Source organism: Camellia sinensis, chromosome 3 (genome assembly GCF_055761805.1).
Source record: "Camellia sinensis isolate YWXY chromosome 3, ASM5576180v1, whole genome shotgun sequence".
Classification (NCBI taxonomy): domain Eukaryota; kingdom Viridiplantae; phylum Streptophyta; class Magnoliopsida; order Ericales; family Theaceae; genus Camellia; species Camellia sinensis.
Window position 1 is genome coordinate 223,743,621 of NC_138963.1, and position 72,089 is coordinate 223,815,709.

The following is a 72,089-nucleotide window of genomic DNA, read 5'->3' on the forward strand; positions in this document are numbered from 1 at the left end:
CAATTTTTTGTAACATTTGTTTATGTTCTGTGTAGTTGACATTAACTAAACTGTTGTATTTGCTAAACGATGGGTATATTGTTGATGCTTTTTAGGTGTTGTATGCATGTTTACTAAAAGTTTTATTTTTGTTGATAAAATAAAAAAAATAAAAAAATAAATCTAATGAATATTAATTACAGCAACACATTACATCAATTCATGAGCACATGTTATCGTGCAACACAAGTGGCTCTCGAACTTAGTATATATGGAAAATACTATGAATCCCAAATAATTTATTAAATTTTTAACTAAATCTCTAACATGGATGTGAGACCCACACAAATCTATGTGTGTAGATCTCACGCCCATGTGAGAGGTTTGATAGAAAATTTTGATAGATTATTTAAAATTTCTAACATAACTCAGTATATATATGTATATAGTGCCGTTTTGGAAAGATTTGTAAAAAGCAACGTTTTTTATGCAAGGGGTAAAAAGCAAGGCAGCCAAAATGCAAAAAAAAAATCATTTGGGGAGAGATAAAAACGCAAGTGTTGAAATTACGTAATCACCCTCCATGTTAACAAATTGGAACCTAGGGCAAAAAAGTAAATTTTCTATGTTGGGTAAAGGTATTTTGGTCATTTTAATTTGATTTGACACCATAAACAAATATTAAATCAAAAAGTCAAAAGTTAGCTTTTTATCAACTTCACAAATCACTTTCTAAAAAAGCTAAAAAGCTTGATAAAAAGTCAAAAGTTAACTTTTTACCAACTTCTCAAAACATTTCATATATGGTGGAGTGGAAAAGGCCAACCGAGGTTCAGCCTTGTTACACTGTTGGAGACAAAACTAGCCCATAGTCATTGGGCTTTTGCCATTATTGTCAGAGTTTTGGACTTTAATTAGGCCCACCAAATTCGGGTTTCAGATATTTTGAAGCTGTGGGTGTGTTTTAAACGAATCAATTTGTCCTTGTTTTTGTTACCCACTTATAAAAAGGCTTGGATTAAAGCTTGAAAGATTCCATTGCTGATCAACCGGTTGTTAATTAGGTATACCAACTTCAACTTTGCCCCCCTTTCTGTCTTTTATTATTATTATTTTAACAAGTAATGTTTATATGACTGATCACACTCAAACATTTGCAAATCACATGTATTATGTTAATCTCAACAGTTAAATTCAAGTTTAAAATTTATGACTCGTCTTAGATTCACTCCTTTATCATTTAGAAAATTTCATCAAAGCAAGTCACAGACTAAGGTGAAACCTGTCTCAGATTCACTCTTTTACCATTAAAAATTTTCATTAATGCTGTGTCTGGTTGAAGGATTTAGGGAGAGATTTGAAAAGGAAAAGGAAAAAGGCGTGTGAAACTATATGAAATATAAGTATGTTTTATTCACATTTCACCTACTTTTTCCATTTCCCTTTCAAAATCCCTCCTCAAATCCCCCAACCAAATATAGCTGTACGGGGAGAAAATAATTCTCCTCGTATAATCCTGTTGACCAAGTCCACGCTCCTCCGTACGACGTCGCTTTATCACCTGAAAACACAAACGTGAGTTAGTCGGCGGGTGTGTGCCGGAAACCTCTCCGATGCCTAAGTCAGTAAGCTTGACAAATAGACACAGTTTTATGCTCTCAGAAAGAATTGTGTTCAATTACCTCCTCCAAGGTGATGCTTGTGGGCTTTTATAAGTTTTCCGTGGCACAATCCTAGTAGGACTTGTACTTCTCCATGCAGAGTCCTCCTAGGATTCATTCTTCTAAGGATAATGCTTATCCTTTTGCACCCTCCCCCACTGCTTAAACCAAGTGGGATGGTTTTCTCCATGGCCGAATTACTATTTGACCGAAGTAACATTAGCTATGCCAAGCCACAAAGTGGGCCGTACTAACAGTAGTTTGGTTTTTCTTCATGCTACACCATATCTCGGTTCTCTCATACACGAACCGTGGTATGCTTGGACCGGTCTACTGAGTAGCTACATTCCGACCGACCTACCCTGAATTCATCATGACCGGACTACCTTTCTCGGGACCGTACTAACTCAAGTTGTCCAAACCGAAGCAGCTTTACGATTCCTTAGCCGAAGTAACTTCATCTCTTTTGACCGTAGTAAATCAACATCTCGGAATAAATCTATCGTTCTTGAACCGGAGTAACTTTAACAGCTTGGGCCGGAGTATCTTTTATCTCTCCTGGGCCGGAATAACCTTGCGGCCTTTTCACCAAGTCCTTGGTGCTTTGGGCCACGAAGCTCACCACATAGCTCGGCCCAATTTTTACCAAAAATTACCCTCTCAATAGCATAAAGCAAGTCACTAATCAGGGCGAAACCTTGGGCATTTCTCCAAAGAGATTAAGGTAATGTTTGATTTAGTTTTTTAAATATGATTTGGATCAAAAAATATAAAAAATATATATATATATTGTTTGGTTAACAAATTTTTAAAATGCAACTCAAAACTTAATTTTCTCTCTCCTCTCTCCTTTTTTTATTTATTATTAATAAATCAATCAATTATTTTTTCTCTCTTCTCTCATCTTTTTTTCTCTTACATTCTACATATCAATTAACCAAATTTTCTCTCACACACATCTATTCAACTAAAAAATATATATATATATATATATAATTCATCCCAAAATTATTTTCAAAATTCATAACCAAACAAATCTTTAACTTTAAAATTTTTTTCAACAACTTATCTATCAAAATACAACTCAAAATATATTTCAAAAAAACCTAACTAAGTTTTTTTTTGGTTATTATAAAAATTTAAAAAAACATTAAGTTCCACTCAGTTCTGAAAAATTATTAGTTAGTCTTGTAGTGCACCAATCACAATTCACCATGCCTCTTTATATCTCCCAATCACCCAATACAAATTTGTGAAATCCATCTCTTTCATTAATTGCAATATTATTGAAACACCAAATAACATACCCCAGGCCAACTAATAACTTCTCCTCAGTTCCAATTGATGTGAAACTACAAAATGATTAATTGATGGGGTTTAAGACATCCAACATTTATTTTTATAAGAATTGGTCCAATATGACCTTGTTGCTTTGAGAGATTCCTTGTCATCAAAAACAAATAAATCATCGAGTCTTCTAAACTTTGTTTAAAAGAGAATCACCAGTAGCAACACCTTTTTTTTTTTTAGAGGGACCCTGAGAGTATAAAATGTTTAAAATATATATATATATATATATATATATATATGTATATATATATATATATATAAAAAGTAATAATAATAATAAGAAAGTATTATGTTTTAGTGTTGAGCCCCAAATAATGCAAACTTCTTACTTGTGTAGAAACGGTCTCATGAAGATAAAAGAACTATGTGGCGGACTGAAGACCACTATAGTATTCGTAGTCAAACGTGTCCAACCCCGCAACCATTGTTTCAACAAGTTTATTTGTCATTCTCACTGTTTTCTTACCTATTTGGAAATTTATTCAAAATTTTATTCTGAATTAAATCATATAAACAAAATTCATTTAAATGTAGTTTATAATGTATTTATTTATTAAATAAAATTATGGTTATATATTTAACAATAAGTCTAGGAAACCTCTCTAATTTACTTAAAAATTTATCAACTATTCACATCGCAACCCATCTCAATATGGAGGTTATTTTTATTTAAAAGAAACATATATACACACAGTAACCTAGCCTTAACATAATTGAATTAATTAAGTTATCAACCTATATTACTCATATAAAGAGAGAACAAATTCATATGAATCTAAATAAGTGATTATTTATAAATACATAAATAAATAAATAAAAAGCCTCACATAATTACTAATTAATTAAGTTAAGCCTCACATAAATAATTTACAAAAAGAATAAATTCATCTTTAAATATCAACATTTTCTTTTCTTTTCTTTTGATTAAAAAAACAATGAACTTGTATCAAGGTTTCTGATTCAATTTGTTTATTTGAGTTTTCAAGAAAAAAATTTTAAAAATCAGTTTGGTCCCAAAAAACAAAAAAAAAACCTCATTCTTTTTATATGATTTTCCCTTTTTTGGTAAATAATAATTTTAAAATTTTAAAAAATGTGTTTTTTAGTATTTATTTTTGTCAAACTAGTTTCTAATTTTTGGGAAAAAAATTAGAACACAAATTCTAAAAATTCAACCAAACAGAATTATATTTGGAGCACATAGTCATTTTATTTTATTTTTTAGTTCTATGTATTATGGTGCTACAATCCTAGGACATATTCTAAGAAAAAAAATATTTTCTCTACTTGTCTATATATATATATATATTATCAATAGCAATTTCCATTAAAAGTAAAGATTGTGGCACTTACAAGAAAATCAAAAAGAAGCTTACACCAAGTTAAGGAAAAACCTTATTCAAAACAAAGGAAAATCCCCAAATAAAGCACCAAGAAGAAGGTATGTATAGATCAAGACATAACATTTATATTGCGAAGCAGAAGTCGTTCATAAGAGTTTCACACTAGAATAAGTCTGAGATAAATACATAGGATACATCCATCTGTGTGGGTAAGCTAAGGACACACCAAAAATAGATAAACAAAACAAAAAACCCTCAAACCCATAACTACCAGGCACCAGTGATGGCGAATCCGACGACAGAAGGCTGCAAATTAGGGTGAAGGCGACAGATCTAAAGAAGGAAGGAGGCAGATCCGGCAAAGAAGAAGAGGCGATAGTGGCCGAATAGAATGAGCTGACGTAGTGGCAACATCAGAATGGGGTGAAGGAGGGGAGAGACAACGGATCCGGTGAAGGCCATAACTGAAATTGAGGCAAAGGAGAGAGAAACATCTAGCCAAAAGCTTCTAAGTTATTAAACAAAAAAGGAAAAAGGAAAAAGAAAAATAGAGGTAGGACAAGAGGAGAGAAGGCCGGAGGCCACTGAAAACTCCCTCCCCTACCCCAATTACCCCTCACACTTGAAACCCTAGGAAAAGAAAAGTATAGAGAGAGAGGCTCTCAAAGTTAGAGAGAGAGAGAGAGAGAAAGACGCCTTGTTGTTAGGACTTGTCTCTATACAGTTGTAGAAGGTAGAATTATTCTCCATAAGGAAAGTAAGACGACGTGTCCCTTCCTTTACTCTGTCAAGAGAAACCAAAATGGCAATGATCACCTCTGACCAGTGTTGGTTGGGAGGACCCTTCGATGGTGAAGTCAGAATATTATCATCCATATTTAACTTTTATATTTAACTGAGGGTTACTTGTGTTACCTCCGGTTCATCTTATTTGCTTTACTTGTTTCGTCTTTTATAGTTTTCCTAACTTAAATCACATTCATTGGGTCAATGTTTGATCCGAGGGTTCTGCCTGTTCTAGGATCTAGTCGGTCAAGTAGTCAAGTTGCCTTTACCTTTGATTGTTGGATCATCCTCTCATAGAGGGCTAAAATTATATCAAATGCCAGTGGCTAACTTGCCAAGTGTTATGTTCGTCTAATCAAGCTGATCAGACGGTTGTACCGTCTAGTAAACCTGACATGTGTCCATGTATTTGTTGCTTGATGTCTCCACCATTGGATGAAGATGAATTTGACGTTCCTCTTACGTTCTGCGGATCCTCTTTCTAGAAGAAGATCTTTATTCCATTATTGTTCCTTATGGTTACAGCCACGCACTAGTTTATTGTCAACTGCCTTCTGATGGGCTCTTTAAAAGATTTATCTAGCCTCTTCCCTTTTGGGCGTTTGCTTGATTACTTTGAGCTTGGGCCAATATTTTATCTCTCCATAATAGTAATAACAAATTGATAACCTAATTAATTAGAATGCTATTTTTTCCTTAAAAACATTCACTTAGAGATGGGTTGCCATGTGAACAGTTGGTAAATTTTTGGGTAAATTGAGGAGGCTCACTAGTCTTATTGTATATTTTATGAGTGATCACAGATCAAGTTGGGTCGGATGGCATCCCATCCACCATTCATCCAAAATTAAGCGGATTGAAAAAAAATCAATCCGCATTCGTCTACTGATTTGGCAGATGCAAATTGAGCGGGCAATGAAAGTTGGCGGATGGATGCAATCGGTTTGGCAGTTTGGCGGTTTGGACTTTACAAATTTTGGACATTTTTTTGAATTATAATCTCCAATAACTAGTAATCTAAAAAAATATGTATTACTTGTCTATAATAGGTTATGGCACCACACATGCATTTTTTTTAAGGTATTGTTTTTTATATTCACAAAAATATATTTTTTATTATTTCTACTCTATGCTGTTACTTGTTAGCAGTTTTTTTTTTTTTTTTTTTGAATTTCATCTACGGGTGGATCAAATTCATGAGAGTGTGGGATGGTTGATCTGTCATCCAAACTGTACCCATAAATTTTAAAATATTTTATTCGTATCCATTCGTCAAAAGACATGTATCCATTCAAAATCAATCAGATTGAATCAGTTTAATTAAGTTGTGCAGGTTGAACGGATCCATGACATATTTAAGTAGAATGATTGAATTTCATTTGTCAAGATAGGCAACACGAATTAGGATCTTCTATTTGCACTCTCTTCTTGCCTCTCGACTTACAATAGTGGAGATGCATCTTAAGATGATTTAATGATCCATATCAAATTTTTTTTTTTTAAATAGCTAGATTTGAACCATTTAATTATTCTAAGATGCATCTCTACTATTACAAATAGAGAGATAAAAGGGAAAGTGCATGCAGAGGATCTTAACACAGGCAACACACTGACTTAAGTGATGGAGACATTTGTAAACTGACTAGTCGACACCGAAAGTGCATGTAGAGGATCCTAACGCAGGCAACACACAGACTTGAGTGATGGAGACATTTGTAAACCGACTAGTCGACACCCTTCTACCACGGGAGGATTTTCATTCCTAGATTTCTGACTATCCAACTTCTAAGATTAGGCAAAACTTTCAAGTAAAAATTTAAATGGATCAAACAACTATAACCATGTTATGATATTTTATTGTTATTTAAAATATAAATGATAAATATAATTTTAAAAATAAGTTATTCATTATTTTAAAGATAAATATAAATTAATTATATGATTAAGGTTATTTGATTAAATTAATTTTTTATATAAATAATTTATTTGAAGAATCCAACCTAATAAAAAGATGGAATCTTAAGGGCGAAAGTCATAATAAGCCCAACAAGACACAACAAGATAGTCCAATCAAAAATAATTATATTCTTTATAAACAAAAAGAAAATGAAATTATACAATGTACACTTTTTATACAATATGATTTCCCTTTAATCCAACATCAACCGCTAATGGACCATGGACACATTGCTTTAATGAGTCCACACACAGCCCCATTTTTCTGACTCGGCAAGAAGAGATTGACCATAGAGCCCTCACAAGCACATGGCATGTCGGGATTTTTGGCCTAAGAAAAGTACTCGAAAAAACAAAATACACATTAAAACAACCAAAATGCTTTCCAATCAAACAATCTAGAAAGGTTGCATTTACTTGAAATTCTTGCCCTTCCTCAACGTTAATTAAAAAAATGGTATAGATGCATGACATTAGGTCAAGTTTGGCTAACCTAAAAAAGTGTACTTATTTCATCTTTTTATCTTTTTTGGGTCACATCAATCAACATCTCCTCTCTACTTGTTCTACACATAATACAAAAAAAATTCAAAAAGTGTACTTATTTAGTCTTCCCAAACTTGGCCTTAGTATGATTCATAGACAATCATTATGAGAGAGGAGCAATATTTTAAGTATTATATTTTGAAGATAAACATCAATAAAAAATTAATTCAGTTCAAAATTTGTTCAAAGAATTCAAGCTGGTGTTATTCGCGTTGTTAATTTGAATTGGATTAATTTTACTTTTATTTAGTTGTTATTTTTTATTTTATTATCAAATTATTAATTTCATTTACCTAGTTTTAATTTTTTTTAAATTTGTATAGTCCAAGTAAACACAAGTCCAAATCAATAATGAAAAAAGCCTCATCTATAATAAATAATATATATATATATATACTTTACAATTTATACGACTTAAATCAAACAATTAAAATCCATCTTCTTCTCTATCCCTCATTTCAAAATATTGAATAAAAATAATATTTTTATTATATAATATTTTAAGTTGTTGAACTTTTGAAATAATAAGCTTACCTATCAAAATATTGAACTTTTATTATATAGTATTTTAAGTAAGGAAATTTTTAATATGTATACCTTTAAAAGGGTTGTATTATATATAATTTTAATTATATTTTTAAAAAAATTATGATTAATTTTTTAATTATGACTCATAAAATCTTTAATTATATCCTATACAATTTTCAATTATGATAATTTTTTTAATTATGACTTATTCTTTTTTAACATTACTCGGGTTAACCCGACCCAAAATGCACCCTTAAAAATGCTCTCCCTCTCTCCTAACCCATCCATCATTCTCTCTCTCCCTCATTCTCATCTCTCTCTCTCTCTCTCTCTCTCTCTCTCTCTCTCGATATATATATATATAATCGTTGCTTGGGTTTTACTCCTTGGTGTGATTATCAATCTACAAACATGGCGATGGTGAGTAATGTTGTTGTGTCTGGGACAGATGACCTACCAGGAATGATGGAGTGGAACAAGCATGACCAACAACAATTAAACTATCAGAATGACGGTGGTTGTGGTGGTGGTGGGTTGTACGTGAAGGTGATGACCGACGAGCAGATGGAGCTTTTACGCCGTCAGATCTCCGCCTACGCCACCATCTGCGACCAACTTGTTGAGATGCACAAGGCCATTACTTCCCAACAGGACCTTGCTGGTTCCTCTCTCTCTCTCTCTCTCTCTCCCCTCTGTTTCTCTCTCTTCAATTTTCATTCTCTACTAATTGCTTATGTGGGTGAACTAAATTTTGTGTTAGTGTTGTAGTATTGGTTGTTATTCATTGAATTGCATAATGTAATTAATGGGTTCAGGTGTGCACTTACTTTTTTCTTTTTCTTTTTTTTCTCCCTCTCTTTAAGGGTGTTCTTTGAAGTGTTTCAATACTCACTACTTTTGTTTTGTGGGAATTGATGAGATTAAATTATTGGGATCTTCCTGGGTTTCTTTTTGCTAATTGGATTTTGCAATGCGATTCTTTAATTTGATGATCTGTTTTAAAGCCTATTGTTTAGTAAATATTGGCTTCTATGTAGAGCTCAATTTTTAGTTTAAATGGAGTGAAGTTTGGCCCGGAGGAGAACTGGGTTCCAGTCCTACTATTTCATATGATATTTAATAACAAGTATGGATTTTACATTGGATTAATCCCTATAGTTACATGTTTTTCAGTAACAAGTATGGGTTTTTAGCTCAGACAGAGCAATTCTTGTTGTATTATATCCAATTTTGGTACTTAAAATACCTTGTTAAAGGGGAGGGAGATCTTAGATCCTGTTTTGTATCTTTTTGACAAGCCTACTACATTGGGTTTGAAAGTGCAACTACAAGTTATCTGGCTTGCATGTTCGTTGACATTCGTTGTTACTGGAGTATGAGGTTGCCTCTTAAACTGTTAGCTTGAATACTGTCGTCTTTTTTTCGTCGTGGGCTACAAGAGGAAGAAGGTCTGCCTTCCAATTCTACCCACCATAAGCCCTCTCAACACCATGTCTGTATATTAAACATGAAACTTGCAACTTCTCGTGCACAAGAACCAGAACTGCCTGCTTTTTGTATAGCACGTAGTTGATGTAAATGAAATGCTCGGCTTTCTAATTGTGATCTTCTTTTTGCATATGTAATTGAAATCTTTATTGTCAGTTGGATACATCTTCGTGTAATTGAAATGCTTGACTTCCCAATTGTGATCTTCTTTGTGCTTATGTAATTGAAATTGCACATCCTTTGCCACGTACTTACTTTCTTGTCCTTTTCTTTTTGGTGGTTGTCTAATTAAATCTACTAGAAGTTCTTCAAGGAAAGTGGTTAATAGGTTTAATTAATATGTTGGGGGCTCTCCTTTGCCTCTAACGCCAATCCCATCCTTTTCCTGCTAGGAATGAGACTGGGTAACATATACTGTGATTCATTGATGACATCTGTTTGCCACAAGATCACTGCAAGGCAGCGTTGGACTCCAACACCTACACAGCTTCAAATTCTTGAGCGTATCTTTGACCAAGGCAATGGAACCCCTGACAAGCATAAGATTAAAGAGATAACCGCCGAGCTGTCACAACATGGACAAATTTCTGAAACAAATGTTAGTAATTGGTTCCAAAACAGGAGAGCTCGTTGCAAAAGAAAGCAATTGATTAGGGTATCAAACAATGCAGAATCAGAGCCAGAGGCTGAAGTCGAGTCCCCTAAAGAAAAGAAGACAAAACCCGAAAACATCCAATCCCATGAGAATTCAGCATCAAGGGCTGAAAATGTATATGTCCAAAGTCCCGACTTAAGTGCTGAAATGCTTTGCTTGGATACACAGCCAAATAAAGGGGAGCCCATGTTTCCATTGGATCGTGATTTAAGATCATCTGGCAGTTTGGGTCATTTAGCTATGTATGAGAGTGTTCCAAGTATGTATCCACTTGCTTTGGTTCTCTATTTATCCTAAATCCTAATGTAAAGCTAACAAACATATGATCATGTTCATATTTTATGTTTGAGATCTCTAAACAATGCAATGTTCTTGAAACTACTTGTTTTGTGTGCAGGAATGGACCAGTTTATTGGTAAAATGGAAGTTCCAGGGAGCTTTACTCCTTATCAGCACGGGGAAGGATATGACATCATCGGGTGATGCACACAGGTGCTGTTTTGTTGCTTTGGATTGATCAGAAGCTTATTGAACTTGAGGATAATGGACCATATATCTCTATATTAAGAAGTCAGTTAACTAGGGAACATACGAACCATAGATAGCACAATTAATATCTACATACTCTGAAGTTTACGATTTGTCAAGACTTGCTAGGGCTGAGAATCTGTGAATTTCTATGAAAATGAATTTCACAGTTTAATGAAATATACTAGTAGTTTGTAACTGTGACACTTCATAGTGCTTGTTGAATTTTCCATCCCGATTGTATAAGCGTGTTGCTAATATGCTATGGTTGGCCTGGTTGAATCTATGTTTGTATGTATTGAATTGAAGTAACTTAAAGTGAACATCAAAGTCATTTGTGTTTCTCATTACTTGTATTTTTTGGTCTAGTTTTAGATCTTATTGAGGATGTTCTCAATTATTCTCATATGACAGACTGAGAGTGGCTTTTGTTTCCTCCACGCCTTCCATGTCCATGTTCATGACCATAAATGCCACTACTAATCTCCACCAGAACCATTCTCGTTCTTGCTGTCTGTCATCAAACTAGCAGTCTAGCTTGTTTGATTCTAGTACCAATTTTAGTGAATCAATCTTTCAAAGGAACATTTTGCTTTCAGCCTTGGTTTAGTTTTTGTCAACCGATGTTTTGCTTTCACAAAAAATGCAACTAATTTGAATGCAATATAAAGATGTGAAATGTTTGTGAACAAATTAAAAAAAAAAAAAAAAAACATTTTTTGTGTTTTCTTGTCTTCAATTTTTTTCACAAATATTTTACCTTTTAACCGCATCTAATTTTCTAAGAAACAACAAAAACACTAAAATATAAATTTAAAAAAAGAAAGTCAAAAACTAAACCAAACAAGTTGAGTATCCAATATTGGTTGAAAATATTGAATCATATCTTTGTCACGTAAGAAAATGAATTAATTACCGAAAACAGGTTTTTTTTGTTTTTTTCATGTACTTTTGAAACAAAAGGACCTAAATCTTAAACAAGAGGCATTAAGGTCAAAAAGTAGATCAAATAAAAAAACTAGAATGGATATGAAAAGATGTTCCATACATTGACAGCACTTCATGATTTTGTGCCCACAAATGATGATATGTGCAAATTGGGGCTCGTGTTAACCATACATACATGAAAATACTATTTATATATAATATCACTAGAATGTCATTTACTGATATCTTAAAGACTAGAACAAAGCTTGTTACAGAGAGAAAGTGCACCGTGGAATGGAAGATGAAATTGAAGATCTATCCACTACACATAATACCAAGTAAGCATCTAAATTGACTTAAAGTTCAAATGACATTCCATTTACCACAAGCAACAGCCAATTCCTTATCCCGGACTCGAGCCATACAACCTAAATGCAAATTTGTATTAGAAATGGGATGCATTTTTATTATTTTTATAAACAAATGAAAATCTTGGCCAAATAAGTGCCAATACTATTGTCACAATAGATGAATAATACTTGGATTCATCCAACTCAAATTTTGATTTTTGGAAATACAAAATAGCCTGGCACATATCACATGTGTCAAACAAATTGGAATGCTGCCATTCTCCTAGCTGTCAACTGCCTGCAAGCTATGCTGAACTGAAAGGTCAACTAACACCTCATCAGGTCTGGGAAAATCACAAGAAATGCACCCCATAGACGATTGGGAGCAAACCAGTTCAACTTTCAACAATCAAGGTCAAGCAAGGCAGCAAACTGCGAGGTCAAATAACCCATTAGGTCAAGGTGGCATAAAAAATTTAACTTACTCCAGTGTCATTTACAACGCATGCTTCCCTCTCAAAAACCTCCCATCAGAAAAGATCTCTATCTCACACCAACTTTCAAGCATTTTGATGGCACTAATAATGGCAAGCGCCCTGTATAATCCTTTTATATTACACAAAACCATAAATCTCTCACAATCTTTTCTAGGTTCAACCTCAGTCCCCTGTGGTAGGAAGCAGCCCTTTCTTTGGCAATCGCATCTGCTAGATTGATAAACAAATTGTTACTTTGGTCTAGATGGATAACCTTAAAATTAGAGCTCAAGATGTTTTAAACCCTTACCCTTGATTTTGTAGTCCTCCAACCTTCAGAGTTCTGCTGAGGTGGGATGTATGAGAATTTCTCAATTGACATGGGAACTGCACAATTACCTACACTTGAGCCACGAACTGGTGATAAATCCTACAATTGAGTTCACAAATGTTAGTTCGTCTTTTAAGAAAAGCATGTAAATTACACCTCAAATCCCTGATTAAATTACAAGCTCTACAAATTCCTAAACACAACCTGAATGGTCTACGTAAACTGGTTTACAAGAACAGATAATGCCAACATGAAAGTAGATCCAAAATCTTCTCTTTACAGGGGAACTCCTTTACCATTTCCATTAAAGAGAATGATTTTCATATAAGAATTGCACAAGAAAATTTGATTTAAATTTTAGTAACTCTTTCCTACAATAATCTTGTGAGTCCTTCAATGTGAAACGAAATGCACTGTTTTTCAAATAGTTTGCTGCCAATTGCTCAGCATCTCTTAGTTTTTTACTTTTACATGATACTGTTGTTGCAACCCCTCAACAACAAAAGAGTAACAAATTTACCTTTTCCTTTGATGCTTCAAGATTCTTTATTTCCAAACGATCAAGATAAAACAATATCTGCACATGAAGCAAGTAGTCAGGAAAGAGTTTATCAGTAAGAAAAAAATTGCCAGAGCACAACCAGCCACGGCCCAGGAAGATAAAGCACACTTGATTTGAAAAGTAAATTGCTAGAATAAGCCACACCTTGTTAAGTAATTGAACATTTGATGCATCAGTTGCCATGACCTGTACACCAAGACAATTGCTAGGGTTACTGCAGAAGGGGCAGAACACAGTATTGAATACACATCCATCTTCTCTACACCAAATTCCCTGTCCTGTAGCACCCTCATAAGCTCTATTACAGAGCCGCTGATCAACTGATGATATATCAGATATCGCAACAGGAACACTGGTCGATGTATTCTCAGCAGGATTTCCAGACCTTTTTTTCAAAAGAGTCGTCAATTGGACTTTTGATGAGGATGTTATGGAGCAACTAACATATAAATGGTTCTCAGGAAGGCCCAATGGATTCCTGCAGAGTGAGCAAAGAATTTGCAGTCTCTTGTCCATAACATGACTTGAAGACATCATGAATTCGTTTTGAGGACGGCTAGTCTCCAAACCAAATTCAGTTCTATTATTTGCATCTTTATTTGTTGTGGAACTTGCCATAAAACTAACATGTCCCAGACTTCTGGGAGCAGGAGCATCGAATTCTCCCGGTTGGGTAAGGTTAATTAATGTTGACCGCAATAAAGGCTTTCTCTTTTTCTGGGTATGAGAATTGACACTCAAATTCAAGACAGATTCTGTATCTGCATTGACATTTTTTTGGGGAGTGACCACCAATGAACAATAGGATTTAGCAGGACCTGCATTTGAATTTGATGGGGATGTGGAATGTAATAATAACTGGTCCGGAAACTCAGTAGGGACCTGAATTATTGTTGAACTAGAGTCTTCATCATTGAGGAAGGATCCTGAACTAGTTAGAGCGAGACTGGCATCCATACTAGGGGTTTCCTTGACAATGGATACTTCATCGTCAGGGGAAAATGCCATTGATAAAGCCCCAGAGCACCTGCATAGAAATAGAATTCACCTTGTAACAGAGTTGAAGAGATGGTTAACCAAGTATATCAAACAAAGAACAGAACCTTTTCCCGTAAAAAAATAATAAATAAGATAAATTCAACTAGCCCTTGATAGAGCAATATGTCAAAGAAGGATTCATTCATGTAGCCCAACCCACTTGATTGGAACACATGGCTTAGTTTGGTTTGGTTTGGTTTAGAAACTTGCAAGCAAATCAACAAAGAAAAGCAAAAATAGGTGAAGAACAAAACTGGGGAAAATATAATAAGAGATTTTTTCTGCTTTCTCCATTTCTAATTAACCAAATCACGTACTAAAACAGATTCCTCAGTAGAATGTATATAAGAACTCCAAATTCAATATGTACGAAGAGAAAAAAAAACAGAGATGTCTTCGGTAAAGAAAACACTTCAGAGGCTGCTGCTATTGCCAGAGCAATTCTGATTTTTGCCAAAGCAAAGTACAACTAACGCTCTAATTAATTGGTCTCACTACTTCAATTGAAAACCTTAAACTGCAAGCAGGACTCGGCAAGGTGATCTGAGAAACTTCCCAAAGGGGAAGCAGACAGCTAGAAACAATAACCTCAAGACCAGAGGAAACTTCTAACTGTTCAGAACAAATTTGAAAATTAATGCGCAATAAGGGGCTCAACATTCACCTGAAGTTGTTCTGGAAACTGCATTCTAGGTCAACATATTCTCTGGAACTGCGAATATTTTTTTCATCTGGCAGCAATGTTTGAACTTCTACACAGTCTTCAGATTCTGATTGGATTAATGTGGCATCATACTTTGGAGCAAAAGTTGGAGAATGGCATAACCTGGCAGTTTTTTCCATTGACATCATGCTGTTTGAAACTAATTTTGATCCACACTTACTAGTTTTGTTCACTTTCTGATTTTTTTTTCTTGTGAACCATTTTCCCTGGTTCATAGCAGAGATATCGTCCACATTAACATCAGAATTCTGTGCAATATTAACATCCTCCTTGCCAACCCGTTCCTGCATCAGTTTATATTAAAAAAATCTTGGTTGATGTTTGTCATCCACTGACTTAATAATGAAGTTTTATAAAAAAAGATCTATGAGGTACCTTTACATCTCTGAAAAATGATTTTAATTCCTCAAGTGACTTATCGAAGCTGTCATACCGTCTAATGGATTTCCTTAGCCACTTTGAAATGTATGTTATGTTCCTTTCTTCACGAAAACGCTCATCTGTTTGCAAATAAATAGATAAAAGCAGTGTCAACAATACCATACTAGATAAAAGGGCAGGTTTACAATGTAGGAAGACAATGTTACAAGTAATGTTAGTAACTAAAAAAAACTAGTAATGTTTTACGGGAACTTCTAAATAAATTGGTTTACATTTAAAAAGAAGAAAAAATGATCTCCTAAATCAGTACAAACAAGTGGGAGGGGTAAAGTGAGATCAAGACAGAAGTTAACAAAAACTTTATTTTCAAAATTTGTTAACGGTTAAAAGAAAACCAACTAGCTTATGCAGTCAGGGGTCTACTGTAACAAGAATTCCTTTTCAGGCCTTGTAAAACCAACTACACGTCTACAGCATATCCAATGATCCAACAATGAGAGAGATGAGGACTATAGTTGACATTTGAATATTGTACAAAATGCTAGTCAAATCCCATATGTAAAACCATATCATTCCCTGTCCTTTTCTTGGGGGAAAGTCTTATTCTTTATGAGTAGAGAACCTTATATTTCTGTATTTCTTTATTGTCTAATGAAACTTCAAAATATAAGAACAAATATTAAAACATATTTATTTGAATAACTGAACCATAAATCAAGTAATCAACCTTAAGGATTAAACCAAATGGCCCAAAGCTTATTTTGTACAAGGCTTTCCTCTAAATTTGTGAATCAATTATATAGAAATCATGTTCTTTCTGTTCTAATTGGAATCTTCTGCAACCTCTTCCTGTTCCTGGTTGATGAGGGAAAAGTGGATTGGGTGGGACAATGGTTTTGTGGACCAACGTCATCTGTCCAAAACAATGAAATAGGTCTTTCAGTTCTGCTTTTCAGTTGGCTTAAGCAGTTTCTTTCAGCTTAATGCCCATGACAGGGAACGGGCTAAGTACCAGAAAATCAGCTAACCCAATGCAGTACTAAACAAAAGCTCAACCACTTTCATACAAGATAGAAAACTGCAGACAAAACATTCCAAAAAGGGATGGAATTGATAACCGTGATCCCAAAAAAAAAAAAAAATTTAATACGATGACATCAATATCCCTATTATACAAAAGTATAATAGAACTGATATTAAAAATCGATGAACTAGAGAAAATAGTATACCTAGTAAGATGATGGCTCCATAATCAAACCTATGTCGTATACAACGGCCTACAAAAAACAAGGCAGCAAGTAACATTGTTAAATACATCACCACTGTCTAATGCTAAAACTCATCATATTGACGGTATTCCTCACACAACATAGTAATCAGAAATTTTGTGAGACAACAAGAATTGGCATGGCCACAAATATTTATGGACAGAAAAGAAAAGGATATGTGTGCAATGTTACACACCTTTCTATAACTTGGCTTAGGCTCAAATTCCAAACCTGCCTTCTGGTCTAGCTTGGGCTAAAAAGTAGGCCTAACGCAGCCATGCTTTGCAAAAAAAAAAAAAAAAAACTAGTAGTTGATTGCCCTTGTGTGGGAAACAACTAAAATAGCTGTCAGGACAAACTAGTTAGGGACTTTGGCAACAACTAAAAAGGAACCTTAGGTCAAATTAAGGGGCTCTTTGGCAAAACTACTTATTAGTTGGGATCATCCAAAATGCATTGGCTTAAAATTGAACATGGACCAAACTTTATATAGCAAGAATCAAATAGAACTTGCAATGAAACAGAAATAACAGCCCAAGTACAGAGATTAACTAAACATATCATCATAACCCTTGCCACTCAACCTACATAATCTTACTAAGAAGAAGAAGACCAATGGGGGCAGCACTTCTAAATAGTCTCCGTTAACTAGCGTAGTCAGGGATTGAAATTTAATAAACTACACAGATCAAATACTTAGCTTGGAGTGAGTATACCTGCAGCTTGGTTGAGAGCTCGAAAGGCTTGATGACAGTACCACTCGTTCCCACTTAGAAGGTTTCTAGATGATTTATATGTGTCATTATATTTCTTCTTTTGAGCAACTTGAATATCATTTCTGATAATAAAATTGAATCAGGTCAGCATGTACAAACACGTCATATAGGATACTAGTTCAAATTAATAAATAAATAAACAAGGATATGAGAAAATGAAAGAAAAGGTGAGAACACTTGCATGTTTGGAAAGGGAATGCCCACAATTATCTGACAAAGTTAAGAAATAACACATGATAGTCAACAATCATCTAAATAAGTGCCAAAAATAAGCACGTTTCCAGTTGAATAAAGTTTTGAGATGTAAACAAGGAATAGCTGTTCACTAAAACACTAGTGTTGAGGGGATTTTGACATGAACCTGAGATGACATAACACTAACACAACCAACACAACAAGATTCCTATCCCTAGGATTGGCTCTCATTAGTAAAAATCCACTAAACACAGTCTGATCCGTTTATAAAGCAGATACATTATCTCTTTTGGTCTGAGATGTTCTATGAATTGAAGTGCTAGATAAACTTAAATGAAGGCATAAAAGGATACAACCACTCTAGCATTTTCATCAGAGAAATCAATTCCTTCTGAAACCTGCACAAATTTGAAGTACAGATATAAAAACAAAGCCAACCTATGAATTCACATTAAGCTGGTCTGTGAAAGGCTTACATATATCGTATTGAAATATTGGTATGCAAGAAACATAAGTTATGAGAAGATGGCTGCACACCCAAATATGACGATCTGGAAAGAATTTCATATAGGATGCACAGGACAAGTGCCTAAAATAGTAAGGCATCACAATTTAGCTTCCAAGACAGCTTTCATGTGCACTTATCAGTGGTTAAGCGGACTATAAAATGTACTGTAGTATTGACAATGGAATTATGAATTTCACAAGCTTTTTATGACTTTTGAGATACAATTAGTAAGATTTAAAAGAAATATAAAATCAAATCAAATTGTTCTGCCCCTTGAACCAAAGTTTATCCAGCAAATGTCAGCATTGTCCTTCAGAAATGATCACAAAATCTGCAGCTGCAGCAAACTGCTTAACTCATGCAAATCAATATCCTGTCACTGGACAATCATATTGAAACTCCATGCACCTTAATACACAACAAAATTTAATCCGAATTACTTCAGTTCTACATGGATTCCTGGTTTCTGGCAACTCTATGTAAAGCCATATTCTCAATTCCTCAATTAAGTTCAAGGCAAACATATAAATTCATTCAGCCTTAATACACACTTTTAGACTTCCTATTGTCCTTTTGGAAACTCAACTTGGACCAAATTAGTCTGCCATAATGTTCATTTATGAGTTTAGGTTGTCCAACAAGCAAACCTTCACTACTCTTGACGAACAACTATGCTCACTCATAGTAGCTAACTCCTGACAGGAAGAGTATAAGCCTATTCACCTATGCTGGCTCACCACGACCAGGGCATCTCCTTTATACTGCTACAGAATCCAATCCAGCCCATGCAGATCTATATGATCAATTTTGAAGTGCTCCATCCACTCTAGCCATTCCTTACAAAAGAGAGATAAGAAAATGTTTATTTGAATACTTTTTTTATTTTTTTTATTTTTAAAATCCAACAGGGGTGTGGAGAAGAAATAAAACAGAGTCCTGGGCATAAGGATGAAACCCACGTTTAATAACAGCAGTTTGAAAATGATCATACCAAGCACAAGGAGACTACTTCAGACCATACAGAGCCGAAGGCGATACGCATGTAAACCTCCTCAGTGAGATGGCCATTAAGAAAAACATTCTTAACATCCATCTAATAAAGAGGCCAAGAACGAACAACAGCGACAAAGATCAAAATACAGACAATAGTCATCTTGGCAACAGGAGCAAAGGTTTCCTCATAATCAATACCATACTGCTGTGAGAAACCTTTGGCAACCAAACGAGTTTTGTAACGCTCAAGAAAACCATCAAAATGAGTCTTGACTTTGTAAACCCCTTTGCAACCAACTAGATTCCTACCAGCAGGCAAAGGAACCAACTTCCAAATACTAGTGTTCTGTAAAGTAGGCAACTCATCCTCGATAGCTTGAACCTAATAAGAATCCTGACAAGCCTCCTTATAAGACTAAGGTTCTGAAAAAGAGTGAATAACAGACAAAAAAACACGATAGAAAGTAGAAAAACATGTATTAGACCTACCCAACATGTTTGGAGGATGACACGCTCGAGTAAAATATCGGTATGCAACAGAATCTAAGTCGTCAGATGCAGGAGGATCAACAGCAAGGGCAGAGACAACCGATGGAGAAGAAGCCTAGTGACAAGAATAAACTGACAAAGGAGGAGAAGAAACCGAATAAGGAAAAGCAGCCAAAAGTGAAGCAAGAGGAGAAGATAGAACAAACTCAGCAGAAACTGTGGAGATGTACTCATCAGACAAGGCCTCAGAAAGAAACGAATCAACATGAACCAAACCCTTTTTGAAAATTGGGGCAGTGAGAGGAGGAAACTAAAAGTAAGGTAGACGTTCAAGAAAGGTAACATGGCGGAGACATAAAGGCAACGAGAAACAGGGTCATAACAACGATAACCTTTCTGAAGGAAACTATAACCCAAAAAGACACGTAGGACAGACCAGGCACTAGGTTTGGTCCTATCTTTACAGGAAAGAAAAAACAAAACAAATATACCCAAACACACGAAGGAGAGAATAATTAAGAAGTTGAGAAAACAAAATCTCATAAAGAGACCGACCAGAAAGAAAGGAAATAAGCATACGGTTGAGAAGAAAATCAGCAATAAGAACTGACTCATCCCAAAATGGAGCCGAAACGGAGGCAGAGAAAAGGAGAGACCTAGCTGTCTCAAGGAGATGACGGTATTTACGCTCAGCTCGACCATTTTGGACAGGTGTATTAGTACAAGAAGTTTGGTAAATAGTACCCAAATTGACCAAATATTCACAAAATTCAATTTTAAAATATTCCCCGCCCAAGTCAGACAGCAATAATTTAATAGTAGATCCAAACTGTGTAGTAACCATAGATTAGAAAGTACAGTATATCTGGTAGAAGTCAGACTTATGAGTCATAAGATAAACTCAGGTGTAACAGGTACAGTCATCAACAAATGACACATAGTAGGGTTGTTCAAAAATCCGAATCACACTAACCTGAACATTAATGAAATGAGCAGTTTCGCAGCACAAGTGAGTCGGCTACGGGTGTAGATTAATAAAATTTTCAAGTGGTCGGTCGGTTATTGAGTTTGTGAGAAATTCACCCGTTTGATCCGAACCGACCGAATTTTAATAATTACACAAGTCTTTCCATACAAATGGCAAGGTTTTGTTGCGTATATAATATTATATTTTATCTTCATCATGGTTTTTCTGCACTCTCTCATCAGATTAAGAATTGATTGCATCAATATCAAGAAAAAGTTTACTTTTAGTCTGTACCATTATGTCTCTATACTCTCTCATCAAATCAAGATGTGATTATAAATATATTAAAAACAAAATAAAACTGATTGCATCTGTATCTATGCATTATGACTCTACATTCTCTCTCATAAAGTTAAAAAAATTGGTACATATTTATCTATGTCATAATTGCTTTACATTCTCTCTCATAAAATCAAGATCTCTGATTACGTGAATATCAATATATATATATATATATATGTTGATGTCAAAATCAAATCTCTCCTCTCTCTCATCAAGATCACAAACCCTAACCCCTTTCTTCCTCTCCCACTCACTCACTTTGAACAAATCTTTCTTCTCCTCTCAAATCAAGTTCACAAACCCTAACCCTTTCCCTACTGTCTCACTCACTTGAACGATGAGCAGAGGCAAAAACAAAACAACAGAGTGGGGGTCTCTTCAGCAACACAGGAGCAAATGTTTGCGGTGAGATTGCGATAGCAGGACACTCGAAAAAATGCCTCTTTGACCTTCATTCGACCCCCCTTGTTGCTGATCTCTACCATTACACTCATCATCAAGCCCCTAAAGCATTACGAGCTTGATCCCATGAAAACTTTGAAGGGTTTTAGTTGATCTTATCCCCGTTTGTCTCAACATTTTTTTTATTTTTTTCTCCTTTGTTTACTATAACAAAGCAAACGGGTCAGAAACACCCGACCGTTACCAACCGCAAGCCGAGTGGGTTATGTGGTTCTGTTTTGAACTAACCTTCGGTCAAAATCGAGTTGAGTTTTGTTCAACCCGAACCTGTCGATTCGAGTCACAATTCAATGGTGAACCCGATCCGAACCGATCAGTGAACAGCCCTAACACAGAATATGCATAACCCCCTTTGGTGAGAACAGGAAAAAGGCCCCAAACATCAATATGAATTAAAAAAAATGGTGTATCAGATATAGAAGTACTTTTATGAAAAGCTAAGGCTGTCATTTTAACAAATTTATACCCTCGACATTCAGTAAATTCACTAGGAAAAACTTTACCTAATATACCAGACTAAGCTAAAGACCGTAAACGATCAACAGACAAATATCCTAATCTAGAATGCCACAAGTAGAAAGGACTAGACAGAGAATCTAACTGAAAAGATGAAAAGGCAGCCAGAGAGGTTGCCATAAACAGATGCAAGCTTTCCACTACATAAAGGTCTCCAACTCTATAGGCGGTCCCAATCTACTGCTTAAACATCCGATCTTGCACAGAACAAATAGAAGAAGAAAAGATAACATCAAAACCAGAGACATTAAGCTAACTGATAAATAATAAACTAACAGATAACTGAGGAACATAAAGGACAGATGGAATAGAGACAGCAGACATAGCAAATAGTAAGACGGACCCAACAGATATAATAGACATACAAGACCTATTAGCAGCATTAAGGGTAATAAGAAAGGAGGAGAAGTACAATTTTGAAGTAAGGAGAGATGAGGAATCATATGATGAGAGACACCAGAGTCAAAAAGTCAGACAAACGAAGAGATACCTGAAGAAGACCCAAGCAAGCCTAAATGAAGAGAAGAAACAATGGAGGCAAATGGGAATGGCTGGGAGGTAGACAATATATGCTAAAACTGGCTAATCTAAGCACTCAAGGAAGCCAAGTTAGGATCAGGAGTCGGAACAGATATAATAAAACCGACAGGAGGCCGAACAGTACTCAGAAGAGAGGCGCAGAACTGGATTGAAAACTGCTAAGAAGACGAAGCAGACAGACATCCATTCTTGGGACAATGGTACTTCCAATTGACCCCTTTGATGGCAATAGACACATTCATCCAAAGCCAGAGACATCATAATAACTAGAAAACTGAGAGATTCAAGTGTAATAAACCCAAAATAGAACAAACTGGGCAAACCAGGGGTTCAAGTGTAATAAACAAAATTTTGTAGGGTCAAAATGCAATAACAGATAACTGAGTGGTCAAACTGTAACAAACTAATTGCAGTACCAAATACTCATCGGATCAAATACGATCAAAGCAAATCAAAAGTACACTAGAGAAGTAGAACTGAAGCAGAACCAGAGAGAGAAGTCTTAGATGAGAGAAGTCGAAGTACAACTAACCACGTCGACCAGATGGGTCACCTAACCAAGTCGACTAGAGAGAAGAGGCGAACCACGTCGGAGGGGTGTCCTTCGGCAAGAGAGAAGACCAACAAACCAAAATCAGACACCAAGTAGGTCGTGATCCAGATGGGTCATGATGTAGAAGCAGATGGGTCGCAATGGATCACGATTCAAGCTAAGAGGTGGAGCAGAGATACAAACAAGGGACTTCGTCAGAAGAGATGAATCGTGATTCTGCCAAGTAGGTCACGATTCCAGTGAGATCATAGGTTGATAGTGAACACAACTTCAGAGGCTGATTAGGTTTTCAAACATCGCTCTAATACCATGTAAGCTTTCTGTATTTCTGTATATTCAATTGTACGTAATACAAAGATCACAACCAATACTTATAGCAATCCTAAACCTAATCTATAATAGGAAATAACCCTATACAATCAATCGAATATTCACAAATAACCAAATTGATATATTTCCATAATTACATAATGTTCTCACAATATTTTCTTCCTAGCTCCTGATTTTTTTTTTCTTTTTCACCTGAAAATACATGTCTTATAACAATAAAGGATGCATGACTATCTCTGCCAATAGACAATTGTAGAAAATAAATATGTTCGCATGTTCCCTCATGGCCATATGTATCTGTATGGGACATTTCATAACTTCCAAAGCATATATCTTGCTACTGATTAATTCAAAATAAAACATCAAGTTTATAATGTTGAATCCAATGGGAAAACCATACACCAACCAAAAATGGAATTCGAAACTTAGGGTAGACTTGAGTATGAAATACAGAAAATAATAATAATAATAATAATTGTTAATGTACACTAAACCTAACCCACTAACCTAACCCACTACATCCACCCCACTAAACCTAACACACTTACCATCTCCACTACCACCCACCACCTCCACTACCATCCACTACCACCACTCACTTACCTCACACCTCTCCTATATAATAGCTTGTAACATACAAATCAATATACACAACAACAATCTTGTAATAACATACAATCAATCAATAATACAATTCTCTATTTCTCTTTATACATTAAATTTCTACATGGTATCAGAGCCATAAGATTTAGGCCCGTATTTTGTTTTCTCACCGGCGGGCAGCCGGCCGGCAACCTTGCCTTCGCTGCCCGCTGGAATTTTGTACACATACCTTCATTTTCCTGCCTCTTCCAACTTTCTTACAACTGTTGTCCCATAGATAGGCTTCATATCTACCAGTCCATCTATGCCTTGTGACACCTCTATACTGTGAAGTCCTCTGTCCAAATGCATCAATGGACTTCCTATGGACAACCTGCTTCTGATCAAGCTTCTCAGACCCTCTTTTCTTCCCCTCCTTGAATGGTGTTTGGTACACCTCATGGCCTCTAAATGCATAGTAATCTGAGTATTGCTGGGCCAATAACGAAGGCCTCTCGAGCAATTGAGATGGGGCTTCATATTCCCTTGCCCATCCAGCATCCATAACCATCACTTTGTCACAGTCCATAACTGTGGGTATTCTGTGAGCTATGCTGATTATTGTACATGACACAAAGTCCTCGTGAATGATTTTCTGAATGACGGCATCGGTCTGGGAGTCGACAGAAGCCGTTGCTTCGTCCATAAACAGAATCTTGCTGTGTTTCAGCATGACTCTCCCCAAGCACAGAAGCTGTCTCTGTCCCACACTCCAATTGTCTCCGCCATCAACCACTGATGCATTGAGTTTTTCAGGCTTTGCAGCCACATCTTTCAATTGGCAACGTTCAAGACTCTTCCATATTTCCGAATCTGGACAGAAATCATCACATTTCTCACCTTTTTTTCTTTTATTTTGTCCTCCACTTTACACCTCACATGCCTTCTCTCTGTCTAAACAATAATTTTCCACCATCTCCCTCTTTTTCTACACAATATTTTTGTACCACCGCCCACTCCATGATACCAATATTATTATTATTATTATTATTATTATTATTATTATTATTATTATTATTATTTTCACCAAAAAAAAAAAAAAAAAAAATTCATTCCAGTTGATTTTTCTGCATTACCACACCTACCATTCGAGTTTGTCAAACACACTTGCTTTATTCATTTCAGGGATCAACCCCGATCACAATTTTACACAAAAAAAAAAAAAAAAAAAAAAAAAAAAACCACAAACAACACCCACAGATTTGTTTTCTTTTCCGCAGACGGCCACACACCGACATCCCTTCTCTACTCTGCCGCCAGTCTCTTCTTCTTACCTCCGTCCTGGACGGCCCTTGCCGGTGTTACCTCCGTGTTTCCCACTCCACTGGGCATGATCACTACTCCTTGCTCCTCCACTGCAGCATATGGTGGCCCTCCAAATCGGAACATCACGGTGGCCTTCCGCTTCAACTCCTTGTTTTCTGCCCTTAGCACGCTTATCTCTGCTCGCGCATCCTTATACATGCGTTGGAGCAGAGCCAGCTGGGAGTTTAACTGTTGCACCTCATTTGTCCTACTCTGCAGCCGGTGCGACAAGTTTGTGACCGCCGTCATGGACTCCACACATGCCTTCAAAGTATACTGATTGGCTTCCACATCCGACTGCACTGCCATTCTTTGCTCCACAGACCGCATCGGAAAGTTCAACGGAGCGAAACCGGAAGCGCTTGGTTGAGTTTCACTGGCCTCCGCACCAGCTCTCTCTCCTGTGGACTCATTGAGATCGGGAAAGAGGGTGAGCAGCCCACGGGACGACGAAGCCATTTTCTGGGCAACAGCAACAGAGTGTTACAGACTATCTCTCTCAGCAAAACGACCTCTCTTTCTCAGCAAAATGAAGAAGTTTTCAGAGGTTTCTCTCAGTTTTTCTGTCTCCGTTTCTGCCTCCTCCGCTTCGGTTTATAACGACCATGACACAGAGACAGCCACGCGCATCGCGCGCCTTTTGACACCGACAACCTGGCACGCCTTTTCATGGCACACCTTTTTATGACTCGGGCACGTCTTTTGATGACACGCCTTTTGATGACACACCTTTTGAGGGCACGACTTTTGAGGGCTCGATATCTACATCCATGTATATCTTTTGGGCAGCCTATATACACACTCATACAGTGTCTTTTACACCGGTCAGTTTTATCAATCCCTTTGTTTCAACCTCAAATAGGTTTCTATCTTCACACCTATTTGAGTTTGAGGGGGGGTTATACCAGTATAATGTATAAGTCGCCCATGGCGCACTCCCTAAGTCACCCCCTTGGTGCACCACCACAATTTTCTACATCGGTCCGACATGACCCCATAAACTGTCCCGACATTGATTCCGGTCAGCTTCTACATCGGTCCGACATGACCCCATAAACTGTCCCGACATTGATTCCGGTCAGTTGCTACAACGGTCCGACATGACCCCGTAAACTGTCATGCTACAACGGTCCGACATGACCCCGTAAACTGTCCTGCTACAACGGTCCGACATGACCCCGTAAACTGTCTTCTACATCGGTCCGACATGACCCCGTAAACTGTCTTCTACATCGGTCCGACATGACCCCATAAACTGTCTTCTACAACGGTCTGACACGACCACACAGTGTCTGCTTCAACGGTCCGACATGACCCCGTAAACTGTCTGCTACAACGGTCTGACACGACCATACCGTGTCTCCTATCCTGTTTTATTTTATTTATCAGTTTATTTTTTCTGTTTTGTAACTCTCTCCAAACTCAAGTTGGTTTGTGTCTAACCTCCTTGAGTTTGAGGGGGGCTGTTAATGTACACTAAACCTAACCCACTAACCTAACCCACTACATCCACCCCACTAAACCTAACACACTTACCATCTCCACTACCACCCACCACCTCCACTACCATCCACTACCACCACTCACTTACCTCACACCTCTCCTATATAATAGCTTGTAACATACAAATCAATATACACAACAACAATCTTGTAATAACATACAATCAATCAATAATACAATTCTCTATTTCTCTTTATACATTAAATTTCTACAATAATAATAATAATAATTAATGGAAAGTTCACACTAATCTAGGGGAAGACATTTCTATAGTTCACAGGATAAAAGAAGAGACCATTTACTCATAATAAGATAAAGATATCAACAGGTTTGCTTTAATGTGAATACCTTTCCTCGGCAAACTGCCAGAAAAGCAGCGCCTCCTGTAGGATTCTCTGCACACTCCATTGTATCACAGTTACTAAGTCCAAGTTTTTTACCCTTTCTCTTTCTTCCAAGAGCAGGCTTTTTTCTTTGACGAATTGAATCATAGTAACCCATCAAAACATGCTCAAAATCATCTTGGCTTCCTCCTCTTGGCTCTAAACAGACCACAAGGATATCAGCATTCTCAATCCAACCAAGAACATATCAATAAGAGACATCAAAGCATGAATGGGGCAAGAAAATTCCAAATAGTTCCGGCATACATAAAAAAGGCTTGCCAAATGCACAACAAACCATCTCTATATGGCTTATTTTCTATGTTATAAGCTCAACCACATTAGTCACTGATGTGAAAGGAGAGGGATCTCAGTATCTTACCAACAAAAAGGGATTTTCGAGCATTTAGTCGAGACCATTGACCTGTTTCACGCCAACGATTGCATAGTTTCTCCATCAACTTATAACTAGGGAAGAAAATAAGAGAACCACCAGGAACAATCTTGCATATTTCCTCCAAAGATGTGCCTAGTGCATCCTTCAAAAATACCATCATAATGAGTTCATGTGTCAGAAAACAAAAGGCCCAATCACAATTGATCAAAACTTAATGGCAAGTCTAAAGCAATACCTGGAAGGCATATTTATCAGCAGTCTTATAACTTGCATTCAACGGATAATTACCAGGACCAGTAGGGACTACAGCGACCCACAGCTGCAATCAAAAGTATGACTAGTTAATATTAAGTAACAGCTGCAGAGGCAACTTTGACTAGTAAGCATGAAAACATGATAAGATACAGCGTCAGTACCTGTGACTCAACATCTATCACGTGTGGAGCTTCCAGAGAAGTTCCAAACTGAACCCCTAGTTCAGATGAAAAGGAGTTCATTGGGGATAGGGTCCTACATCATTGAAAGAAATACAAGTAATGTAAAGAGAAAATATTACTTACAAATATGCGGGAAACAAAAAACAAAAGTAGAAAACAAACAAGAAAATAGAAACGGACAAACACAAGACTTCCCCAAAGTCATGATGGTCTGAGAGGCTACAACTATAAATATCAAGTATCTTTTATGTAAGGTGAGATGAATGTTCCTGGAATGGTGGGAGTGGGGATAAAGAAGAAGAAGAAGAATGGCACCACACCTTTGCAAGAACCATTCAAACTGATAGAAATATTTTTAGTAAAGCATGTAAACTTCTGAGAGAATACAACCACCTGTTAGGTCTAAAAGGTTTGTTATCAACATCATGGAGTTTTACTAGGCTTGTGGGTACACTTTTTGTGAGCTCTGGACAAGAGAAGGGCCCAATTTTGTATAAGCTTGGCATCGTACATTTGTGAGACTAAGGGCTGGTTTGGCATACTCTAATAAGATAAAAAGCCAAAAAGTTCTTACTTTTACATGGTTTGGGAGGGAAAATTCTGTCTGACTCTTCAGAGGGCAATTGCCCTTGCTTTAAACAAGCAAGCTGTTTTTCTTTTTCTTTTTTTACAAGTTTATTGGTTTCTGGCTTTTTTTTTTTTAAATATTCTTATCAATAATTGCACAACACAACACTGCTGGTCAGTGTTCCACTGCATTTCCCATTGTGCAATTACGTGGCACAATGGGAGCCACAAAAACCCATGAGCCAGTAAACAACATGCACGGAAACCACTCTTCCTGCTGCTGTGTCAGGAAGGAAGGGTAAAAGAGTAATTTTGGTAGTTCCTATAATATTTTATTACACATTTTTTTGTAAAAAGTCAAAGTTACCCCAAACACACATCTTTTTTTTCTCTACTTTTTTCACCAAAAAGTCAAAAAATGCACTTATTTAGAACATCCCAAACCACTCCTAAGAATCACCAATACAATCTCACCTAGCATTTACACCTGTGTATCCATACTAACCCAGATGTGAGAATCACTGATAAAGAAAGATCAGCAATTTCTCTGAAGACAACAGCTGGATTCAGGCACCACAAATTCAAAGTATGAGTCCAGCCTGCTGCAGCATTCCCTGCATGCACCATGAAAAAACTGAAACATTGGCACCAACAATACATTGCTAAATCCATGAAAAGAATAAGATTTCTGTTAAAAACAATAATAATAACCTAGCATAGATATTCTTCAAGTTCATTACATCATCAGTTTTTTCTATTTTTTTTTTTCCCTTTTGCCGTAAATTACATAATGAAGAAAAAATGAGCAAAAGTTGCCTGAGATGATATAGAGAAGGATAATTTAGCCCAACTAATTAACCAGTTTGGAGTGACTTGATCCAAGTTCAAGGTGCTAAAATGACAAGAGGGCAACCAAAAGGGGGGGGCGAAACCTTTACCTTGGATTTACCCTAGAATATGGCTTTGCATAGAGCTGAGTTAGAAAACCAATCCAAGTAGCTAATCCTGGGTAAAGCAATTGAGAGGCTTCTAGAGTCAAGTAGTGTAGACAAGTATCACTTCAGTTGTAAGTTCTAAACCATACTAGTAAAAGTTCTAATTATTCTTTCACCTTCAGCAGCTTGTATAAGACTCAAATACAGATCTCCAAAACCAGAGAATATGGTTGCAACTCAAAATATGCTAATTGATTTTATCCTTGTTGAACAATTCAGGTTGCACAACTCTCAATTCCCTCCTTATGTCAATGTAGAAGTGCAGAAGCTTCAGTTCTCCATGTTGTGAGACTGTTTTTCATCCTAATTGACAACATTTATTTTCTCTTTGTACAACATATCAGAATTCAGATGCTACAAAGAGGATATATATTGATTACTTGAAATCACACTATAAATATGAGACATGCATTTTATACATCCCTTCAGATATCAATAAAGGAAATAAGAACCTTTTTAGTTTCATCAGGTGAACAGTTTTGGTTTAGTATAAAGGTGTAAAAGAAACAACACTATTAATAGCTTACCAGCATCTCTTTTAACATATCGTTGTAATGCAAGCTGATAATCATATATGTGGACCCCATTTCCAGAGAAGAAGTAATTAAGTGAAGAGAACAACCCTGTGCAAGTGTCACATAAAGTCAATTAAAATATTAGAAATTAAATAGTTGGTAGATAAATTCAGAGTCTGCAGATATGAAAATAGGAAATCTCAACAACCTTCCAATGTTGTAGCTGACATGCCAGTTAAATGGGCTACCTCCTGCTCTGCATCTGAAGCAGCTTTAATTGCCTTAACCAAAAAAACAAAGAGAGAGAATTTAGCACCCTAAGGAACAAAGAAAAAAGGCAAAGACAAATAATGACATTAACTCCAATATTTTATAAACAGCATAACGTAAACTCTACAGATTAAACCCTATTAAGTTCTGTAAGGTGTTTTACCTTTGTGGCACAATCTTGCAATATAGGGAAGCACTGCCGTGTAATGTTTGCTTCTTGGAGCTCCCTTAAAGCTTTATCACCACTCCAACTAATGAATACAAGATTTAGAAGAAAATGTCAGTGTAGACTTGTCTGAGATAAATCCTTTAAGCCAATAAAGGAATAAATTAAGGCATAGAAAATGCAAATATGCTCATTACAAAAGTTGAAAAACCACGGTCAGCGAAACCTTTCAAGAATATTGTACATACCAATTCAATGGTTAAAGAAGATGACAATGATGAGAGATAAGGAACAACCGCAGCTGGGTTGAGATTTATTTGAAAGAAACAAACCAATAGGAAAATCACTAGGAATTCTGATATTGAGACCTACTAAAGTAGGGATCATTACATACAGTAACAGATAAAAGAAAACATTTGGTATGAGCTATTATTGTAGGAGATTAACACCCTTCAAATAGGAACTGTGAGTTTTGTTAAGTTTCCAATTAGAAACTGGTTCCAAAATGTAAGAAATAGATGTATTATTAATTGATGTATTGTTGTTACAAGATTTGTTGTATATATTTTGTATATTACAAGCTATTATATAGGAGAGGATTTGGGAGTAGGTGAGGTAGGTGAGTGGTGGTAGTGGATGGTAGTGGAGGTGGTGGGTGGTAGTGGAGATGGTAGGCGGAGTTGGTGGTGGGGTAATTTACACAATTTACAATTTACATTAACAGCCCCCCTCAAACTCAAGGAGGATAGGAACTAACCAACTTGAGTTTGAAGAGAGTAACAAAACAGAAAAATAAACTGATAAATAAAATAAATAAAATAAAACAGGATAGGAGACACGGTATGGTCGTGTCAGACCGTTGTAGAAGACAGTTTACGGGGTCATGTCGGACCGATGTAGCAGGACAGTTTACGGGGTCATGTCGGACCGTTGTAGAAGACAGTTTACGGGGTCATGTCGGACCGATGTAGCAGGACAGTTTACGGGGTCATGTCGGACCGATGTAGCAGGACAGTTTACGGGGTCATGTCGGACCGTTGTAGCAGACACTGTGTGGTCGTGTCAGACCGATGTAGCAGACAGTTTATGGGGTCATGTCGGACCGGTGTAGCAGGACAGTTTACGGGGTCATGTCGGACCGTTGTAGAAGACAGCTGACCGGAATCAATGTCGGGACAGTTTATGGGGTCATGTCGGACCGTTGTAGAAGGACAGTTTACGGGATCATGTTGGACCGATGTAGAAGACAGTTTATGGGGTCATATCGGACCGTTGTAGAAGAGTGTGGTGGTGCACCAAGGGGGTGACTTAGGGAGTTCGCCATGAGCGACTTATACATGATACTGTGTATAACCCCCCCTCAAACTCAAATAGGTGTGAAGAGAGAAACCTATTTGAGGTTGAAACAAAGGGATTGATAAAGCTGACCGGTGTAGAAGACACTGTATGAGTGTGTAGATAGGCTGCCCAAAAAAAATATACATGGATGTAGATATCGAGCCCTCAAAAGTCGTGCCCTCAAAAGGTGTGCCCAATCTGTCAAAAGGCGTGCCATCAAAAGGCGTGCCCGATGCATCAAAAGGCATGCCAGATATGATGGCGAGGCACGTGAGTGCTTTGGCTGGCGTGCCCGTTTGTCTGGCGTCAAGAGGCGGGCGATGCGCGTGGCTGCCTCGGCTATTTAACCAAGACAGAGCCTGAGGCCGAGGCAGAAGCAAGAAACCTGCGAAATCCTCTGTAAAACTCTTCGTTGTGTTGAGAGAGAGAGGCTGTAACACTGTTGTGCTGAGAGAGAGAGTCTGTAACACTCTGTTGCGAGAGAAAATGGCTTCGTCGTCCCGTGGTCTGCTGACTCTCTTTCCCGTCCACAGGAGAGAGAACTGGTGCGGTGGCCCATGAACCTCAACCAAACACCACTGGGTTTGCTCCGTTGAACTTTCCGATGCAGTCGGTGGAGCAAAAAATGGCAGTGCAAACGGATGTGGAGGCTAATCAGTATACTTTGAAGGCATGTGTGGAGTCCATGACGGCGGTCACAAACTTGTCGCACCGGCTGCAGAGTAGGTCAAATGAGGTGCAGCAATTAAACTCCCAGCTGGCTCTGCTCCAACGCATGTATAAGGATGCGCGAGCAGAGATAAGCGTGCTAAGGGCAGAAAACAAGGAGCTGAAGCGGAAGGCCACCGTGATGTTCCGATTTGGAGGTCCGCCATATGCTGCAGTGGAGGAGCAGGGAGTAGTGATCGTGCCCAGTGGAGTGGGAAACACGGAGGCAACACCGGCAAGGGCCGCCCAGGACGGGGGCAAAAAGAAGAGACCGGCGGAATAGGCGAAGAAGTGAGGTCGGCTGGTGGCCGGCTGCAGAAAAGAAAACAAAGCTGTTGGTGTTGTTGTTTGTTTGTTTGTTTTTTGTTTTTTTTTTTTTTTTGTGTGTAAAATTATAAGCGGGGTTGATCCCGGAGATGAATAAAATATGAGTGTTGTGCAAATTTGTAAAATGGTGGATTTTTGTTTTTTTTTTTTTTTGTTTTTTTTTTTTTTTTTTTTTTTGTGGAACTCAGAACCATGTGCGCCGGATGGGTGATATGAAAAACATTTTGAGAGGTGGAATAAAAAATAAAATAAAAAATAAAATAAAAAGAAGAGAAAGGGAAAAAGGTGATGCTCACGAACAATGGTAGATATAGATATTATTCTCTTTTTTTTTTTTTTTTTTTGGTTAAAAAAAATATATAGATATTAAAATAAAAGTAAAGTGTAACGTGGGTGTGGGTGTAAAGTGAGAGAGAGAGAGAGGAGAGACAAGTGCAAATCAATGGTGTTTCGGTTTCATGTCAAAAAGAGGGAGTAAAATAATAAAAAAAAAAGAAAAAGAAAGTTAAGTGGGTTTTCAAAAGATAGAGAAAAATAATAAAAAAAAAAGAAAAAGAAAGTTAAGTGGGCTCTCTCTCTCTACACGGTGTGTGTGTGAATGGTGTGTTGGGTTTACTAAAGGTGGGATTTGTGGCAAAGAAGAATAATTTATTGAGGAGAAGAGTAGGGTTTTCTGAACCCGTGGAGAGGTTGTGGAGGGCTGTTTTGGGAAATTGAGAGATTGTGGAGGGCTGTTTTGGGAAATTGTTCACCACAGAGAGAAGAAGGCCCCCCTGTTTGGTTTTCACTTTTCTTCTTTATCCTCCGCAAGAGAGAAAGAGCTGTGGAGAGTTCCGTCAATGGCGGATTTTCGCAGTTGCAGAGTTGTGGAGATAGCAGCGAAGAAGAGCTCTCTGTTCTGCCACGTCACACCAAGGTCGTTGTGACTGGTAACAACCGGACCAAGTCGGTGCTCGTTGGTCTCCGAGGCTGCGACGACGTGACTGGGCGGCTCAGCCTCGGCAGAGAGGCGGTCGAGGGAGGAGCAAGTGGCGCCGAAGTAAGCGACGGGAGTGAGAGGGAGCGGTTGGTCTTTGAGCTCCTGAGACATTGCGCCGATGATGACGCAGAGGCGATGGTGGTGGTCCTCCGTGGAGGAGCTGAATCGAGTGAGGATTGAGTTGCAGAAGTCATTGATCTCGTCGGCCGCCGTGTACGGCGGTGGTGCATCAAATTCGAATCCTTCCATGGAGAGGTGGCACAGACAAAAGATGGGTATGTGTAGTAGAGGTCCGGCGGGCGGCCTAAGAGAAAGTGTGAGAGAGGTCTTGCGAGTTGACGGAGGTCTCAAATTGGTTGAGGTCCGGCGGGCGGTCAAGGCAAAGTTGCCGCCCGCCGGAAGGCGAAAAACACCAAGATCTTTAACCTATAGCTCTGCTACCATGTAAGAAATAGATGTATTATTAATTGATGTATTGTTGTTACAAGATTTGTTGTATATATTTTGTATATTACAAGCTATTATATAGGAGAGGATTTGGGAGTAGGTGAGGTAGGTGAGTGGTGGTAGTGGATGGTAGTGGAGGTGGTGGGTGGTAGTGGAGATGGTAGGTGGAGTTGGTGGTGGGGTAATTTACACAATTTACAATTTACATTAACAGAGTAACAAAACAAGAAAATACATAAAAACTTTTACTGGGCAGTTCTCTCTTTAAAAACTTTTAATGGTTATGCAGGTTGGGATATTAAAATTTTAAAAATATGCACATTTTTTGTATTTAGACAAACCTTTTTTATGAGAAAATATGTATAATTTATAGTATAATTCCTGTCACTTGCTTTATACTAGTAGAGGTTCAACCTCATCTACAAGATCAATTGCAGATAAATCGTACAATAAGAATCAACAGCAAAATTTGGCTCACCATGAGAAATAATGCTGAAATTCACGTTTTTCCAAGGTATCTTTCCTCTGTTCCATCCAACTTATTACGTCCTACAAAGATCAACAAACACTACAAGTCATTATTGTTAAAAGATTTCAGCCCAAAACTATGAAGTACTACCTGAATCATTTCATGTAAAGGTTGGTAAATTGTTGAATCCACAAAAGTCAATTGCGCTAATTCTGTCTGCAGTTCTTTCAAAAAAGCATGAAAACTATAAGAGATATATCAACATATCTCTATTAATAGAAAGAAACAGGCTAATACTTACTATACAAAGCATCTTCATCAATATCCACACTACCTCCATCACGAGCAATGTCTTCTATATTACTGGAATCAAGTGATGTGATACTAATTTAGATATAAGATTTGAAATGATTTAACCAAATTAAAACAAAAAAGATAGAGACAAAGATAGAGTTTGAACTAATCAATTACTATTTACTCAGGGTTACATGGCAATACAACCTTGCAACAAAATCTCCTAGCCAAATTTTCAAAAAATTGGGTACTCTGTCCCAACAAAATCTGACCATGATGTTGAGGTTCCTTTTTAATGTGATTCCCACATATCACTTAACCGAAAGTCATAAATCAGAATGGCAAATCTTAGGGCCAGTTTGGTAATGTTTTCATTTTCTGTTTCTTCTTTTTCTTCTCAAAATATTGAAAATAGGAAATAAAACATGTTGGGTTTTTGTTGTGGAAAAATAAAATAAAAGTAGCAACAATTTTCAAAGTTACAATAAAAAATACAAGTGAAAACAAAAACATGTGTTTTCATTTGCTTTGCAAACAAGTTTTCATTCACTACCCTCCGACAACTCCCTTTTGGCCACTCCCCTCTCCAAACTTCTTGCGGACTTTTTGCAAACTGTTTTCTTATTTTTGTTTTCAACAAATCTATGTGCACCAAACATCTTTCCTATTTTCATTTTCCCAAAAAAAAAAAAAAAAGGAACATTTTCTATGTTTTCTATTGCCAAAAAAAATGGAAACTATCAGTTTTACCAAACATAGCCTTAATTTCTCCCTCTTCATTACATTTCCTCAGCAAATAAACCAGGAATTGCAGACAAAAAAATATCAAATTATCTCTAACAAATAAGGGGTTCGTAAGGCATACTGTGCCTCATCAAGAATGATAATGGCCCCACTTATATCCACTTCCATCGCTTTGCGGATGATTGGATTAACAATGTAGTTGTATGGGCAAAAAACTAACAGTGCATCATCTGCCATAGAACGTGCAGCAAAGTATGAGCAACCTGAAGATTGAGGAAATGTGTCACTGAAAGAAAGGGATGGGAACATTTAAATTAAACTAAACCAGTAAAATAAATTTAAAAAATAAAAAAACCTTTCACGTCGTGTCCAACTTTCACAAGATCTTCAATGTCATGGACTTCGTTGCAACCTCCTTTCTTAAGAGATGAGTGACCTTTAACTTTATGCACATTTCTGTTTGAGAAAGCCCATTTTTCACTCTTTCATTGGCAATATCACTAAAACAAGTAACATATTGATAGAGAAAAAACTCACTTGAATTCTGAGCATCCTACTTCTTGGTTGTCTAGAAGCAACTTGCTGGAAAATTTTCATTACACGTAAGTTTTGTTTTTTGGCAACAAAAGATTGGTTGCGCATAATAGTACGAGAAAAAAGTAAATAAATTTAAGAGAAAAAGCTTTCCAAGGCTAAAAAAATCACCATTCTTCATTGATATTGTCTTTGCCATGTACATGCCTGTTTGTGCAGTAATGCTTCCTTGATGCCTGGAGAGTTAATAATACACGTAAAAAGTGAACTAAATCTTAAGCCGGAACAACTTTTAGAAAAGAAAATGACTCAGAAATTAAGAGTGCTTTTTACACAACCAATTCAAAGGTCAAACACAGAGAAAACAGATAAATTGTTTCAAAACATTCAAGTAATTACTTGGGAACCACTTTTTTTAATCTGTACACCTAAATTTCTATCTGATGAACATACCACTCACCTTTTTAAATCTATCTCACTTCTTGAGTGCAAAAAAAGGCAGTTTTCAAAAACTATATAGTCAATGATAAGATAAACACAATGAAAGACAATTCAAGAAATATATATATATATATATATTACCAGTTCATCTAAATCATCTTAATCTGCTTAGTCAAATAATTTAAATAATCAAATAAACAACAAAAATAATTCATCCACCGAATTTGAGTTTGCCCAAATCACCCGAATTTGTGCATGCTAGTCAACCACCTGGACAACCTGTCAACCGCAACTGTCACCCTTGTTGCCGGATGACCGACCGAATGACGGGCATGCACAAATTCGGGAGATTTGGGCAGGTCAAAATTCAGTGGATGTAACATTGCTCAATAAACAAATACATATATATAAATATATATTAGAGTTTCCAAGAAAATACTGCTCTATTTTTTGTCCTTATTGCATACATAAAGTACAAATTAAATATATCTATTTCTTGTCCAAAAAATACTGCTCTATATATTTGAACACATTCAATGCTCCAAAGGAAATTGTCAAAAAATAAAAAAAAAACTGGGATGGTCTTTGCTATATTTTGAAGTTTGAACACAATTGATGCTCCATAGAAAATTTTCAAAAGAAAAAAAAAAAAAAGTAATTGGGATGCTCTTTGCTGTCAGGACATGGAAAAGGACCTGGATGCTGGCATAATAAAACAAAATCCAACATTATCAATGTCAGAGCTTCAATCGGTGAGCAGCACTTGCAATCACAAGATGCAAGATTTACCATAGATAACAAGACAACTGTATCTTTGTGATGCCACCCTGGCTTTTCCTTGTTATGTACAACTCATTATAAGAATTGGGGGGAAAAAAATAGTAGAACCTTAGGGACATTTTTAAAGCATTGAACTACAACTTTGCAAGTTGAAATAATGGAAGCACTTAACCTTATTAGGTGGAGGATATGAGTAATAACTTTTCCTAATATTCCAAATTTGGACAAGAAATTAATTTCTAATAATCTAGTGAAATGTTTCCGAAGTAAACCAGCAGCATATGTTGAGTGACTAATAATATTCTTATATTGTTATCTATACCTGTAAAAGACCTAACCAATGCAAAGGAGATTGAATATAAGACAAAGCAAGTGCCCTACAAAATTGAACTTAAGGTGCATGCGAATGGAATCAAACATTGCCAAACAATTAAGAAGCCTGATACAAGTGTTATAATATCCAATTTGGAGTACAACAATTCACAGGCATTGGTTTTCCAGCATTGTCTTTTCCTAAGTGGCACAAGCGTGTACACACGACATGGGCCACAGTCACCACATGAGGCACAAGAACAAAAAACAAAAAAACAAACAAACAAACAAATAAATTCTGAAAGAGTGTGACATGAAAATGGCAAGGACAATGCAGTATATAACTAACTCTTGTTACAAACATGCATATTCTTTTTATTTAGTTTAATAAGAACACATGTAGACACTTATTTACTTGACAAATAGATAACTTCTATTTATTATATTAACAACAGTTTTATAAGGAAGATAAAATTAGACATGTATTAAATACACTATTATTTCTTCTACTACAATTCTCTTATTATATTTTTTGTTCTCTGCAATTAAGTTCTTTGAATATATTGAAAATGACTGTTAGATACTTGAATAGTGATGACCATGTATAAAATGTCAAACATTTCTGTATGTTATTAAAGAATATGTTCCACCTATTTTCAAGTGTCAGGTAGTGTGCCTATTAACTGTTGGCTGAGATTTTGTCAGCCAAGTACCCAAATTTGTGAAACCTACTTCTAAATTACAGGGGGGGAACACAATAAGAAAAAGGCCAAGCTTTAAAGATTGGGATACACCTACCAACACTGACATTGGCACCCGGTAAGTTGTTTTCCGGTATTCGCGAATCACCTGAGTAATTTGTGAATGTGTCCTCCTAAATAATTAGCCAAAAACAAAAATGTAAATATCAATGCAAGTAATCAATCAGGCATCTAAGTATCTCATCACAAGTTGATGGTAATAGAATATACATCCCATAAAGAAGTTTCTGGGAGGCATTCTTAAAAAGTTTAAGAGCTCAATTTTATTTAACTCTCAAACCAGGACAATTTCTATAGATAATGATCTCTGTATGATGAAATTTTACAGTATAGCATTCAACTGGGACTATCAATAATCTTCACTTGGCATTTGCTGGTAAGAGTTTCCCTTTAAAATCTTTGCTACAATCATGTTATGTGATACAGAAAGCAAGCACTTGGCATATATATTGTGACTTAGAATGGCATGAAAAGTCTTCCCAATGAAATAATGGAAAAACTTATTCACCCAAAAAATAATGGAAAAACTATGTACCCAAAAAATTAAACATGTGGTGTAGATTCGAACCTTGTGTGGTGCAGGTCACACCTATAATAAATTTGGTCCACACATCTTTTTTTTTGGGATACATTTTTCTGGGTTCTTAGAACAGTAATTGAATCAATTCATCTTGTGATTATATCAATATCACAAACGCAACAAGCGCATAGTAAATATTGGAAGTATGGAACCAAAACAATACAAAAAGTAATACTTACTTAAGAATAAAACAGAATAACGTGATGGAAAGAAACAATAACTTGATTATAATATCTATAAATAAACAAACATTTAGGTAAATGCAAGTAATTCAATATATATATGGTTATTAAATAATATGTGAAATGTGAGATGAAAATTGTTGACACGATGTGTGAATAAATATTTAAATGTCAAGCTCCTAAAGACAATTCCAGTTGTGTGTGTTTTCCGTGTGCTTGTCTAACAAATCAAACTTACGAGGCATAAAAAATGGTAGGTACTGTCTTTTTCTTTTTAGAATTGTTGTTTGTTGCAGACGGAGCTGGCTCTGGATTTCCTGAAGCTAAAACATCATAAGATCGCCCAGTTAACAAAGTAGTACCTAATCATAGATACGGCAAAAAAAGTACGACTTAACTAGAAAGCATGACCTACAAAAATAGGATGCCTTAACACTATTACCCACAAAATATGATAATTAATTTTTGACATTTATGTCTCTCACCAATTCTTTTTCTTTTTTTCTTTTTTTCTTTTTTCTTTTTTTAACAAAGAAATGCCAAAAGGAGGCTTACAGAGAGTCAAAATCTGAAAGGGCTCCTCACCCATCCAAGTGGAAGGTTACCCTTCAGATTACAAGAGGCTAATCAATGAGCAACAAGATTAACAGTCCTAGGAATCCACCTAAATTCAAGACTATTTCTGAACTTGTAGCAACAAACATCATGGAGGATTGCAAGGCTATCCCATGGAGGAACATTCTCAGACACACTCAGTTCAATTATAGATTTGCTATGACTTTCAATCATAAGGTCTGAAATTCCCAAAGAAACAGCAAACAAACACAATAATCGAATAGATCTTGCTTCACCTTGATGAACAGAGGACGATGGAATTGTGGAGACAATACCATCAACAACTCTCCGCTACCAGTCCAAAATTACTACTGCAAGAGAGGTTTTTTAGCTAGCCCTATGTTGTGCTTGGTTGGAGATTTGAAAAGAGATTTGGAAAGAGAAAGAGAAAAGATAAGTGAAATGTGAATAAAACATAGTTACATTTTACCTAATTTCACACACATTCTCTCTTTCTCTTTCGAAATACCTCTCTAAATCCCCCAACCAAACAGGCTTAGAGAAACTAGCATCACAATTCAATGTAGCCTTAGAGGTGTCTCTCACCAATTCAATCATCCAAACAAGTGACAGAAATTCTTTTTCTATCCATTTCTTTTTCTTTTCTTTTCTTTTTCTCCATAGTAAATAAATAATCATCGTTTACCAAACAAACTAAAATGTATAAACACAAACAAAGTGGGGCATTCTGTTGCATCAAAACCAAATAAAATGTTTTCTTTAAAAATAAAATAAAATAAAAAAGATTTAACTGTTGTCATTAAAAAATAAAATGGTTCAATCGATGTAACATCTGGGTTTCATTTCTGATAGGATCTTATGCCCCTTTTTATTGCCAATGAATTGGAGGTCTTTTCTTCCTTTTTCTTCTTTTTCTTAGCAACCAAACAGAGGGTTAGGGCAACTATTATTTTTTGATGAACAAAAACAGTATAATAAACGAAAATCCAAAGCGTAGAAACCTGAAGGCTGAGTTTCAGGAAGAAATCCACCGCCATAAGCTAAGGGATCGATGGAGGCCTCCGGCGCAGGCTTCAAGTGAGCGGGATTGGCAGTGAGAGCCCTGGACCGGTAGTTCTGTTGCCAAGCGAGAGCCGAGCAAAGAAGCGAGAGAGATTTTCCAGTTCCAGTCGGCGACTCGAGCAAGGCGTGACAGTGACCGTCCCTTTGAGCTCGATCCAGCGTGGAGATGACTCTGCCCATGAATGCCAACTGAGAACCGTAGGGTTGGTACGGGAATTCCACTGCGATGCCCCCAATGTGGTATACATTCTTAGGTTTGGTTACCGGAGTTGAAAAATCCATCTCTGTGTGCTTCGCTTTGAGCTTCGCATTCGTTTGTTTCATCCAATTTCATGAAAGAAAGTGACTGTGTGGGAAGTGGTTTTTTTTTTTTTTTTTTTAGTTACGGGATATTATTGAGAAAAAAGAAATTATATTGAAAAAATTAATTAGATTTTTTTATAATTAGATACGATATTTATAAGAAGAAAAAATAAAATAATTATAAAATTTAACATAATTTTTTATTTAAATTTTATTTTTTTAATTTTATAATCAGCGAAAAAAATCAAAAACAATCCTTCGTAAATTGGCTATGAATCAAAAATAAATAAAAATAAAAAAGTTCGTAAATTGGCGTTTTGGCGGGAAACATACTTTGTGTTTTTTTCATTGTGGCGGGTAACTTACATGGTAAGCTATCATTTAGATTGATATTCAAAAGTCGGTGGCGGGTTGGAGAAGTTATTGGTTGGTTAAGGCGGAGTTACATGATGCCACACATATATTGGCCCTGGTAAAATTGTAGGAAAGTGCTAATACCTTATGCTTAAACAGTTTATAATTTATAACTATGAACATAAGTTGATTTCTGACTTATAAATTAAACATTTCCTGCCTCACTCAAAGAATAAGCTGATTTCTGACTTCCAAAAAGCTATAAGCTAAACCAAACACATCAAAATAGCTTAAATTAAACTGAAAGCTGAAATAAGTAGCTTTTAAACTGCACCAAACAGGGCCATTGTAATTATGGTCGATGAAATGAGGAGTTTTACAATTTTATATTAAATAATTAAAAATTTTAAAGACATATAGAGATTTACGATTAGTTCGGTATAAGATATGTAACGTTCTAAAATCAATCAATAATTTTTCAACGGGTGGCATTTATAATTTTATACATGTCTCGTTTGTAAATTAATTAGTATTTTAGTTTATTTTTAAATTTTTTATTTAATAAAATATAAAAAAATAAAAATAGTGATGTGATAATATATAATAACTTTTTAATTAATATTTTCACAAATTAAAAGAATTTAGAAATTTTATAATTAACAATGCATAACAAGTCATAAGTATAATATGGTAAAATAATTGAATAGTTAAACGCGAATATGATAATTTTTTAATTTTATTAATTTATATAGTATTATTAAAAACACATAAAAGCATTGTCACCACTGTGTGCATAATTCTTTATTTTTTATATTTATAATTATTATTTGTTATTTATGTGCCGTTTTGGGAACTTTGAAAAAACACAGCGTTCTCAGCCAAGGGCAAAAACGCTGGAGTGTTGAAAAAAGCTGAATCCACCATTTGGAAAGAGCTAGAAACGCAACTCGACCATTTACCAAACTACCCTCATCTCATAAATTGGGGCCTAGGGCAAAACGAGGCCACATTTGCCTCATTCAAAGTCTGGTTGCGATAGCGAAATCCTCCTTCAAGCAGCGTCGTGTAACTCCCTCAAACAATCGACGACCTTGTCGTCCCCCGCCGAAGCTGCCGCCGGATTCGTCGTTCACGTCCTCGCCTTCGCCGGATCTGCACCATCAGCTACACCGAAAACTGTCTTTCATTTACTATCTTCTCGCAAGTAGTAACGGACCCAAAACCATGGCAGCAGTTGTTTTTGATCTTGTGGACGACCTGCACTTATGATTTCAGATGCCATTCATAATGGTTGGTCCATATTGGTTTGCACTTGTGATTTCGGATGTGAAAAAATGATTGTATATCTGATCTGAAACACCAAGGTGTTCTGTACTTAGAACACCTGCAGATTAGATCAATGACAAATTGATCTAAGAATTCTAATGCATCTCATTAACTGAAGTGTAATATATATATACATATGTGTTATATATACGGTGAAGTGGACTTATTGCTTGAAAGTTGCACTCTTTCATGGATTGGACACCATACTATGTTGCTTCATATGACTTTTATGATATTGTTGGGAAGACCTTCTGATCATGCAATTATTTGTATAGTTTCGGAATTGGGCTGGAAGAGTTTGTTTATAGTTATTTAATTAATTAATTTTAGTGACTGTACTACCATTGTGTTGATACAACAAAATGATATGGGGCCAGTTGTGTTCTTTTTAAGCATTGTGCTCTGGTGGCTTGCATGAATCTGATATGTAGTGTCAATTTACATTGTGTAACAATTGTTAAATAATAAATGGTGTAAAATAATATTTTAAAATCATCAAATAATCATTCCAATCTTGAAATCAAGTAATGTCCCAACAAAATTAGATTAACTGTTTGGGCAATTAGAAATTTAAAATTATAAATTTTGTTTTAAATTTTAATAATTCTATACAAGTTTTTAAGATTTAAAAAAAAAATTATAAACAAATTTTTATATAAATTATACCAAATAAGACCATCATTAAACCATAATTTTCTTTTTGTATGCTTGCACAATTTAATGTATGTTATACCAAATAAGACCATCAGTAACAGGGCCTTCATTTACCGACTGTCAAGACAGAATTGATATGAAAAGGCTAAATTCCAAGACACATCCAAGCACACCATAGGGAAGATATCAAAGTGATTCTCTATCCATCATCTTTGTGGTGTCTTAATAATTTGAAATCCCAGTAGAGAATTTCTGGTGGCTGCTAGGATGAATTTGCCATCACTACAGGGGTTAGTTTAGTAAGACCTTTCAGTGTTTTTCTGGTGGCTGTTAGGATGAATTTTATAGTTCTCTTTTTGTCTTCTGAAATTGAAAGTTAACTTGTGTTTTTCTAGTTCTTATGATCAACAAAGTGCATTTAGGTCTACAGTTTTTCTAACATTGATAATTCAAATAGAAGCTAAACATAATAAAGGAAGAAGAACATGGAGAATAGAAATAAATCTCTTTTCCCATTAGTTCATTACCTAACCATTGTGTCTTTATTTTACAATGATCTTCTGCAGGTTCCATGATCTATCACAGTTTCACAGACACACACACACACAAAAAAAACAAAAAAAAGTTGTCGCATGCATTTGGCTGAACATCATGAGATTCGCCACAGAAGGTTATACAACACTCACGTAGAATTTACAGTTAATTCGACATGTAGTTCAATAAATAATTTCTATATAGAAGAATTTTGTAAGTCATTTCTTACTACATCCGTTACATAAAATCATTACATTTTTGCACGTATTTGTTTGGTTGCATTGAATGTAAGGGGTTATTTTTGGAATTTTATACTTGGCTATATTAACTGCTAACTGCTAATTAGTTTAGTAACATTCTCTCAATATATTTAGGGACCATTAACTAGGAACAGTTGAGCAAGTAAGCTATTTTTGGAGCATTTTTTGTCCCTATTCATAACCATAGCAAACGAGTCACCTAAAGCATAATGCAAGCACATTGTCAGTAAAAACAAATCAAAGGGAGTGAAAATATAGAGTGCAAATTTAGACAACAAAATAGTTACATTCCCGACACACCACTAAACCAGCATGTTCAAGTATTAACCTAAATTCAAAATGAACTTGTTTCAGTTACTGTCTTTCATTCCGCACAGTAAATTATATTAGTTCAATTTATAACATGAACAAAAAAAGCAAAGGAGTATACAGATGGTGTCCTCCACGTCAAGTGCCACTTCATCATGGCCACCGGGGATGTGTGATTGTGGGTTTGGACATTGCATTGTAAAGATATCAAGATCCACCAAAAACCCTGGTCGTGCGTTCTACGTTTGCCCTAGAACTACGATGCGTTTGTGTTGCCACTCTCTTATGCACTTGGTCATGTCATCATTCATTTGTGGTTGTGTCGTATAGTATACATGCTAACTATCTACTGTAATTTTGTCCAGCAGAGATATGCGTCGTGGGTTGGTTAGTGTGACGAGTTTCGCAGCACCAGTTCGTGTACTGACCAGCCACATAATGATGTCGATTAGGGGTTACAAGCGGACATTGCGCACATAGATCAGAGCCTACGTATGCTTAGGACCGTCATTGGTTTTTTGTGCGTCGTTGTTTTGGTGTTGTTGTTTCAGATGTGATGTATTGTCATGGATATTGCTGCGTAGTTACTTTTTGTATGACATATGTACTTTGCTATCAGTTTGATGTTTTGGTCCCGTTACATAAGATTTCCCCAACGTGTAGTACAAACGGACTTTGTCTTTTGGAAAGTGTTGTACTGTTTGTTGTTATTACTGCAGTAATTGTGTTTACACTTTTATTTCACTTTTGGCCATGCAAACAATATGTACTGTACTTTATTTCTTTCTAATATTGCATTGTAAATGTTATAAGTAGGACAACACTACTCATGGCAACAAACCGATCATCACCCCGTACCCCTTCAAAGTCTCGAGGTAACGCAGTCACAGCAACCCAACCCCAGCCAGTCCACAAATGCCAATTCAACAGCGACAATACAAAGTTGTTTCTTCAACTCATCATTGCTGAAATGGAAGGTGGTAATCCATAACCGTACGGATTGTCCATGGTAGGGTATAAGAACGTAGCAAACAAATTTCTACAGAAAATCGGCCTATTACATTCAGCCAACACAAATGAAAAACAAGATTAACAACTTGAAAAAGATTGGGTTGCCTGAAAGAAGTTGAAGAATGCTAGTCACGGCTTAATAGGGCCTGGGTACGACCATGAGACAGGCTTGTTCACTGAACCTGACCATTGGTGGGCCAAAATGCAAGCGGTATGTTTTCACGAAACTTTTATGTTCCCGAGTATTGTTGTACTAGTATCACTGATTTTAGTTGCCATATTTTGTTCACATAACTATTTTTAACAAATCAAAGACTTGTTGAACATACTACTTTAACATATGTTGGGCAACCCACAACGTGCGATGTGTACACTTAATTCAAGAGTTACATTTATTGTTTTGTAATTACATTTCAAGCTGTACTGACATATGTGTTTTCTCCTTCACAGATGAACAGCCGATGTGCTAAATTCAAGAGTAAGCCTCTAGAGCACGTGGATCTGATGGAGCGGGTGTACTCTGGCGCAGTAACGACTGGGAAACATGCATGGACTCCAACAGAAATACGCGATGATGTTGCTGCTGCGACCAATGCCATGGACGTGGATAGCGAAATGAGACATCTCAGTGTAGGCACACCACCACAGCTGGGCCATGACACTGTCGGGGAGAACGTGGTTGATAATAGCCTCTTTAAGGATGCTTCCCCCCAGTCAGCCGTGGATGGATCAGCGAATCCAAAACGGGGCAAGCGGGTAGCGCCTGGTACTGTTGCTATTAGCATGGACAATCTCGTAGAAGTAGTGAGCAAACAAAGCAGGGAACTGAAAATCACGTAATACGTTGTCACGGGTAAAGGTGATAACACAGTAGGGGACTGTCTTGCACGGCTTATGAGCACGCCTGGATTAGAGCCCGGAGGTAAGTTGTTCTCATTCGCATGCGGCATAATGGATTCACCTGATAATCGGGACATCATCATGGCCCTCCCCCACAATTACATTGCCAATTGGTTGACAGAGAAGCGTGCCTGCACGCCGGCCAATGTTGGCAAGGATCGTGAAGGGGGGACACGGCTGTTCGGGAGTGGTGTTGTTGTTGACTTGGACTAGGCCTTTGTGATTGGATTGTCATTTTACTATTTGGTTATCATGAGATTGTAGTATATTAGGTGTGTTTGTATTGTTTTTTATTTGTTTTTTTTTTTTTTATGATGAAGTCTCGAGATAGTTCGCATTTCTTTTATTTTGGTGTGGACGTGTATGTATGATTCTGCAGGACTTTGCAACCAATATGCGAGTACACACGTTACAAGGTGGCACTGTTGTGTCACATGCTTGTTATGTTATGCACAACTTTTGGCCAGGGAATGTACGTGCAACTCTTTGCAGGTTCTTTTTGGTTTGTTGTGTTATTATTTATTTTATTTGCTCCTTGTAGTCCCCAGATGGTGAGTTGTGGGGCACACATTAGTTTGCTGGGAAAAACAAGAGGCAACATTCATATAGTGTATTTGGATTGAATTTGTTAAATCTATTTTATAATTGACAAAACGAAAATTGGTCTTACCAAAGCAAACACTAATTTGCTACAAAATTAAAAAGTAGATAGTGTAGTTCCCAGGAAGGTTAAAAAAACATTGAAAATGATGGGTTTTTTGAACTATGTTGAAATTAATTTTTGTGACGAAAAAAAAAGAAAGAAAAAGGATGCAAAGTAGTTACATTTCTTTAATTGACTTATTTATTTTTTATTTATTTTTATTTATTGTATACACTTATTTATTCAAATTATTTAATATAGGCAACAAAGTACTTACATTTCAATAAATAAAAAAATTATTTATTTATTGGGCTATTTTTGGAATTTATTTAATGCAAAAACATTTATGTGTTTCATTATCTTATTTATTTATATTTCTTTATGTACATTATTTTATTCCAAAACAATTCACATCAAATATTGAAAAAGTTGATGTAGCATGCGTAAATCAGAAGCACATGAAAGTTAGATGCTTATATGCAAGCATGCAAACTACAAATTGTACAAACCTGGAAATGTAGTAGCATTCACATGGTAGTGTGATGGTGTACTAGGCTTTGGACAATTACATGCCCACAGTAACACACGTTGATAGTAGTTGAATATGCTTATGCAGGAGTGTTATATATCATGGAGTTATGCAACTCATTTCGGCAATTAAGCACTACAGCTGGTAGTTCTTATTTCATATAATTTGCAACGTCTATGGATGCACAAGAGGGTACTAGCTCGGGAGTCGTACGCAATGGCCAAATAAATGCTTGGATATAAGAGACGATCGGAGAAATGGAGTCGACGACATCAATGATTTGGGTGGAAATTGGTCACGCTGCCAACGAGTACGCGTATGTTGACAAGACTCCGTTTCACACATCCGCATTGACTAGTAGCATGTAGATGCAGGAGATGCTTCGATGAAGGAATGAAGCATTTCAGCGAAATTTTCGGATGTCACAGGATGTGTTCTTGATGTTGTGCAAGACATTAGTTGAGGATTGCGGCCTCCCAGTAACCATAGTGTCCCCATGGTGTAGACGTAGTTGAGAGTGTCGGCATGTTCATATTCGTGTTACGGGGCTTCACGAGTTAGGACATAGAAGACCGTTTTCAACACTTGGGGGAAACAATCTGGTGTCATGTAATGCAAGTTCTTAAAGCGACGAAGTTGTTCACGAGAGCACACTGCTGACCGACAAGGTCACAACATAGTAGGCATCCGTACTTTGAGTCTCGACGAAAATATTTCCCATTCAAAGTGAGGGTATTTATTTTTGGCACATTTAATTATGAATAGTAGCCACTTTCGGAAAGTAAGGAAAACTTTTTTTGGGTAGTTGTAACAACCCTCATACTGTTTACCGACTTATGACTGATTGATTACCGATAACCATCGATTATCGTTAAAACTGAACTGATCGTGACTGATAATGGGACGGGTAAAAGTACTGAACTGACTGACTAAAATTGGAAACCGAATTGATGGAGTATATGTTAGCTGAATTGCATTCTATCTGTTTGATTGTATGATTATCTGTTCATGCTTATATGTTTAAACTGCTAATTGAAGGCCTTATCGGCGGCCGAACTGGGAATTGATTAATGTTTTATGATCTTCGTAATTAATGTGATTTTATGGTGTATTTACCTGAAAACTGATTAGGTATGATTAAATTAGATTAAATTAAGCTAATTAAAGAGTTGGACTTAATTACCATTTTGCCACCCTTAGTGGCCCACTCAATATAACATATTTGAGCCTCAATATACACTTAGGCAACATTTTGCTCAGCCATTTTCTTGCTCTAGCCGACCAAGAGAGGGAGAGAGTGAGAGAACTTGGAATTCATCTTGAAGAATTGCTTGGATTGAAGTGTAGATTCTACATTGAGCTTCCCTATCCTAAATACAAGACTTAAGGTAGCTCCATTGTCTTCTTGTTCATGTTTTGAGTGGATTCTTGCATGGTTCATGTCATATTGATGGAGTTTAGAGCCAATCATGGGTTAGATGTTGAATTGAAGCTTGATTGTTGCATGCATGTTGCCATTCTTGAGTTTTGAGGTTGTAAGTTCATGTTTCCTCACATGCATGTTCATAATTTTGTAATGGTCCATGATTTCATCATGTTTTGAAAAGAATTGGCTCTTTAGAACATCAAATCGAAGCTTCAAAGTGGTTTGAATTCATGCATGTTGCATGTTCATATTGTTCTTGAAATGGATTTGAAATTGGGTTTGAATAAAACACCCTTGGGCTTTGATCTCTCAAATTGAGTTTTGAACCATGTTTAACTATGAGTTCACATGTGTTTTCTGGAAATTTAGCCCAAGAGGTCGAGTTTTGATGCTTTTGAACTTGGTTTTGAGCTTGGAGGTGCAATCTGGGTTTTCCAGATTTCGCATTTCCGCTCGAGCGGGGGAAATGCCGCTCGAGCGTGGAATCCGAGCATCCAGCATCTTGCACTGTTTTACAGTCCGCTCGAGCGGAAGATTGGGCGCTCGAGCGGAGTCATGTCTCAAGCTCGAGCGGGCGTCGAGCGGGGATTTCACCCATCCAGTACTTTTACAATACGCTCGAGCGGGAAAGTTTACGCTCGAGCGTGTACCTTTGTTTGCCTGTACGCTCGAGCGGGGAAACCTGCGCTCGAGCGGGACTCTGTTTTTCTGAAAATCCTAAAAATGCTTTTAAATGTGCATCTTTGCATCCTCATCCCATTCTAGGCATTCTTAGGCCTAGTTTAAGACATCTAGATGAGGATATCGTTGTAGAACACACCAAGGCAATTTAGGGATTAAGTTATGATATTTCCCAACTGTGTAGCTTAGTGTGTGTTCAATCTGTTCACTGTGTAGGGTTGGCGACTGGAGAGACACGCTCTAGCTTACTGTAGCCCAAACTCTGTGAGTAACAATTGTGTAAAGATATGTTCAACTGATTATCTTTTGAATACTGAACTGAACTGTTTACTGAACTGGTATTATTTACTGAATGAATGTATGTCCTTTATTTCTGAACTGTACTGTGGCATCCTTAGTACCTACTGTTTACTGTTACTGTTACTGCGACAGAATTCTCTGTCGGTTCCCTCGTGGAACCACTACTGTTTACTGACTGATGGCCATCATTACTGTTCGGTCTTTTAAGACCTACTGTCACTGTTATGCTAATGGATGTACCACATATGACTGTTTACTGTACTGAACAACTGAAATACTGATTGAATTGAACTGTTTTTCATTACTGTAAGGACATTCATTCTAAACCCCTTTACGCTTTATGTTATTCACTGGGCTTTAGCTCACTGCTCATATATATATGTAGGTGTACAGGCACCAGATCGGAGCTAGGAGCGTCAGGGTAACTCCAGTTTTGTCAAGCCAGCCTTTGTGCCTCACCGGGAGGTTCCGAGTTGCCATGCTATGGCTTTGGGAGTGTTTTGTTTGTTTCCCCCGTCTGTCTCCATACTGTTGGGATTACTGTATAGACTGACAGTTGCTAACTGTACTGTTATCAAGGGATTAGGTCCCTGTACTGTGTAACTGTAAATTTTGTACAGACTGTACTGTTTGTATATGTATGAATGCATGAAAAATCTTTTTGGCATACAGACTGTCACAGCTCATTGGACATTGTTTAATTACTGTATTGGCTTCCGCCAGGCCCTGTACTCTGTTTTACTGTATTTACTGTTAAGCAGGCCTTCGGTAATCTCGGATTACTGGCCGGTTACGGTGCTAAACCCATAGGGCCGGGTTTGGGTCGTGACAGTAGTAGGATTTCTCCTTCACATGATGCTGTGTGATTCTGCAGGACTGTATTGGCGCACTTGACGGCACACATGTGGAGGCACATCTCCCGCCTCAGGAGGCACCGCCATATTTTGGCCGTAAAGGACGGCACACACAAAACATACTCGCAGCTTGTGATTTCGATTTGTGTTTTACTTTTATATCTTGCGAATGAGAGAGAAGTATGCATGACAATAGAGTTTTTAACGAAGTAACACAAGACCCAGCCAAACAATTCCCTATGCCAGAGGAAGGTAGGATGAACGACACATCTTTTTTTGTTTGTATTAGTTGTGTGCATTTGATATTTGTAATCGACCATCGTACTAATGCGAAATTATCGACATACAACTAGGAAAATATTACCTTGTTGATGCGGGATACAAGAACCAAAAAGGGTTTTTGGTGCCGTTTAAGGGATGCCGTTACCACCAGGAACAGTTTCGCGCAACAGGACGGCAAAAACATGCAAACGAAATTTTCAACACGGTGCACTCCTCCTTATGGAGCGCAATTGAATATATGTTCGGCGTATGGAAAGCGTGATGGAGATTCTTACATAACATGCCGCGATATGATTACGGGAAAGTACAGGTGCCATTGGTTGGGGCTTCAATGGCAATACATAATTTATACGCCGCAACTCGAGCGACAATGAAGCATTCAACAAGGTTGCGAATGCAGAGAATTTTACATTTAATGACATGCCAAATGTTGACGGTCTTGGTGACAATGATGATGGTGAACCAGAGGGCGACGATGACGTATATATGAACGAAGTGAGGAAATTAATACGGAATGAATTAGTACGACATCGGCGTCAACTTGGGTTGTAAATCCTGTTTAGTCTGTACAAGGTGATGGCAAACGAAATGAATGTGTGAAACTATTGAAAGTGTCAAAAAAAATGTACGGTTCTATTGGTAAGTTGCAGGTTCTGAAAGGCGTTTACCAAATTGTAATGTGGAAATTAATTAATGTAAGAGCACAATTTGTTAGGAAAAATTAAGAAAATAAATATGCCATTCAATTAATAATAAAAATAATTAACAAAACTGTCATAATAATTTTAAAAAATTTGCTACCGGTATTTTGGTCTTTTGCAATAATTGTTTGGATAATTTGGTAATTATTTGTAAAAAAAAAAAAATACATTTACTAATAAACTTGTAATAATATAAATAATAAATTTGTAATTAAGAGAATAATAAATTTGTAATAATAAAAAGTATTTGGTAAAATTTGAAAATTGTAGTACTAATAAAAAAAAATTAAAATTTGTTGGAACGCAAGGTGGCTGTTACATTCAAAACAGTGTTGACGTACTAAAGGGTAGAATCGTAATTTTCATTAAAAGGTAAGGGTATTTTCGTCATTTTGCAATGATTTGACACTTTTAAAAAATATTAAACCAAAAATAAAAAAAGTTAACTTTTTACCAACTTCTCAAATCATCTCTAAAAAAGTCAAAAAACTTAATAAAAAGTCAAAAGTCAACTTTTTACCAACTTTCCAAAACATTCCATATCGCCCGTATTTTTTAAGCATTGTCACTAGGGTTTGCATAACTGATTAATTTAACAAAACTATCATAATCTTGCATGTTTTATACTTGCATATCAAATTAGCACGTCATTGATAATTTATGCATTTGTTGATATCATGCCATACATTTTAATTCAATGCCTAAAATGGTTGAAAGGGTAAGACATTTTTCAACCTTGTCTATAATATTCTCACATTTCTTTCTCCTAACAACAAAATGTTTTTTTTATCCTATTTATAGTATGGAAGATTTATTAGAAAATCTTTTTTCTAATTGTTTGTATCCCAATTAGTTTATAAGATATTTTTGTATTCTAATAAGTCCTATTATTTGAACATTTGATCTACCAAATTATAATTCTCATATTTAAGATATTTTATAGACATTTCTACCCTTATAAATATTTTTTGAAAAGTCAGCAACTTGGTAATGTACATTCATATTTTACAATGTGAATATTCATATTGACGTGTAAATGCTCACATTAATAGTGTGAACATTCACATTAACATATTAACATTCCCATTGACGATGTAGACATTCACATCACGGAACATTCGCACTGTAAATGTGAATATTATTAGGAATATTTTGATAATTATATCACTCATACAACTTATTGGGGGAAAAAAAAATAATGTGTACTAAATGGAACATAAATAGGTGAAAAATGATTTGTGAAAAAGTATCCCTTAGTATTTGGATATATTGTGGGGTGTTTTTTTAGAAAATGATTAAAAGCTATTTTTTGGTTTTTTTTTTTTTTTTTAAATTTTTTGTGAGAGAGGAAAATAGGTTAAAAGTAGGAATGGCAACGAGACGGGACGGGGCCAGGGATCACCCTCCCCGTCCCTGATACTTGATGGTGGGAATTTCCCCTTCCTCGGCCCCGATCCTCGACGAGAAACCCACTACCGCCCCTACCCCCGCCCTCTAACGGGGATCGAGTTTCCTCGATCCCGAAAATCCCTGGCCAAAAAAAAAAAAAAAAGCTCCAGAAAACGAATTCGTCAACAACAACAACAACAACAACAACATCAATAGATCTAACAAATCTAACAGATCTGAGCTCTAACAGATCTAACAAATCAAAAAACGTCTTCATCATTTTCATCACCAACAAATCTTCATCTTCATCATTTTCCAAATCTGAAGAACAAAAGCAAAAAACAAGAAAGAGAGATAGAGAGAGAGAAGGAGATCCGTGAGAGAGAGCGAGGCAGAGATACCATGAGAGGGAGATGAGGAGTCGCCACCAGTGTGAGAGAGAGATAGAGAGAAGGAGCTCTTGCCGTGACACAGTGAGGGAGAAGTGATGCTGGTGATAAAAAGAGGAGTCGACAATGAGGGAGCTGCAATTGTGTGTGAGAGAGAGAGGGGGAGACCATATGTTATGTTTGTGTGTTAAGTCAACCAAACCCTACACACACAACACACAACACACAGATATATATATATAAACAGGATCAGGGGGCTAAATGAGGCAGGGCCGAGTCCGGGGTTGGGAAATGTATCCCCGTCCCCGACTGAATATCATCAGTGATTTATTTTTGAATACCATCTGCAGCCCGTTAGGGGTATTTTTCGGAAAAAAACAGCTTAATTCGGGGTCGGGAGATCGGGTCCCCGTCGAACCGAGTTCAAATTGCCATCCCTAGTTAAAAGTTGAAAAGTGACTATTAACCCACTTCAAAAAATAGGCCTTGTGGAGAAAAAATAGAAGAAAAAGAAACAAAATATTACAAAATTTTAGGATATGTTTTGTTTGCTTTTGAGTGAGTTATTTAAAAAAAAAAAAAATGGTGAAAGAGTTTATAATTTTTTTTGATTTGTTTGATTATATATTTTAAAAGTAATTTTGGAGTTTAGAAATTAGAGATGATTTGATATTTTTTTATAATTAAATAGATGTGTATGAGAGAAAAAATGATTGATTGATTTGTAAGGGAGAAGTAATTTTGAAATTTGTTTGAAAAAAACCACAAAACCAAACAAAATTTTGAAAAAAAAATTCAAAAACTCCTCTCCCAAAAACAAACCAAACAAGCCCTTAACTTCTATTTAATTCACTTTTTCCCGTATTTCCTTTATATTTGCAAATTCCTCCACAAGTCCTTAATCCAAATAGTCGTACTGGTCTTACCTTCAAGCTTCAAACCACAAATTCAGATTGGTTCTTCTCTTTAATGGTTCTATTGATTTAAACACAACCTAAATGATTCTATTAATTTGGTAAGAACGTCTAAGAAATGAAATCAATACAAATTACAAAACAAGGATGGCATTGATTCCAATCTTTGAACAATCAAACCGATCAACAATTATCAAATACTGTATACACTAGACGAAAAGTAAGCAAAATCCAATACATTCTGCAACAAGAACTTCGTAATAAATTAGATAAAATACACAAGGAAAATCTTTGGTGGCCACACACCACAAACATAATTGAGAAGCACTCCAATTCGAAATTATTAGCTCGAGCAATTGTGAGCAGCCGTCTACAAGTGCAGAAGATCTATAGATTAAAAAATAAATAAAAATAAAAAGTGGCAATTGCTTAATTATGTAACGTGTAAAACTATACCTTTCCATTTCATTACAAAACCAAGTTGTTGTCAACCTCTGGTGCTCTCCATATCATTCCACACTTGATCATAAGCAGATAGAATTGATGATCGCATGTTTGCTATTTCCACTAGTGTATCCAGAGCTGCATGCATGAAACCGACACAATCAGTCAACACCAGCCTTTCATGCAGTGCATGCACATATGTCTGGAGGGTGCAATTGGGAGGAGTAATGAGTTAGAGTCAGCATCTTTGCTTATTATTTACCCATCTCAAATGAAAGTTGGCCAGCTCGAAGTTTTGGAGAAACCAAAGTTCCAAACATTGACAGTGATTTGGATCGTTCCTTTTGAATCTACAAAAGAAGAAAGAAGATAATGTGAAATGTATCCATACACACATTTCACCTTTCAAACACAGCTACAACAATAAAATAAAAAATAAATAAAAATTATATAAATAAAAAACTGGGTTTAAACTTATATCCTGAAACTCTACCTTTTTCCTTATTTGGGTTAAACCTCTGTTTTTTTTTTTTTTTTTTTTTTTTAGTGCAAAGGGTTAAACCTCTGTTTGATACCCAAATTAAGCACTGAAAACTTCTGTGATTTTTCCATTGAGTGCATTTGATAACACACAAAAAGTTGCGTAACAAATAATTTTCACTTAAAAGGTCTAAAGTTTTCCTTTACAAATGAACAAGCCAAGTGGTAATAGCTTTGTCTATGTAACAACAAAACTTCTAGACATAAAAGCCTAGTTAACTTCACCTTTTACGTCAGTAACTTAAAAGGTTCAGTGCTATAATTCAGCAACTAAAATTTTCAGTCTCACCCAACAGCCCCTTTTCAGTTTTATAAAAATAGCAATGCAACTTCTACGCATACAAGCCTTTTGCATGGCTGAACTCAAAAAAAAAAGACTGATAAGAGTTCTAGTACAATGGTGCCAGCACCCACCCAATGACAGCTAAAATAGAAATGACTTGTTATCAGAATTTGACTCATTAAACAAGATGAAAATATGGAGCAAGGTCAGTGGTGGCATACTTACTTGGTAGTCAACCACGAGTGCAGACCCATTACTTTCTGGTCTTTTCTCCTGAATTTCTTTGCACAAACAGATGCGAGAAAGTAAGAAGCAATAGAAGAGAAAACATACATTAAACTCCAAAACTAACCCAAAAAGGAAAACAAAATCACTAATCAGTAAATTCTTTAAAGACATTCTGCAACAACGTACAAAAAAAGTATAGAAAGATTCACTGAAAGGTGATTTTATATACCAGATGTTCCCCTATACCGAAGCTGCGGTTTAGTTGATGTCCTTTGTAAAGACTCATCCTCATCAAATTTTGCTTTGTCAGATGAGCAATTCCGATTATCAGGGGAGACCCACTTGCACAAAGTAAAATTAGGTTGCTTCATCCTGGAGTCAACTAAAATATATAAGAAAAACTAATTAACATCGATAATGACTAACATATGCACAACTAAACAGGTCTTAAAGACTCTGAATAAGAGCATACGCGTGTTTGTGCAAGTGTCAAAGTGCTTTACTTGTACTGGCTCAAATTACCAAAGCTAATGTAAAATATTTTTTTTATGATTCAATTTCTGAATGCCCCTTACAAAGGTGCAATGCCATAATACATATGTTATCATACCATAAGCACGAGTGGTAAGACTAACCCCATAATTGAAAATCTTCACTTATCATCAAACTGATTCAGTTAAGAAGGCTTACCACCATCCTCTGTAATTTGCAATGTTGTAGCAGCACAGTGGCTTTTGAGGTCAAACAAGGCACTACTGATTCGTGAAGCACCCATGGAATGTCGAGCACCAGCTAATTCCAACCATCCCTGCAAAGTAGGAAAGTTAGAACAATAAAAAAGTCCTAGTTTTCTATGTTGCCACATCTCTCAGAGAAAAATGAGCACCAAACGAACAACAGGGTGATTTCTTCACTTGTTCCAAAAATTAAAATGGAAGCATAACAATCGTGTCAAGTAGTGAAATTTTTGTCTTTGTTAAGAAACATAGAATCAATCTTGAACAATCCAAATGCAAAACTATCACCATAATGCAATAACACAGTTCAAATTATCAGTTAATAAGAGAGTATCCCCACAAGACAATGACTAAACTACCCTCCAAGATAAGCAACACATAATGATCACCGTGGACTAGGATCTTCTGTACATTACCTGAATAACTACAGGCTTAAAATAGCTTATTAGTCATGAAAACAGACTACACATAAGTATTGCAAATGCTAGTAGATTTTAAGCCGAAAAGATTAGAAAGAAAAACAGGACTTATCGAAAACAGAAGATGAAGAAGAATAAAAACGGGAATCAAAATAAAATTTGATTCAATTGGAAAATTAATGAGTCCTGTTAACACAGAATTAACCCACTCAAGATAGTGTTAATAGGACCCAATGAAATTTTATGAGAAAATTAGTGGGAAAAAAGTGAGACTTACCTGATATTTTCCCTAAAATTATCCAAATTGAAAATTAATTAATCAGGTTGCCCTCGTCTAATTAAAGATGAACTAAAAAACAAGCCTATTCTCTGAATCAAATATAGACATGAATTAAAACATAATGTAAAGTAGATCAAAAATATATAAAAGAATGAACGGTGTGGTCAAGATGTGATTGAAGGAATCAAACGCTGACTAAATTGAAATCCAAAACAGTACCCATAAAAAAGAAGATTTCATGGCAATAATGATGGTAAAATAGGGTTCTAAAATTAGCTTTTTAGGGTTTTTACCTGGCGAAGTGTTGAAGATAAAGAGTCGACTAGGGTCAGATAGCTATCCACCGAATCAAGAAACTTCACAACTTTCTGATCCCCTTCTCTTTCTCCTCCTTCTTCTTCTTCTTGTTGCTGTTGTTGTTGTTGGGTTGAGTATCTTCCATTATCAATATTGCGTGTTCCCTCTTCTTCAGCCATTGAAAATCAGGTTTTCTGATAACCTACTTCTAAACCCTAACCCTTCCGGCCTGTCGAGGGGCTTCATGCTCATTTTGGAAATTGATAAGTTTTCGGTTAGACTATCTTAAATTTTGGAAAATTTACCCATAAGTCCTATTTTTTGAAAAGTTGAACCATTTAGTCCTAAAAGTTTTCTTATGTTCCATTTAGTCCCATTTGCAAATCAATCTAATGTTCGAAACATTAATCTGATGTTCGAAATCTAATGTTCGAAACATTAATCTGATGTTTGAAACATTGTAATGGGACCTTTCAGTCTATAAGAAAACTTTTAGGACTAAACAGTGTATAAGTTATTAATTTGGGATTTATTGGTGCATCTAAATTTAAATTTGATAAAAAAAAAAAATCTTTTTTATTTTATTTTAATAATTATACCAAATAAGTATCAAATTGATAATTTTATTTCTTTCGGAGGATACGATTCATTATCGTTGCCGAATGTTCTTCGAATGTCTCTGGATGTCTTCTTAATTGACTACCTCAAGGTAAACATTTGTAAAAAAATTACACTAGTAGGTCGATCGTCCGATCGACCACCTTAAGACAAAAAAATAAAAAAATTTACACCGATATCTATCTGATGTGAGTCCCACACCCATGTGAGACATTTGCTAAAACTTTTAGTAGAATTTTTGGGACCTCTAGCATTTTTGTATTTAAAATTCTCTATTTAAATACTATATCAAAAGAAAAAAAAAATATTAATGCACCATTAGAGATTTCCTTAGATACAAGCAAAGTACTGCGGCGTGCATTGAAATTTCGGAAACATTTGTGGTTGAAGTTTCAATAAAAATTGTCGGCTTTCACCCACAGAAGAGAAGTTATTTGGTGCTACGCGCTGGTTAGGTTATTAATGGGAAATATCAAATCAGTTATTTTTGGAAAAAAATAATTACAATATATAAATAAATGATAAATTTTATAAGTATTAATAATTAAAATCATATTTAAAAGAAAAAATTAACTGAAATGTAATTTCTCCTTAGGTTATTTCTCAAGAATGTTGTGATTGGTGAAGGGATAGGACTCGAGACTTTACATTGGGACACAAAAAAAATAATATTTAAGTCTTGTCTAAAAATTCACTATTTTAGTATTTTAAATTTTTTTATAAAAAAAATATGTAAAGAGTAAAGAAAATGATATAACAAGGTATACTCATTTTTTAACTTTTTCACTATAAATCCCAAGTCTCAAAATGGGTTAATAATTGATGGAATATGTACATGTGGTGTTTATGGACCATCTAATAATTTTTCATATATAATTTACCAAGTAAAATTAATAGTCACAATAATAATATTATTAAAATAGTTAATTCACTAAGGTATAGCTATTTTTTTAAATAAGTGGAAGTTAAAATAAGTGAAAGGAGTCAACAAATAAGTAAAAGTTATATTATCTGAGAGGGTGATTTATGCTCCGGCGTTGGGCCGAGGTATAAACCGAACAGGTTGGGGGCCCAGCAGAGCAGTGGGCCGAGATGATCGACTGTTCACCCGGAGATGGGGTACCAGAACTTCGGCCGGGCAGAGTTTGGACTATGTGCTGCCCCGAACCGTGCAGAAGGTGCCCGGCTAGGAAGTGACCGGTCAAACCAGGATGCTCGGTCTGAGGATTATCGAGATCAGACAGACCGAGAGGCCGGCGCTCGGAAAGGCGCGGTCAGCCGAGGTAGTTGACTGACCGGCGAGAAGACCGACCAAAGGAGGATCCCGGGCTAAGCTTTGCCGAGATGCCGCCTAGCCCGGTCCTTCATTCGGTTATCCGGTCGGGCGCTTAAGGTATGAAGCATGGTATGACCGAGGTAGGGCAGCTCGGCTGCCGAGCTCCAGCTATGCTGTCAGGCAGTTGAGAGCAGGTGATGAACGGCATGGTTTAAGCTGACAGATGGGATAGCAGAGCCACGTGTCAGGAGATGACAGGGAGTGGATATGGGGCACAGAAGGTATATAAGCCTGTCTGCGCCCCCCATACAAGACACACGAACACTCTGTAAGAAAATCCTTACACTCAAACACTCTCCCTTCTCTCTATCTATCCCCTGTGTGTGTTCTAACTTGATCGTCGGAGGGGTTTTCCGGCCACACACCGCCGGGTAGCTCACCGCTATTGTGCTCGCAGGTGATCGGACAGAAACGGAGCTTGGAAGAAAGGAGTACGGGCTTGCCGGAATATTTGCTCCCCGTACAATTGGCGCCGTCTGTGGGAAGCTTGACAGACAAAACCTTGTCTTCCAGGTTCATCTGATCGCCGTCCATGGCGAACAACGACGAGTTCCCGTTGTCCGCCATCGATGGAGCCACCCCGGAGTATACCCGAAGGAGAGAGGGACCACCTGCCGTCCATCCAATGGCTGAGTTGGGGACGCCCACTGGAGGACAGTCAGGGGACGCGCGGGATAAGCGCGGAAGGAGTCATGGGCATTCACGGAGTCCAGACGGTCACCGGCGGAGAGACTCACACGCCAGGCGACTGGAAAGCAAGTTAAGGGACCAAGACGCTGTCATCAGGCGGATGGCGGCGGAGATGGAGGATCTTAAACGGCATGTCAAAGGGAAAGGTGTAGCTGGAGTGGGTGACCACAGTGAGCGCACCCTATCCCGCCGTTCAGGCGGACAGAGCCAACGACATACTCAGTCCATATCTATCACCAGAAGTTACCAGGTTGGTGATTCCGACGTGCGTGCAGAAAAGTCCAGCGCGCAAGACAGCACCTACAAACCCTCACGTCCGGCGACGACGTCGAGGTATTCTTATTCGGCTCAGTCAGAGGACTTACGGGCAGTATTAAGGGAGCGGGCTCGCCGGCGCGAAGCTCAGAGAATACCTGCTTTCCAGCGGCTCTCCTACGGGGTACATGCCAGCGAGGAGGTCGGAATGCCTCCACCCCGCCAGGCAGTGCCGATATTCGAAGATACAGACTTGGCAAGGTTGAATGCCACTCCTTTCTCCCTGGAAATAGAAACAACGCCGCTTCCAGCGGGCTTCCATCAGCCTAAGTTCACGCTTTACGACGGGAAAACCGATCCATACATGCATGTGAGCCACTTCCGACAGGTTATGGCCGGACATCGGCGCAATGACGGACTTATGTGCCTAATCTTCCCGTCAAGTTTAGGCGAGCTGGGCTTAAAGTGGTTCGAGAGGTTGCCGGAAGGGAGTATACAAAGGTGGCATCAGTTGGCCGAGGCGTTTGTTACGCGCTTCAAAACCAACACAAAAACACCAAAGGAAGTTGATCACTTGCTGAGTGTCAAGATGGAACCGTGCGACACACTGAAGGCGTACAATTCAAGGTATTGGGAAACCTTCAACGAGATCTTAGACTGCCCGGTCAACCTTGCTATCACGCAGTACAAGCGTGGTCTCCCGGTCGGACATAGACTGCGGGACTCGCTTACCATGCACCAACCGACTTCCATGGGCCAGCTCATGCAGCGCATCAACGAGCACATCCGAGTAGAGGATGATGCGTCGGCTTCCACCGTAAAGGCCACTCCGGTCGGAACAGACAAGAAGACAGCAGGCAAGGTGCACGCAGTTGGGCAAGAGTCCAACCGCTCAAATGACCGGGCAGAGGAATCAGACCGAGGTTCAAGTCGAAAAAACCGGAGAGAACGTCGGAATGACCGGGATGACTACCCCCGTGATGACGTTGAGGACGCAAACAGGAGAATGAAGGCAAGGACTGGCATAACCACGGTCTTTAAGATTCCAATCTATCGCATACTTAGCGAAATCCGAGACGAGGAGTATGTCCGGTTTCCTGCTAAGTTGGGCGATGGACAAAAGGGGTACAACCCGCGGTATCGTTGTACGTTTCACCGGGAGAGGGGCCACCGGACTGAGGATTGTTTGCCTTTGCGACAACATTTGGAAGAATTGGTTGCGGCCGGGCATCTGGACCTTTACATTGATGGCGGAGTGAAACCAAATCAGGCTCCGGTCGATCCCAGGGGACAGGACGACCGAGATGCACCACCACAAGGAGTCATTAATGTCATCCACGGCATCGTGGAACCGGAGCGTGTCTGCGAACTCCGGGGCATGATCAAGAAGGCAGAGCACATGAGGGAAGTTTTGTCAGTACAACCCGCCATCAAGAGGGGGAAGACAGAAGAGAAAGACGTGATAAGTTTCACCTCAAGAGATTTAGAGCGCATCCAGACGCCGCACAACGATGCTCTTGTAGTAACACTACGCGTCAAAGAATTTGATGTTAGACGAATCATGATCGATCAGGGAAGCTCGGTCGAGATCATGTATTATGATGCGTTCAAACAGCTCAAACTCCGTGAGGCAGACTTGGCTCCGGCCACTTCGCCACTGGTTGGATTTAACTCGCAGCCGGAGTGGCCATTGGGAAAGATTATCCTGCCGGTCAAAGCGGGATCCGTGGTCAAGCAAGTGGAATTTTGGGTGCTACAAGTCCCTTCAACGTACAACCTTATCCTTGGAAGAGGATGGCTTCACGCCATGCAAGCCGTAGCATCGACCTACCACCAGGTGATGAGATTCCCCTCGGCTATGGGGGCAATCGAGGAGATTTGGGGTGATCAGGTCATGTCCAAGCAATGCTTCGTGGCGGTCAACGGGAGCCGGGCTGCCAAAGGATTCGTTCAAATGATCGAGGGACCGGAGGACCAGAGTGTCCTGGATGATGTTGGCACCAAAGCCGAGGACAAGGCTGTCGAAGACTTGGTGGAGGTGCGGATTGATGCCGAGAAGCCGGACAGATTCTTCTTGCTCGGTTCAAGTCTCTCGGCCATGGAGAGAACCGAGATGATTGAGTTTTTGATGGCAAATATTGAAGTCTTTGCATGGTCGCCCTACGACATGCCCGGCCTTGACCCAGGTTTTATCTGCCATCACCTCAATGTCTTCCCTGGAGCAAAGCCAGTCATCCAGCGAACAAGGCGATCGGCGCTGCATCACGCCGAGGTAGTAGCAGAGGAGGTAAAGAACTTGCTTGAGGCACGAGCAATACAGGAAGTGCACTACCCTCGGTGGATTTCCAACACGGTAGTGGTGCCCAAGAAAAATGGAAAGTGGCGAGTTTGTGTCGACTATAAGACAGTCAACCGAGCTTGTCCAAAAGACAGCTTCCCTTTGCCGCGCATTGACCAGCTAGTGGATTTGACGGCTGGACACAGCCGGCTCAGTTTCTTGGATGCATACCGCGGCTATCACCAGATTGCCATGCATGGGCCTGACCAAGAAATCACCTCTTTTACGACTCCAAGGGGACTCTTCTGCTATCGAGTTATGCCCTTTGGTTTGAAAAACGCCGGGGCAACCTTTCAGAGGATGGTGACCAAAATGTTCGCTCCTTTGCTCGGCCGGACAATGGAGGCTTACATCGATGATATGGTGGTAAAGAGCCGACATGAGGCACACCATCTGTCCGACTTAGCCGAGATGTTCGCCATTCTTAAGAAGCACAAGCTGCGCTTGAACGCCTCGAAGTGTACCTTTGGCGTGGGATCCGGGAAATTTTTGGGATTCTTAGTCACGAACCGAGGCATCGAAGCAGACCCTACTCAGATCAAAGCCGTGCAAGAATTGAAACAACCTAGCTCGGCTAAGGACGTACAGCATCTGGCCGGTATGGCCGCCGCGCTTAATCGATTTATAAGCCGGTCATCAGATCGCTGCCGCCCTTTCTTTCAAGCATTGAAGTCAAAATTCTCATGGGATGACGAGTGTGACCGAGCTTTGGCTGAGCTCAAGGCTTATTTGTCTTCCCCGCCGCTGTTGGTTACACCAGAGCCCGGTGAGGAACTCTACCTTTACCTTGCCGTCTCCCAGCACGCAGTAAGTGCGGTGTTAGTTCGGGCTGAAGGAATTAAGCACCTCCCAATTTTTTACGTAAGTAAGACCCTTCTGCCGGCTGAGACGCGGTACTTGCCGCTGGAAAAACTAGCGTTGGCACTGATGATGGCTTCGAGGAAATTGGCACATTATTTTCACGCCCATACCATCGTCGTACTGACCGAGTTCCCTCTCAAGGCCTTGTTTGAGCGCGCAGACTTTTCCAGCCGAATATTAAAATGGGCGGTCGAGTTGGGACAGTTTGAGGTGAAGTTCCAGCCGCGCACCGCAATCAAAGCCCAAACCTTGGCCGATTTTGTTGCCGAGTTCTCACCTGGCACTCATCCGGTATGCCCGGTCGTCATTGCCGGGGCAGATGATGAGACGCCCACAATGCCAACCGAGGAACTACTATCTGCAGAAGGTCGCGCCGCGGAGTTAGCGCGCACCATCGAAATTCCCTCAGTTTGCACGGTAATACCTCCCGGTGTTGCGCTGACGGAGTTGTGTATCACCAACCCATCCACTCTGTCCGGTACCGCATCACCAAGGGGGGAAGGAATGGTTCCACACCGCTCAGAACTTGATGATTCGCCTACAGACTTGGGCATTCTGAACCAACTTGCTGAGTCCGGTGCCGAATCCTCAAGGGGGGAAGGAATGGTTCCAGGCAGCTCAGAACCTGCGGCCGGCTTCACACCGCAACCTGGTGTTTCGCCTACGGACTTGGGCATTACGGACCAACTTGCTGAGTCCGGTGTCGAATCACCAAGGGGCACTGACTTTGAACCGGTCAACACCAAACTTGACACCGTACAGCCGAGCAGTTGTGATCCCATTGCCCTTCGCAACTCTCAGGACCCATCTGACTGCTGGAAGCTTTTCGTGGGGGACATGTGGAAGCTTTTTGTTGATGGAGCGTCTAACCGCCATGGTGCCGGCCTAGGTATTGTTCTTATATCCCCGGACGGCCTAACCATAGAGCATTCTATCACACTCGGCTTCCCGGCATCTAACAACGAGGCTGAGTACGAGGCGCTTCTTGCCGGGCTCAAGAGCGCAATCCAAATGAAGGCTGCCGAGCTTCTGGTATATAGTGATTCCCAGCTTGTGGTTAATCAAGTTTCCGGGATTTATGAAGCGAAGGACGACAGGATGGCGAAGTACCAAGCTCTGGTCAGGGACCATATCAAGCAGTTTGAGGCAATCAGAGTCCAGCAGATTGGCCGGGAAGAAAACAGCCAGGCTGATGAACTCGCCGGCCTCGCTTCCATGGTAGATAGCACATCTCCAAACCCCCTATTGATTGACTTTCTTCCGCGGCCAAGCATTGAAAACGCCGGGCAGACGGATGTACTCTGCGCCGAGCTAGGTCCTTCATGGATGGACCCATTGATCTCGTTCCTCAGAGACCGGACTCTTCCAGCGGACAAGAAAGAAGCACACAAAATCCGGGTGAAGTCCGAGCGGTTTTGGCTCTCTCCATCAGGCGCGTTGTATAAGAAGTCCTTCACCGGTCCTTATCTCAAGTGCGTGCACCCGAACAGTGTGGAGGCCTTCTTGTTTGAAATTCATGAAGGCAGTTGTGGCAGCCACGTCGGGGGACGGTCCTTGGCTTACCGAGCTATTTCGCAGGGATACTGGTGGCCGTGCATGCAGGCCGACGCCCAAAAATATGTCCGCAAGTGCGAGAAATGCCAAAAATTCGCTCATCAGATCCACCAGCCTGCCAGGGAACTTCTTCCCCTCACCAGTCCTTGGCCTTTCGCCATATGGGGGCTAGATATAATGGGACCGTTGCCAACAGCACCGGGCAACCGGAAATTCTTCATCGCGGCCACGGATTACTTCACAAAGTGGGTTGAAGCTGAGCCCCTGGCCACCATCAAAGAAAAAGACGTGAAGCGATTTGTCTGGCAGAACATTGTCACGCGGTTTGGCGTCCCCAAGATTTTGATCTCTGACAACAGTACCCAGTTTGACGGTCGCCTATTCAGAGGATTCTGTGATGACCTAAAGATAGAATTCTACAACTCCACCCCGGCCTACCCGCAGTCCAATGGTCAAGCCGAAGCATCAAACAAGACTATACTGGATGGGTTGAAGAAACGGTTGGAAAAGGCTAAGGGCAAGTGGGCTGAAGAATTACCGAGCGTCCTTTGGGCATATCGAACAACCCCGCGACGTTCGACCGGGGAAACTCCATTTGCTTTGGCTTATGGCATGGAGGCGGTCATACCCTTGGAAGTTGAAATGCCCACCCTCAGAACTGAGAGTTTTGAGCCCGAGCTAAATGCCGAGGCTATTGCCTTGGAGTTGGACTTAGCGGAAGAGCGCCGGGAGAAAGCCCTCATCCATGTTGCCGCTTACCAACAAGAGCTCTCCAAGAAGTATAACAAGACAGTGCACCCCAGACCGTTCAAAGTTGGGGATTGGGTTTTGAGGAAAATTATGGGCAACACCCTGGTGCCAGGAGAAGGCAAACTAGGGGCAAATTGGGAAGGACCCTACAAGATCACTGGTCTGGCGGGCAAGGGGGCTTACCACTTGGAGGATCTAGAGGGAAGAGCCATACCCCGGCCATGGAATACGGCCAACTTGAAATTGTATTATTTTTAAGCTTTTTTACTTTCCTCTTTTTTGTAAAGCAATTTTTTGGCTTGCAAAGCAGAATGTAATTCTTTTTGTCAAATTATAGAAGTCATTTTGCATTAGCACTCGGATTGTTCTTTTAATGTCTAAAACCGAGATGATTTGTTCCGGTTGGAAGAGTTGGTGTTTTGTCCAACTTAGGATCCCCAACCGAGATGATTTGCTCCGGTTGGAAGAGTTGGTGTTTTGTCCAACTTAGGATCCCCAACCGAGATGATTTGCTCCGGTTGGAAGAGTTGGTGTTTTGTCCAACTTAGGATCCCCAACCGAGATGATTTGCTCCGGTTGGAAGGGCTGGTGTTTTGTCCAACTTAGGATCCCCAACCGAGATGATTTGCTCCGGTTGGAAGGGCTGGTGTTTTGTCCAACTTAGGATTCCCAACCGAGATGATTTGCTCCGGTTGGAAGAGTTGGTGTTTTGTCCAACTTAGGATCCCCAACCGAGATGATTTGCTCCGGTTGGAAGAGTTGGTGTTTTGTCCAACTTAGGATCCCCAACCGAGATGATTTGTTCCGGTTGGAAGAGTTGGTGTTTTATCCAACTTTGGATTCCCAACCGAGATGAAGTACTCCGGTTGGAAGAGTTGGTGTTCTGTCCAACTTGGGATTCCCAACCGTGATGAAGTACTCCGGTTGGAAGAGTTGGCGTCTTGTCCAACATGGTATCTTGTCCAAACTTAGCAACAACCGAGATGGATATTTCGGTGCGTGAATTTGTTTTGTTATGCTCAACTGCGTCGACCATGTTATGGACTCCGGTCGACCAAGTGTTCAAATGATAAGTCGTACCGAGATAGTTTGCTGAAGACGGAATTAATTACTACCGGGCAAACACTTGGCGAAAATTCAAAATTTTTCATTGATAAAGAAATTCATTACAAAAGGTGGGGACAAAGCCCGGTTACATCAAGTGTATTGAAAGCAAAAATACAGAGAAAAGAAACCTAAACTAAGGGGGAAAGATTGGCGAACTCATCCTCGGCAGCATCAGCGTCAAGGTCAACAGCTTGGCTTGCTTCTTGAGCGCCGGGCTCATTGTTGCCGGGCTGTTCAGGCACCTCGGCCTCTTCTTCCTCAGAATCTGTGTCATCCTCTCCATCTTCAAGTCCTTCCTCGGCCTCCGCTTGAAGCGCAGTAAATACATCATTTGCATATGGCACGAGGTAGACCGGTAGTGAAGCTTTGGGAGGATTGGCAAAAACGTCGGTGTCAGAGCCCTGGCCGAGGTGTTCACAGGCAGACTTCCAACCGGCCTTGAAGTAGATGTCTTGTGTTGCAAACACCTGCTTCTTATAGCTCTCCTCGGCCTCGTTGAACCCGGCCTTGTTGGCAGCCCGGCAAGCCTTCTTCTTCGCCTTCTTCAAAGCGTCAACCTCGGCCTGAAGCTCACTTTGTTTTTTTTCGGCTGCGCCCAGCTGACCGAGCAGTCTATTGTTGTCATGGTTGGCCATTTCGAGAGAAGCTTTAGCCCGGCCGAGCTCGGCTTGGAGGCTTTCAACATGGCTCGCAGTGTCATTGGCTTTCTGCCTAAGCCGGTGGATGCGCTCTAGGACCAAATGTTGTTTTTGAATGGCCTGCAAAAAGAAGCAAAGTACATCAGAAAGGGGACCGAGCAAGAAGGACCGAGCAAACACCTGTGAAATGTTAAAAAGAACGCCGACTTACCCTGGCCATCGACTTCACAGAAGATTTTACCAGCCGGGTGTCAGGGACGTGGTCACTGCCTACCACGTCGCCCGGTAGGAGAAATGCTTTGGAGAGATCGAAGGCGAGCAAATGTTCTTTGTCTGCCTTGATCGATGCAGTCGCCGGGATGTCCTGTCCCCGGTGCTTCAGCTGAGGACGCCAAGCGGGCACGGGAGCAGGAGTTTCAACAGGATGCTCGGTTGTCAGCTCGGTGACGAGCTCGGCGGAGGGATCTGCCCTTGGTCTTTTTCCAGCCTGGCGCGCTTCTCTGGCGGATTGCACGGCAGCTGGAGCCGGAGAAGCAAGGGCTACGACGGCTGCACTCGATTGACCGGCAGCCGGGGAACGGGTGGTGACGCTCGGTATCTCGGCTGAGGTCGCGGTTAGAAGGTTTTTGATCCGAGATCTTTTGGCCATTTCTTGCTCGTCAGTTAACCGGATTAATGGGACGTCTGGTAGTGTTGGATCTGGAGGTGGCGAAGGAGCTCTAAGGAAGTCAGTTACTCTACTCCAGCGCGGAGCAGAATATCTGTAAGTCGGTGTGTAGCCGAGCAATTCGTTGCAGTCTCGGTGACGGTACCTAAGCACGGCCCGAATTGCCTCGACGTTGGGGAATTGGTAGTTGGCTTGCAAGGCTTGGATAGCTGTAAAAGAAACAGGGAAACCGGTTAGTAAAACTAAAGAATAAAGTTAACCGAGCAAGTTTGAGTGGCTTACATGAAGAACCGAAGTCCTTGCTTATGAACCAACCCGGCACCTCGGCTGTTTCGTAGTTGCCGGACACCCAGAAGAAATCATCATCGTGCATATCTTTGTCCGGGGTGCCGGTTACGATTTTTTCCTTGCCCGGTCTTATTTTCAGGTAGTAAGCCAGGCCGTCACCGGTGTGGCCCATAGTGTATTGCCTTAATATCTCGGCTAGGCCTAAATTGGCGCCCAGCCGTTGGTTCAATTCGTGTACGCCGTTGATTATTCTGTATGTGTTGGTGGACACCTGTGTGGGTGCCAGCCCGGTTCGGCGGAGGAACTCGGTTATGAGAGGGTTGAGTGGGAAACGAAGACCCCCTTCAACGATGGATAGCACGGTGAAGGGGCATTCCTCCCTACCCCAAGGCGTGGTCTCTTCTTCGGCCAGCTCGAGATGGACGTCGGCCGGGACGCCGTAGTCCTCTCTGAAAGCGGCTAGCGCGGCCGGAGTATCCACAAAGAAGCGGAACTTCCCCATTTGTGGCCGACTTACTATAGCCCGGTTGATGGGTTGGGCACGGTGATAAATTGCTGCAGCTCGGTCCTGAGAGGTTCAGGAATGACAGGGGTCCCTTTGGACTCTGCAGGAAAAGGATGGTAAGTGTAAGTGTGTGGTTTCGCTAAGAGAGCTAGACTTCAGCTCGGTCGGTAAGGGGGCCAAGCTACCTCGGTTGTCTGATTAAGGAGCTCGGTCGCCCAAGCAGACCTGATGTTAGCCCGGTTAAGCGACCAAGCCCTTTGGTTATCTCGGTTTTTGCCATGATTGGAACAAACACGTTGTTTGCCCGGTTTGGCTAACTTTTCGGATCAAAAGAAGGCCCAGAGCCCGGTTCACCCCAGTTTTTCGATGTTCTTCAGGAAGACGAAGAACACCAAGAACAGTGGGAGGTTTAGGACGTTTTCTATGGTCTAAGCCCTAAAAGCTATGTTTTCGGGTCCTAATGTGTGCAAAATAAGAGTAAATAGCAACATAAGAGAGATTGGACATCTTACATGTGAAGGGCCGAAGGTGTTCTTCCCAAACACGAAGAATGGCAGGATGGCAGTCGAGCTTGGGTCTGAGAATCGACAGAGATGGATGCAGCAGTAGAGGAAAAATGGAACTGGGGGGGGGCAAATTTGTATAGGCGTTAGAGACCGCCCAAATTCAAATTCTGGCAAAAACGGCGGGTTGGCTGCCCGATGACCAATGGCAGACCGCCACGTGTCACCATTTATGGCTTTGGCAGGACTGAAGCGACGGGTTGAAAAGACGAAGAGCCAACCGAGCTGCTTTCAACGAGAAAAGGTCAGCCGAGGAATACAACCGGTCAAATCTGCGGACAATTGCGTCAACTAGCTCGGTCGAAGCTTGGCATCCTGACGACCGGATAAACGTTATCTCGGACAAGGTGAATAATCCCAGTCACGCTTCCGCGGACGGAATTAAGGGGCAATTGAGAGGGTGATTTATGCTCCGGCGTTGGGCCGAGGTATAAACCGAACAGGTTGGGGGCCCAGCAGAGCAGTGGGCCGAGATGATCGACTGTTCACCCGGAGATGGGGTACCAGAACTTCGGCCGGGCAGAGTTTGGACTATGTGCTGCCCCGAACCGTGCAGAAGGTGCCCGGCTAGGAAGTGACCGGTCAAACCAGGATGCTCGGTCTGAGGATTGTCGAGATCAGACAGACCGAGAGGCCGGCGCTCGGAAAGGCGCGGTCAGCCGAGGTAGTTGACTGACCGGCGAGAAGACCGACCAAAGGAGGATCCCGGGCTAAGCTTTGCCGAGATGCCGCCTAGCCCGGTCCTTCATTCGGTTATCCGGTCGGGCGCTTAAGGTATGAAGCATGGTATGACCGAGGTAGGGCAGCTCGGCTGCCGAGCTCCAGCTATGCTGTCAGGCAGTTGAGAGCAGGTGATGAACGACATGGTTTAAGCTGACAGATGGGATAGCAGAGCCACGTGTCAGGAGATGACAGGGAGTGGATATGGGGCACAGAAGGTATATAAGCCTGTCTGCGCCCCCCATACAAGACACACGAACACTCTGTAAGAAAATCCTTACACTCAAACACTCTCCCTTCTCTCTATCTATCCCCTGTGTGTGTTCTAACTTGATCGTCGGAGGGGTTTTCCGGCCACACACCGCCGGGTAGCTCACCGCTATTGTGCTCGCAGGTGATCGGACAGAAACGGAGCTTGGAAGAAAGGAGTACGGGCTTGCCGGAATATTTGCTCCCCGTACATTATCTTATATAAAATAAGTTATATTATTTTATATATTTATATATTTTTTATTTTTATAATAACTAAATAAATAAAATTTATTTGACAATCTTGTCATCTGTTTTTTTTTTTTTTCGTGTAAGATGAATTTTGTTAAAATAAGTAGCCCTTTTCATTTCTTGGGAACTATTTGGTTTCATGGGGAAAAAATATATAACCAAAATAATTTTTTTTTCTAATTGGATTTAGCTTAGTCAGATAACAAATAAAAAATCAATTGTTTAATAGGCTCCACCCCTGTTTGACAATAACAAAAAAAAACACATTTATCATTATGCTATTAGTGAAGCTTTTACTTAAATTGATAGTTAAATTTGAGTTTACCTATTAGAAAAGTTCAAATCAAAATTTTTTTACTCACTTTTTTATTTAAATGTAAAGTGATTTTTTTGTTTTGTTTTATTCAAAGATTCAGTGGAAAAGAGGGAAGGGAAATAAAGTGGAAAGT

At 38.8% G+C, this 72,089-nt stretch overlaps 3 protein-coding genes across 6 annotated transcripts; 1 reads left to right on the forward strand and 2 right to left on the reverse strand.

Moving 5' to 3' along the window:
* The first annotated feature begins 8,393 nt into the window (after positions 1-8,393).
* Positions 8,394-11,170, forward strand: LOC114283073 (WUSCHEL-related homeobox 8). The gene is made up of 3 exons (XM_028225907.2): positions 8,394-8,810; positions 10,030-10,551; positions 10,690-11,170. Exons 1-3 carry the CDS (start codon positions 8,561-8,563, stop codon positions 10,773-10,775), a joined length of 858 nt encoding a protein of 285 aa, XP_028081708.2. The 5' UTR covers positions 8,394-8,560; the 3' UTR covers positions 10,776-11,170.
* A 1,021-nt stretch (positions 11,171-12,191) lies between these two features.
* Positions 12,192-41,623, reverse strand: LOC114283072 (RAD3-like DNA-binding helicase protein). 4 transcript variants are annotated; one of them, XM_028225904.2, is made up of 28 exons: positions 41,202-41,622; positions 39,863-39,947; positions 38,900-38,975; positions 36,740-36,804; positions 36,572-36,616; positions 36,390-36,490; positions 36,156-36,297; positions 35,298-35,359; positions 35,147-35,220; positions 35,006-35,076; positions 30,726-30,813; positions 30,501-30,573; positions 30,305-30,400; positions 29,288-29,396; positions 28,195-28,288; positions 28,014-28,097; positions 27,764-27,920; positions 27,347-27,540; positions 18,202-18,246; positions 17,835-17,863; positions 17,594-17,715; positions 16,839-16,886; positions 15,604-15,728; positions 15,169-15,512; positions 13,611-14,493; positions 13,425-13,481; positions 12,884-13,003; positions 12,192-12,801 (listed from the first exon to the last, which is right to left on the reverse strand). In XM_028225904.2, exons 1-28 carry the CDS (start codon positions 41,584-41,586, stop codon positions 12,757-12,759), a joined length of 3,819 nt encoding a protein of 1,272 aa, XP_028081705.2. In that variant the 5' UTR covers positions 41,587-41,622; the 3' UTR covers positions 12,192-12,756. The 4 variants fall into 4 exon arrangements, with proteins under 4 accessions (XP_028081705.2, XP_028081707.2, XP_028081704.2 ...); XM_028225906.2 differs by having other exon boundaries at positions 12,531-12,804; positions 36,255-36,297; positions 41,202-41,623; XM_028225903.2 differs by having other exon boundaries at positions 12,531-12,804; positions 41,202-41,623.
* Positions 41,624-55,155: 13,532 nt separating this feature from the next.
* On the reverse strand, positions 55,156-58,543 carry LOC114283071 (coiled-coil protein). The gene is made up of 7 exons (XM_028225901.2): positions 58,246-58,543; positions 57,207-57,324; positions 56,746-56,898; positions 56,514-56,569; positions 55,728-55,815; positions 55,478-55,603; positions 55,156-55,391 (listed from the first exon to the last, which is right to left on the reverse strand). The coding sequence occupies exons 1-6, from the start codon at positions 58,426-58,428 to the stop codon at positions 55,509-55,511; spliced, it is 693 nt and encodes a 230-aa protein (XP_028081702.2). The 5' UTR covers positions 58,429-58,543; the 3' UTR covers positions 55,156-55,391; positions 55,478-55,508.
* Positions 58,544-72,089: the final 13,546 nt, after the last annotated feature.

Bases quoted from the DNA above. Each gene is read 5' to 3' on its own strand.
- LOC114283073 (XM_028225907.2), top strand. From the start codon at position 8,561: ATGGCGATGGTGAGTAATGTTGTTGTGTCTGGGACAGATGACCTACCA. The intron at 8,811-10,029 runs GTTCCTCTCTCT...TTTTCCTGCTAG, and splicing joins TTCCCAACAGGACCTTGCTG to GAATGAGACTGGGTAACATA. The intron at 10,552-10,689 runs GTATGTATCCAC...TTTTGTGTGCAG, and splicing joins TATGTATGAGAGTGTTCCAA to GAATGGACCAGTTTATTGGT.
- LOC114283072 (XM_028225903.2), bottom strand. From the start codon at position 41,586: ATGAAACAAACGAATGCGAAGCTCAAAGCGAAGCACACAGAGATGGAT. The intron at 39,948-41,201 runs GTTTCTACGCTT...ATGATGTTTTAG, and splicing joins TCCTGAAACTCAGCCTTCAG to CTTCAGGAAATCCAGAGCCA. The intron at 15,729-16,838 runs GTATACTATTTT...ATTTGCAAACAG, and splicing joins TGGAGCCATCATCTTACTAG to ATGAGCGTTTTCGTGAAGAA.
- LOC114283071 (XM_028225901.2), bottom strand. From the start codon at position 58,428: ATGGCTGAAGAAGAGGGAACACGCAATATTGATAATGGAAGATACTCA. The intron at 56,570-56,745 runs GTATATAAAATC...GTTTGTGCAAAG, and splicing joins TCGGTATAGGGGAACATCTG to AAATTCAGGAGAAAAGACCA. The intron at 55,604-55,727 runs GTAAATAATAAG...TCATGCATGCAG, and splicing joins CCAACTTTCATTTGAGATGG to CTCTGGATACACTAGTGGAA.